Source organism: Lonchura striata, chromosome 1 (genome assembly GCF_050655825.1).
Source record: "Lonchura striata isolate lonStrDom1 chromosome 1, ASM5065582v1, whole genome shotgun sequence".
NCBI classification, from domain to species: Eukaryota; Metazoa; Chordata; class Aves; order Passeriformes; family Estrildidae; genus Lonchura; species Lonchura striata.
Genome location: NC_140703.1, coordinates 113,687,074 through 113,756,443, shown reverse-complemented (window position 1 = coordinate 113,756,443; position 69,370 = coordinate 113,687,074). Strand labels below are relative to the sequence as shown.

Genomic DNA, 69,370 nt, shown 5'->3' with positions numbered 1-69,370 from the left:
CTGCCATGGACCAAGATTTCTGATCACTTAAGAGCATAATAACTAGAAAAAAACCAAATGGCAAGTAGCCAGCCCCCCACACCTGGGCTCTGCAAATGTAGTCTGGGTGCTAAAGCTGTTTGGTGAGCCACACCTGAGGAATTCACTTCTGGCAGGCTGCTGGAAAAGGTACAAGGACTTGAGCAAACATTTCAACTTCTTGACATAGTTGTGCCCAAAGGAAGCCTCCTGATGGGCTTTCATTAACGAATATTTTAAGGCTTTACAGCCTCATGGGGCAGGAACTGAGAGGGCTCGTAAAAGGACTGAGGGCTAAAGCACGGTTCTGTTTAAATCAATCCTTTTATGATTAAAATTATGAAGAAAGGCCCTGTCCCTTCCACAACTGACTAAACATCTGTAATGATCCTTTACAAACCCCCAAGCCTGATTGCTCTATGTGCAAAATGAGTCCTTTTTAGGAGCTGCAAATTTCAGCTTTGGTTTCAGTTCTCAGGGCTCATTTAGGGATGCACAGGAGTTTGTGTGTTGCTTTGCTCTTGGGAAATATTTGCAGTCCTTCCCTGCTAACACTGCCTGGCTGTGATGCCAAGTGACAGTGACCATGTGGAGGAGTAGCCACAAAACTACACCCCTGCCCAGACTGGGGAAAATCTGACCTGGAAAAATACACATAATGCCAGCAATGCTGTGTCCAAATTGCAGAGAAGCACATGGGTGATTAACACTGGAGAATCCAGGACAATGCCCATTCAAACAAAGCATGCCAAACCCCAGGACATTACATTTAAGTGAATAAATTCTGACGACTGATCACTGTGAGTTTTTAATCTTCTCCCTGTGCATGTGCTGTTGGTGGTAAAAGTAAAATAATGCAGCTACTGCTTTCAGTGTGATGAAATGCAGAGAGAGATCCTGGAGACAGAAGGTATTTCACATCAGAGGTGGGGGCAGAGCAAAGAAATTCTGCACCACCTCCGAGGAGCAGCTTGCAAAGGAGCCGACAGGGACCTTTTTGCAGAGATGTTTGAACAATAACTCTTTCATTGTTCCCGTGCTGACACCGGGTAGAGAAGACAAACCCAATATTGTGCAGGGGCTGCCCATCTGTCGGTCATTCCCCCCTGCTCCAAGGTTATCGGTCACACAAAGCAGGGAGCCCTGAGACAGATAAGATGTGTGACAAAGGATAAACAACCCCAGCAGCCCACCACCCTCCCCAGGCAGTGAGGAGCCTTTCCAAATCCCTCATCACTCCCTCTGGATAATCCCTGTGCTTGCAAAACCCACCACTGCCCTTGCAAACTCATCCTGATCCCCTTAAATTCTTGGCAGACACAAGAGAGCCAACCCCATGGACTCGAACACCCTCACCTTGCAAGGGCATAGAGGATGTGGGTTCCTTCAGCAATTTGTAAATACCTGGACAGCAGGTAATTAGAAACTTGTAATGGGAAGAATTTCTTGTGCTGCTGGCAGACACGGTGGCGTGGGATGTCTGGTGTCTGTCTGGAAGGTGAACAATGAGCTTTAACCTTACTAAAAATTAAGATTTTTCCACTGAATGGGGAGGAGCAGAGGGCAAAGTTCTGTCAGGTCAAACCTCCTTCCCTGCAACAGGAACATGGAGCAGCTGTCCCATGAGGAAAGGCTGAGAGAATTGGGATTGTTCAGCCCAGAGAAGAGAAGAAGGCTTTGGAGTGACCTCCTTGTGGCCTTCCAGCACCTGAAGGGGCCTAAAAAACATGGAGAGTGAGAATTTCCAAGGGTCTGGCATGACAGGACAAGGGGGAATGGCTTCAAACTGAAAGAAGAGAAATTTAGGTTAGATATAAGAAAAAAATTCTTCACAATGAGGGTGGCGAAATGGCACAGGGTGCCCAGAGAAGCTGTGGCTGCCCCATCTCTGGAAGTACCAGGCTGGATGGAGATCTGAGGAACCCAGGACAGTGAAAGGTGTCCCTGCCCATGGCAGGGGAGTTGGAACTGGATAATCCTTAAGGTCCCTTCCCCAGTGGGTGGACACCCCTGCTGCATCCCAAAAATTAAATTCACCTGCTTCCTCCAGCCTTTTCCTGACCATCTGAATCTCATCTGCTCATTGGTTTTGTTGGTTTTTGTTGTGTTTTTTTTTTTTTTTCAGTCAAACAGCATTAGAGAAGGAGATAAAGAAATTACAATAATCCAGGGGACCCATTTAATGTGTCCAGGTGTACCAGCAGCCAAGGTGGTTGGAGAGAGTCTTGTGTGGCCCAAGTACCACTAGCTAACAGAGGAGGAAAGAGAATGTGTCCTTATCAGTAAAGTCTTCAAAAGTTCATTGGTAACAAATATTTTATTCAATCCTTAAACAATGTGTGTTAGTAACACAGCCTGATGATGCTCTGGATTTTATATATAGATATATTTATATATGTGTGTGTATTTATATATGTCAAAGCGTTCAGAAGATGCACTATTCTGTATCCTGTGTCTGTATCCAGAGGACACAGTCACTGAGACACATTTTGGGGTGTTCCTACTGAACTGGGATTGACAATGGGGCCAGCTCTGGGTAGGATCAATGTGGCTGTGAAGGACTGAGCCTTGAGTGCCACCATCCTCACGTGAGCCAAGGCTTTGCTCCGGAGGATGGAGACAGGAGAGGGGTTTGCCCCTAAGAACACAGAGCTGTGCTAACCCACCTCTTCCTCCCTCCTCATGAAAAGACTGGAGAAGGAAAAGACTGGAGAGAAGGTGTCAGCCAGCCTTCTGATCTTGGTCCCACCACTTGGAACCCGATGGAATTACAGGAAGAAAAAGCCTGGCTCCTGGGAGAAAGTTCATCCAGCGAGTTTAATATAAACAGCCTATATAAACACAAACACATACAAAAGCAGAATCATCTTCCAAATAAATAAATAGCTGCGTTCACTCCAGTTACACGCTTAGCAACGCTCAGTTTACCCCTGTGGAGCAAACCTCACAAGCAAGCAAGCAGACACGCTGCCTGGAAATGACAAGAGAACGCAGCATCTCCCCCTCTCCAAGTCCTCAGGGATCTTTTGAAGCCTCTCAGTGAGGATGTCCCACGGGGCAGGAAGGTTTCTGATGCTGGAGGAGAGGTGAGGCACAGGGAGGAGAGCATCACCGCTCTGTGAGGCAACGGGAGGAGAGCATCACCGCTCTGTGAGGCAACGGGAGGAGAGCATCACCGCTCGGTGAGGCAGCAGGGGGAGAGCATCACCGCTCGGTGAGGCAACGGGAGGAGAGCATCACCGCTCGGTGAGGCAGCAGGGGGAGAGCATCACCGCTCGGTGAGGCAACAGGAGGAGAGCATCACTGCTCGGTGGGGCACAGGGCAGAGAGCATCACTGCTCGGTGAGGCACAGGGCAGAGAGCATCACTGCTCGGTGGGGCACAGGGCAGAGAGCATCACTGCTCGGTGGGGCACAGGGCAGAGAGCATCACCGCTCGGTGAGGCACAGGGAGGAGAGATCACCGCTCGGTGAGGCACAGGGAGGAGAGCATCCCCGCTCGGTGAGGCACCAAGGCAGAGAACATCACCGCTCGGTGAGGCACAGGGCAGAGAGCATCACTGCTCGGTGGGGCACAGGGCAGAGAGCATCCCCGCTCAGTGAGGCACAGGGAGGAGAGCATCCCCGCTCGGTGAGGCACCAAGGCAGAGAGCATCACCGCTCAGTGAGGCACCAAGGCAGAGAGCATCACCGCTCGGTGGGGCACAGGGAGGAGAGATCACTGCTCGGTGAGGCACAGGGCAGAGAGCATCACTGCTCGGTGAGGCACCAAGGCAGAGAGCATCCCCGCTCGGTGAGGCAGCAGGGCAGAGAGCATCACCGCCCGCTGACCCAGCCGGGCACGGAGCATCACCGCTCGCTGCCGGGCTCTCCGCACCGCAGCTCCCCGCCCAGAGCCGGGCACCGGCAGGTTCGGGAGCCGCTCCGGGTGACGCTGCCGGCCGGCACTGCCATCCCGTCCTGGTCGTAGCACACGCAGCGGGGACACCCGTCGGCCACCGGGCTGCCCAGGGCACGGCAGGCGGGCTCGGGGCGGGGGCAGCGTGGGCTGCAGGCGATGTCCCCGCCGGGCCCGCAGGTGCAGATCGTGCGGGCGAAGTCGATGTAGAAGGAGCGGCCGGCGGGGATGCGGCCGCCGGAGAAGCCTTGCATCTCGCAGTCGCTCTCCAGGTAGGGCGGGCAGGAGCAGGGCGGGGGGCACGGGGGGCAGCAGCCGGTGGCCCTGGGGGTGGCTGTCCCCTCCGGGTCCCCCTCGGGGCACGGCGGACAGGAGCTGGGCTCGCAGCTGGGCTTTGGGGCCGCGCCGCCAAGTAGGATGCAGGTGAGCACCAGGAGAAGGGTGAGTGCCATGGCTCTGGGGAGAAAAAAGGGTGTTATAAATGAGAATTTATTCAGCCAGATTAAAAATAAAAATAATTTTATTAGCAGTCAAATTCTATCTAACCAGCCACACGGAAAGAACAGAGCCGAGCCCGGGGTCGACCCTGGGTGTGCAACAAGGAGTCAGCCTCAGCAGAGGTTTTCTCCTATGCCCACACACCTCCATCCTGGTCTAAGCAGTTTTTATAGGGAAAATTCCTGAGGCCAAGATTTGAGCAGTTAGTCTTTTCTTCTATTCAGAGTCTATAGGTTAATAAGATTTTATTTTTTTGGTGATGAGGAGAAATAATTCAATGTCCAGAGTAGCTGAATTATTGATGAGAGTTTACGGGGAAGGCTGCATTCACATGGATCTGTCTGAGCATTTCCATGATATCTATCTCAGGCCATTCATGCGACGACCATCAACACCGATGATCTGCTGATCAACACCTGGAGTCCAGCCATGGCCCATCTCCTGGCCCAGCTACATCTTTTTACTTGTAAATCATTTTCCAATATACACCCAGTCTCGTCTGCAAGGGGGGGGGGGGGAACTAATATAACAGGCATGATCTAACAAGTATCTAATATTACATATTTCATACAAGGGATGGCCCGAATTATATTTTACTACACATAACAAGGGGAAATGGAAGAACCCGGCTCTGGGCTGGCTGGTTTAGAGCCCAGGGGATGAAGCCCCATCTCCTTGAGCAGCCCATGGCTGGAGGTTGGATCATCCACAGCTGCCTGGTGCCAGGGGGGTTTGCTCTAAACCAGAATATCTCATCCCCAAAACCCCATCCCGGCTGGACCGCTGTGTCCTCCATCCCCAGGGTTCAGGCAGGCACTGGTGAGCAAAGCCCACGCTGCTGCGCCCACTGAGCTTGGGCATGCTTGCCCTGACTAGCAAATGGGACTTGTTCAGCCTCAAGTTGGTGCTAATAATTTACATTTAAATGACTAATTAATTGTTCCTGGAAGGCCTGGACAGAAGAAGGGCTCAAAGAAGCCCTGTCTGCTTTGGTGGGTTGTCCTGTGGCTACTCCAGGCACCAGGTCTGGGTGTCAGCCTGTCCTGCTGTGCCACTCACTGTCTGTCTTTTCCAGCCACCTCACTCCTCCAAAGGAAGCCAAGGGGGTCACTCCATCTCTATTTCAACTGGAAAAACCTTTTTTTCTTAAGGAAGCTGTTTCTGATGTTGGGCATTCCTGTGGGACTCAGCTCTTTGTCTTCTCTACTTATTTTGGTGAGCTTCTTTTCAGAGAGTCAGTCCTGGCATGAAATTCCCTCCCTGTGCCTGCTCCCTCCTCCTTCTCCACTCACACCTTGGATGCACAGCACCTGGCAGCCCATGCTGAATCCTGTTTAAAGGCTGAGGACTTTTTTTTTTTCCTTTCAGATTTTCAAGACTCAGTGTTTCCTTTAAGTGCATTTTTGAATCCCTTCCCTCTGTCTGCGTGCCCTTATGTCCCTTTTTAAATACACCTTCTTTCTTCCTGCACTGGGTTCTTCCAGCTCTGGTCTCTTCTCCCATTGCCCCAGTGCCGTCTTTGATTACATTTGTATCATCACCCTTTGATAGCCCAAATTTCCTACTCTTGCAGGCATGCAACTACTCGCAGTTATTTCTTAACATCTCCTTAAACAAAAAACGTTTGCAAGTTGCATAAGCATAAAGAAACCAGCTTGAAAGCACAGACCCTGTCCGTTATCAATTTAGAAAAAAAAAAAAAAAAAAAAAAAGGAAGACTTGGAAGTTTTTCTGGTTTTAAAGCAAGCTTTTGCTAGTTTAAGTTACTTAGACCTGCTTTATCTTTGCTGGGGTTGCTCTGCCCCTTCCTTTCATTCACACGCATTTTAATCTAATGGTTTTACTGTCATTTTACTGTCATTCCCAGATGACTGGCACAGAACCCAGATGTGCTCCCAGGGAAAAGCTGATGCTGGAGAAGTTCTCCCTTCCCCGAGCCAAGAGCTGCCCCAGCTTCACCCACGCCACACGGACAGAGCAGGCCACCACCACCAAACATCACTAAGCCTTGTGAGAAGGTTTCTCACACCCCAACCATTGCCAAAACATCTGACCCCACCCAGCAGTGACATTGGGCACCTTCAGCGGGGCCAATTTCCAGCAAAACCTCGCCATGCATTGAGCAGCACCGCCAGCCTCCTGCTGTTCCCTGGGGAAAGAAATGCTCATCCTCCCGCCCGCTCCAGGGATGCAGGCTGGTCCTGCCCCGCTCCCGGTTACCTGCAGGGTGGCCGGGCAGGATGCGCTGCCACACCTCGGGAGGCGGCCCCGCTCCTGCCCCAGAGCCGCCGGCACCTCTATTTATGTGCCTCCCTCCCTGGAGGAGGGAAAGCAGAGGCGGGGAAGCCTCCAAGGTGCTGGGCAGGGCCAGCGAGATGCTTATCTTGCTCCTGGTGTTGGTTCTGTCTGAGCTCGGGCTAATCCGGCCGTCTGCAGCTCTGGGCAAACTTCACCGGCGTTTCTGAAGCATCAGCAGCCCCCCCCGTGCTTCATTGCTGGGCACAGGGAGTCCACAGGGAGAGCAAAATGAGTTAAAAGCTCTAGGGAGGCAGCACAGCTGAAATGCAGCCAGCTCTGGGGTGATGCAGCCCAAAATGCAGGAGCCGGTGGTGGGCATGGACCTTCTCAGAGCACACGCCTTCCCAGGACAGGGCAGCCCTGCTGTGCCACACGCTTGACATGAGCCTTTAAAGCACTTGGGGTTTGTTTTCCTCTGGATTGAGCTGCAGGGAGCCCAGGCCGTGGATCTCAGCAGAAAAGGGATGCACAACAGGAGTTTCATGTGCCCTGACCAGCACGGGCAGCCCAAGCTTCTTCCCCCTGGGCCATTTGGTCCCTGCTGTGGAAATGTCTTACCCTGATGTACTCATAAGCTCCCCGAGGTACTCATGAGCTCACTGGAAATGTGCCCCCAGCCTTGCAGAACAGAGGGATGAAGAGCTGAGGCATCTTGGGGCAGATGGGACTGGAAAGCAGTGAGGGTTTTGGGAGCACACACCGTGCACCCTTTGGAACAGGATGTGTTGGGAGAAGAGCATGGGTGGACCTGCAGGTTGAGGGAGCACTGGAGCTGGACACTGCACTCAGGACAGTGGGCTGGGATGCTGCCTGGCCTTCATCCACCTCCTGCTTCCCTCTCATGGCTCCTGAAGCCTGGAAAGTCCCATCCCTCTGATCCAGAACTCCCATACCTAACAGAGCTCAAGAGCACCGAGCTGTGCTGAGCTGGGCAGCTGCCTCTCACTGGAGACATAAAATATTGACAGGGTCTCAATGGTAGGGGAAGGAAAAGGAGCTCAAAGGACCATTTATCCAGAAGGGGTCATCACTGTCAGAGGACAGGCCTAGGGATGTGTGGAGAAGGGACAGAGGGTGGTGGGAGTGACATTTGGACACGCTGCTCCTGTCACTGATGCTGTATGGGCACGTGTTTATAGGTCCTGCAGGGATTTCTGCAGACAACTCAAATGAAAACTCCTCCCTTGCCTCCTGAGGGCTTTTCCACACCAGAGACACGGTGAGCAGGATGGCACAGCCAGATCCTCTCACTCCTAACCCAACACTCTGGGCGGGTGATGGGGCTGGTGATGTCCCTGTGGGACATGTCACGGCCTGGCAAACACCAGGAGACACAGCACCGACATCCCTGGCAGGGCAGTGCCACTCTGGGATGTGCCTGCAAAGAGCAGCCCCCAGGGGCAGGGCAAGGGAGCACCTTGGGGAGCCTGGCTCCAGCCCAGGTGGAGCAATCCTGGAACACCCGGAGCTCTCACTCAGCTTTATTAGCACTCACAGCATACAGAAGAAGTTGTAAATATTCGAGGTTAATACTCAGCAGTTACTTCACCTTTGCTGGAGTGCATCTGCCTGCCCTGGAGCCTGTCTGCAGCTGGCAGCCACTACCCTGCAGCCCTGCAGCCCTGCAGCCCTGCAGTGCTGCTGCTGCTCTGCTGCTGCTCTGCTGCTGCTGCTGCAAGCGCTGGGCTTTGGGTTAACCCATAACAGCCAGGCTGGTCCAGCTTCAGACTCAGTTCTGGGCTTCATGGAGTTATGGGGCACTTTCAGACTTACCCATGTGAGCTTGGAACACAAACATGGATTAATGTGCTTCACTTTGCAACAGAATTGCTAAAATAAACACGATATGATGAGGGTTGAGCTAATCAGTTTTTGCTTTTCTGGACAAATATGGTTATTGCTCAAGCAAAAACTCTCAGAAAATCTGATAATCGTTCATGTCACTCGGGAAATGATGGACAGCAGAGACACTTTTCCTAAATGTAAATACTTCAGCATTCTATAACTTAATAAAAGTCTCCTACAAACTAGATTAGACTGAGAATATGAAGTAGCCACTTAGCAGCAGAAGAAGAACATTTCCAAAATGGAATTATAGAAATGGGATTGTGAGGGTGGCGTTTGAATAGAAGTGTGTGATATCACAGGGTGGGAAACTCAGAGTTTAATGGTTTAAAATACAGGAATAGATATAAAGCAAGATGGAGGTTTTAGGGTGGAGGTTGCTCCTTCTTTTTCACCTTCTTTTTCACCTTCTTCTCCAGGGGTTTGGGTGGTTTTGTGTAATTGGATAAAAAAGTCCCCATTTTGGGCACGAGTGGTTGGTTATTGGGCTAAAAGTAAAAATAATTGAGGTGTCATTTCTTAATTGGACAGTTTACCCTTAAAAGGCCTTGCAGAGAGGGAAATGGGGCTCCATTTTTAGTTTGTTGGAGTGGAGTGCTGCAGAACTCAGGGTTTTGTGAGACTGTAATATGGATAAGAACTAATAAACATCAGACTCCAAACAAGAAGTACCATCTCATGCATTTTAATCCTGACCCTGGCAAAAAGAAGTTAAGACTTGTACACTCTCCTGCTGCCTTCTTGGAGGCAAACATCCCCAGGGGTGAGGAGGAATGGCTCCTGGGGGTTCTCAGCCCTGCCTGGGGTGGGCAGAGAGGGGCAGGAGGGTTCAGCTGTCCCTGACTTGCCCCCAGCCCTGCTGCTCTTGTGGCCCCGAGGGGTCAGGAAAACTCTCAGCAGCTGCAACACAGGCAGTGCCCGGGTACCTGCAGCTGGCAAACTCACCAAAGCTCCTCCTGCTAAAATCTGGGCAGGAACAATCATCTCCTTCTCATCCACATTCCCTGCCCAGCCCTGGGAAGCTCCATGTGAGCACACAAGGCTGTTAAACGCAATTTCTTTAGTAATACTGTGGGTGGCATTTGGCAGACAAATACAATACATCACAATTTTCTCCTGAGCGTTTTGAGAATCTGTTGGCTGGATTGGGCCAGAGGCTCCCTTGACCAGGTGGTTTGGGCTCAGGGGCACACCTGGACCTGCTGGAGGAGCTGCTCTGCTACTTCTTGTCGTTCCTGCTGACAAAGGTGAGGAGGTCCATGGCTGTGACCACACCAAACACCATCTGCTTCATGGAGGAGCTGCCATTTCCACTGTCTGGAAGCACAGAAAATTCCAGCTCAGTGGCAAAAAAAACTAAAAAAGAACACTACCACCCCCACCAGCCCTCTCACCACCTTCCAGCTGTGCAGAGGCTGCTGTGCATTTATTAAAAGAAAACCCTAAAGGGGACAGTGTCTGAGCTCTACCTCCACAGAAATGATGATGGAGCCTCAGTCAGGTTACTGTGATCACACCAGAGAGGTTTTTGTTGCAAATTACCCACCTTTCCCAGAGCAGGAAACTTAATTTCCCAGTTGTTTTTAGCCAACCTCTGTTCCAGTCCTGCTCCTATCACCACAGAACTTTTCAGAGCAAACTAATGAGAGTCTCTAAAAGCAGCAGTCAGGCACTTTTCTACTCTGTTCTCATAACATCCTACACCACCATTAATGAAACAGCACTTCAATAATTGTTTTAACTGTCTGATAAATGTTTTCTTAAATAAAACAAAAACTAGCCACCAGAGCCCAGACACAAGAGAAAATGCAAACTCCAAAGGTGTGGGAGGAAAGTAATAAATAAGGGGGTGACAGCATTAAAACAGCAGCTCTGGAAAAGCAAGTGGGTGTTGTTTGAAAATCAGAGCAAGAGGTGCTGCAGACAGCTGGCTGATATTTTTTTTGATGTGTGCCATTTAATTTGCTGATACCACTTAATTTATATCAAAATGTGATACAAAAAAGATATTCCTTATTTTATGGCAACATGACTGAGAAAGGAAATTCTGCCTGGAATTAATTTTGGTGACTGAATTGGAAATGTGCATCAAAGGCAGTTTTGAGTGTCAGATTTTTGTTTGCAACCTGTTGTGTGAACATGGATGGACTTGCAAGCTTCAGAGCTGATGGGGCTCTGGGGGAGCAGGCCCTGGAGAGGGAAGTTTTGGGATGTTTGGGCATGGTGGGTTTTGGAGGCCCTGCATTGAGCAGGCAGTTGGCAGTGTCACCCACTGCTCACCTGAGGGATGTTTTGCATGCTCAGTGTGTAATCCCATCAAATCAGCATAATTACACCCTTCAGCTCTAACTCACAAGACCTAAACATGGCTCTTCTGACTGCTTTTTGTGTTGCTCACTTTTCCCAGCCAAGGTCAAATCTGTACTCCTTTTGGTGTGATTGTACTGGAAAGGTGTGCCAGGTCAGATGTGCTGAGCAGCACCTGCCACCACACCTTTTTTGGGCCAGAGGAGGCACGAGGGGTGATCCCTGCTGCCACTGATGTGTCAGCAATCCTGATGCTGCTGTGGTGCTGCTGCAGGTGACTCTGCTGGGCTGCCTTGCTACACCAAGGGGAAGGTGGCTGTGCAGTGGATTGAGAATAAAACCAACAAAACCTGCTTTAATGGTGCTCCCAGACTGGCACAGCATCCCTACACCCAGCCATGGTCCAGGTAAGGCTCACACACAGCAGTACCCCTGGTGACCCACGCCACAGGGCTTGCTCATGCCCACCCCAGTTTTTCTCAGCTTTCTCAACTTAGCTGCCTGAATTCCACCCAGGCTTTGCCCAATGTGGCCAAATGCTCCTTCTGACCTTGTCCCTGGGCTACAGAAGTCTAGAGAGATCCCTAATTTCCCCTTTGCTAGCTTTGCCCCTCTCCCCTGATCTCTGTGGTGTCAGGAGGAGAGATGGGTGAGGAGTGGGCAGCTCCAGGGCTTTGCAGAGCAGAAACCCTCATGGTGCAGAGGCTCAGGGGCTGCCCAGGTGCAGCAGATGCACTGACACCTGCCACAATCAGCTTGAGAATTTCCCTTTCCCCTCTCACGTGCTTGTGCCAAGGCCGTGGGGAGTTGCTGCAGATACCTACACTGCATTTGCTCGTGTACAACGATAGCAAAGGGGTCGTTCTCCAGGATGCAGGAAAGCTTCCCAAGGCTGTCCTCCAGGCTGATCTAAACAGGACAGAATGTAACTTTTAACGTTTTACTTCACCTGGCAATGGCTGAGCTCTGATTTTGGAGGGTGCTGATTCCCCAGCTGGATGAACTCCCCTGCCAGTGCTTGGTCCTGGTGTGATAAGCTCCCACATCTGAGCCCTGCTGGCTCAGCAGAGCCTTTACAGGTGCTTGTCCTTACTCCCATCTCCAAGATGTCACCATGGCCCTCCCCACTCCTCTCTGCCTTCTCACTGACCTCTTCTCCCAGCTCCTCTCACACCCCAGGGTGCTGGTGGTGCACCTCTCCCTCCCTCCCCGTCCCCAGGGGGGTTGACACCATCCCCAGCCTCAGTGGTACCTTGGAGAACTGGTCGTAGGTGACCTTGGTGACAGGGTCTGAGAACTCCACATTTCCAGCCAGCACGGAGCTCAGGGTGTTGCTGAGGGTCACCATTCCCAAAATAAGCCTGTAAGGGAACAGGGAGTTTTCCAGAAGGTCAGACCTGAGGTAGAACACACATTTTATGTAGGGCTTGCTCTGCTCTTGTTGAAGTCAGTGACTGAACTGTTGCTGCAGTCAGTGGGAGGCACCAGGTTTCTCCTCACTTGAGCAGAACAAGGAAGGCTTTGTCCTCACCAAGCTGTTGGCTCCCCAGTAGTTAAAATCTGCTGTTGCAGCCCAGGACTCAGCAGCTGGGAGAAGGAAAACCCGTGGGCTCTCCAGCTGCTTGTTTTTGTGGGTTTCACCCCAGCTCTCTCTCCCCTGGGCTCCCCTTGCCTGTGCACTGATCCAGCATCTTCTGGTTTGGTGGGCACTGGATTGGGCTTTAACTGGACCTTTTACAGGAGTTCTATTGATGAACCTTCACAAGGAGGCAGATAATATTTCTAAAATAAAATGTTGGACTAATCAGAGTCCAACACAAGAGCCCCAGCTCTGAATGAGTACACGGGACTTTAGCTTTGTCACGACTGATTTTTCTGTACAAATGCCCAAGATTCCTGCAGTGAGCAGAAATAGTTACCCTGACTCAGCAACAACAGGAGCTTGGTCATATCCCTTCTCCTGGAGGATCTCAATTGCCTTTTGACAGCTGACTTCTGGGAGGAGGATGAGAGGGGCCGAGAGGTTCAGTTTCTGCACCTTGATGTTCCACCACCTGTTGGAAGACAAATGGCAGCGCTGAGCTGTGACTGCTGCACAGCTGTGCCCTTCAGCAGGGGGCAAGGCCAGAGGAGATGAGGGATTCTCTGTCTGCCTGAAAAGCCAGCCCCACTCCTACACCCAAAGCAGAAACGCCACCACGGCCAGGTCTGGTTGAAGCCAAGCTTTCCCTACGCCCAGTGTTCATGCAACTCCAGAGGCAGGGATGAGACCAGCAGCTGGCAAGGTGCTGAGCTGTCCTGAATCCAAGGAAACTATTGAGGGCTTCACTTCAAGCTCATAAATGGGTTGACCTACCAGTTTTACTCCTTTGTCCTGCATCCTTGGTCCTCACAAGGCAGCATTTGCAGCTCCTGCAGGAGAGAGCCTTGCAGAGATGCTCGTGTGACTTATGGGGGACAAGCTGAGCTTGTTTGTGAGGGAACACAAGCAGCTCCCAGACATCTCAGCCCTGAGTCCTTGCAGAAAAGGCAAGGCAATGCTGGAGCCTGGAAGGGCCAAGAGCGACTCTAACCAGACACCTTGGAAATGTGTTAAGTTTTGAGGAAATATTTTACAATATATTTTGGTAAAGGAGAAGGCGACATCAGTAATACCTGCTGTCTTTTGGGTGAGACCAAGAGCTTTTCTAAGCACCTGGCATTTTCCCAGCCACACATCAGCTGGCATCAGCAGTTTGCCTGTGACTCCCTGAGGGGACTCCTTCCCCATGGTGTCCAAGGGACAGCAGAGTTTGCCATCTTTTCTGGCCAGCAGCTCTGGAAGGTGAAAATTTCCTGTCCCCTGCCTGAAGAGAGCTGCAGAGCTGTTTGAAAGAGGGCTTGCTACAACAGGGACCCACCTCCCCAGTAGCCTGATGGTCCTTTGAATGTCAGATGTGCAGTAGAAAGAGGCTTTCAGAGGGTCTAGATGGCCTGGGCTGCCATGTGGGAGTGGATCAGCTACTTTGGGACAGAAATGGCTCCTTTATAGACTTTGATTGCAGAGCTGAGAGAGAACCACCCAAAAGAGACAAGCTGACATTACAGCCTCCCCAGAGGGGTCTGGACTTTACTTTGTTTTTCCTAAACACTAAAAGGGAACGTTTTCCTTTGAAGATAATGATTTCCAGACTCAGAAAGCTGATTCCCTTAGCACAGTTTATCCCAGCAGAAGTTTTCTTACCAAGGCTTGTTCTCCTGGGCTTCATTTAGGAACCCATTTTTTATCATCCACTTATCATTCACAAACTTGGACCTAGAAATCACCAACAAAGAGCAAGTCTGTGAGGCTTCCAGAAGAAGTCGTGCTTTGTTTCGTGCACCAGCCCACAGCACTGCCCCCAGGGCTCTCATGATTTTTGCAGCTGGCTGCTCTCAGCCCCTTTTAAGGTCAGCAGGAGCATTGGGTGCTCAGTGACTCTCTGAAGCACGCCAGCTATTTGCCTGCCTAACTTTAGGCATGCACACTCAGAAGGTGTAGCTTGGCCGAGTCCTGCTGCGTGCAGTGAGTCAGTGATGAGAGGAAATAAACCCCAAGTGTCCCAACACCCATCCCCTGGTGACTGTTCCTTCTCCCTGGTGTTTACTTTGCTTTTTTCCCATGATCTGCCCGAGGGAGACTCCCAGCTCCGGGCTCACAGCATGTGCCTTGCTATCAGATTTATCGGGGCGGCTCTCCAGAACCCCAAGCACCTGGGCTCAGCTCCCATCACAGGAGGAGATCCCAGCCTGGTGCTGGGAAGCAGGAGAGGAAGCAGGACACTCACATGTAGTTGCGGACGGAGTCGGGCAGGATGACAACGCAGCGCTGACCTTCCTTCAAGTCCTGGGCAGCTCTCACAGCCACGGACATGGCACTGCCCGAGCTGCCCCCTGCACCAAGGAGAGGGACACAAGTGTCAGGGCTGCCCAGGGCCGCTGTCCCACGGTGGGAAGCAAAGGCTGCCCCACATAAGGGTGCAGAGGTGGCACCCTGTGGCGTGGGACAGGGGATGGGAGGACAATCCATCCCAAAGCCTTGCAGGCTTTAGGGCCAGGCAGAGGTAGGGACTCATGGGATGTGTTCATATGGTGGCTCTTGGGCTTTTGAGGCAGCATGAAAGTCACCTCATGGACTTCATGAACCACTTCTTGTGGGGACTCTGTGGGCAGACCAAAGGCTGGAAGGTCCCATGCAGGGACATCCAGAACACGCTGTCCACGCCACACCCTCCCTTCACACGAGCAGAAGAGCACGCCAGCTCTAGAGCTCCTGGCTGACATACTTGGCAGCCAAAGATTGGCTTTAAATGCACTGTAAAGACTGAAAAAACCCATAAACATTACATTCATGCTTGGAATACCAGGCCAACATGATGGGAAGGCTTGAATGCTCCCCGTGTCCGTGTGCACGCATGTGGTTTGCTGCACGTAGGGAAAGCAGGTCCCTGCTTTACAGAGGCAATTCTTCCACCAGCAGTCTGAGTACTGGAAGTCAAACACATTCCACTATCTGTGTGCCAATTACACACTGCATTCAAGGCAGCACGTATTTTACAGCAGGTTAATTATCCCTGGGTCACATTTTTCAAACAAACGAGGAGCAGCCCTGAAAAATGCAGTTCAGGGAACACGAAGCTGTTCACAAATTATGGTTGAGTTCAAACAAGTGGTTTCTGTTGAAATACAGTGACTCCATGCCTGCTAGGTTAAATCAACATTTAAGTGTTTCATTACATATATATAGCCTGATCTTTTCCAAAACTCCCTGGATATGAGTGCTCAGGGCTTTTGTCAGCTGTAACTACGAGCCTACGTAGTGTCTGCTCCCGGGTGCAAACCTGTGTCGGTTTGCTTGGTGTCAGGGAGGGCTGAAAACAAGGCTGATGCTCTGTGGAGGCTCTTAGGGCATAGGCAGAGTCTGTGTGAGGGCACCTGTTCATTTTGGGAAGCCAGTGGGATCACTTACAGCTTGTTGGCACAGGGAGGAATACTCAGTAAGAACATCTCACACTTTCTTTGCTTTCAGACCTTCCTGGTCCAAAGCTGGCACCTCTGGTGTGGCAGTGACACCGAGCACGGCCTCACAGAGCTGCTGGCAGAGCCCACCTGTCCTGCCCCGAGCCCCACTAATCCTCCCTTCAGCCTCTGTAACTCTACACTGCCTGAAGATCCAGTTCCACTGCAAAAGTGCTCCAGCAAGGAGAGAATTATTACTTCTAAAATTACTGTGGCTGATGAGTCAGACCCCAGAGCAGACTGAGGGACACACCTCTGGATCTGCAGTGACCTTTGCACAGCTCGAGGCTCAGCCTTTCAGCACTGCTGACCCAGCAGACACAAAATGCAGAGGGCACCTATTCTCTGGAGCGTTTTGGTCCCAAAAGGATGAGGTTCAGAAGGTTTGTTAGGAAAACAAACACTTGTGGCTGCTCTGTGCTTACCACACAATAGCCCCTCCTCTCTGATCAGCCTGCGGGACATGAGGAACGAGTCTCTGTCGTTGCTTTTGTACCACTGATCGACCACCTGCAAGGAAAGCAAGGACCATGGGTCTTGGCAATGTTATTTCAGGCTGCCCTGACCCTCTGAGGCACGCCATGGTGCTGATGCCCACATCATCTGGCAGCTCTGAGCTGCCTTCCACACTTGTTGAAAGCGTTTGTCAGAACATCCATGGTCTGGAGTTCTTGCTTGCAGACACCCACGCCTTTCCAGCCAGCACCTTTTCCTTGGAAAGTTAGGGATGCCTGACAGGTCCAGTTTCTTTCTTTCCATCCTAATGTGGAGGAGTATTTATGATGTCCCAGGCCAGGGTACATTAATGGTTGAGATTTTGCCAAAATGGGATCCAGCTACAAGAACCAGCCTGGATTATTAAGGTGACAGCTCTGCAGCCATGTGCTGACAGCAGGGATGTAGCTAACACCTGGAAGCACAAAGAATCTGGGGTCTGAGGCTGTGAGGGGCCTTTCTAGAATGAGGCCAGGGCAACACAGGCAGCCTGTGTTAGGGATTAAAAGCCCTGTGGCAGCTGACACACTGAGAGGGAACTTGACAACAAAGAGCTACAAGGTTCATGATCTGCTGTCTTACAGGGCTTGGACCTTGTCATCCAACCTGTTCATGGTGCAGGATTTCTGCTCTCTGTGTGTGGTGCCTGAGGCAGAGAAGGCTCAGGAAAGCAGCGTGATGAGGAGCAGCCTCAGCACAGACATCTGTGTGATCACAGCCTGAGCAGAGGACACTCACACTGTGTTACATGCCTGCTTTTCACCTATGCCTTCTCCTTGTGGGTTATTGTAAATGTAGGTGAACTTGGTAGGAAGAAATGATGATGTCTGATTTTAGTTCAGAAGGTTGAATGATTTCTTGTAACTATATTATAATATATTAACATACTATTTAAAGGAGATACTAAAACTACCTACCTACTTTTTCTAGCTACTATATCTAACTCACAACTCGTGACCCTCTGCTGAGAGCCTAGACACAGGTGGATTGGATTGGCCATCAGGCTCAAACAATCCACACTAGAATCCAATCAAGCAATCGCCCCAGGTAAAAGATTTTTCAAGCACATTCCACGTGGGAAAAACAAGGAGCAGAAGTAGAAAGAAAATAAATAAAAGAAAATAAATAAATAAAAGAAAATAAAAGAAATTTTTATTTCTGTGCTCCTCTATGAAAAGTCCTGAAAGAAAGAAGAATGTGTCTGAGACAGTGGGTCAGTTATGATCAGAGTTACTCAGAAAGGAACTGGGTGTCCCAATCCCCCCACAACACCTTGTTGTGCACTGGGAAGATAAACTAGGGCCAGCACACCTCTGGCCTTGGGAGCAGGCTGGATGCCAAGCAGAGAGCAGGCAGAGGCCCCTCTTCACAGGGTTACTCACTGATCTGTCAAGGACAGTGGGGATGAAGTCGTGCCCAATGCCCTCCACCTCGATGGTTGTGGTGTTGGTCTTGTTCATCTCACTGGGCAGAGCGACGATGGAGCCGTCGGGGTCTACGCCAATGATCTTGGAGAGAAAGACATTTTGTCAGACCAAAATGGGAATTCAGAAACAGCCAAATTCAAAATTAAATGGAAAAGTTATCCACAGCCTTATCAGCAGTGTTTCCTTCCCCTGATATTCATTAATATTCCTAATCACTGGCAGCATGGAGAGCTTCCAGGATATAAAGGTGCTGTTTTTCACTCTCTTTTAAAATAGATCCTCAGCAGTCTTCAGCTGTTGCAGAAGTGACTGGTGATAACTGAATGTTATCACTCTCAAGGTGTTTGTCATCACCCCTTTGGCAGAGCCTGCCACTTCCAAAGCCCAGCCCTTAAGGCAGTGCCAGAGCTCCTTAATCTGCTCTAGGTGAAGCCAGCCAGTGAGTTCCAACCTGTGGAAACCCGTGGATACAGACATCCTTTCTGGATCTAGCCGTGCTGGCTGATGGTGACACCTCCCTGGTTATTTACAGCTTTGTGTCTGGGCTGAGGTGATGGTGACACTGCTCCACACGCAGTTGCACGCTGCCAGGGAGGCAGCCTCACGTCCCAGTCCTCCAGTGGATCAGGGATCAGGGATCCACACCCCTCTGGTGGATCAGGGATCACTCACACACTGACCAGGCCAGTGTGTGCATGCCTCCAGTCTGCCTTGAAGCACGAGCTCTGCAGGATGAGCATTGTGAGTGATGTTAACCCTAAAGAACAGAGGGTTTTGCAGTGGCAGAGGAGAAGCATTTGTCTGTGCTCCCAGAGTGTCCTGCACAGGGCAAGGCACCAGGCAGGGGGAGGTTTTACTGGGGCTGTGGAAACTTTGGTCTACAAGGCACTTGGATGGGTCTAGATCAACCTAAACATCACCAAATTGCTTCCAACAAAAGCCACCATTGCTGTGAACAAATAGGTGCAGACAACTGCTCCCTCAGGTGAGCCGTGGGGTCAGGCAGGAAATGACATACAGGGACAGGACAAGGGGGAATGGCTTTGAGCTGAAGGAGGGTAGGTTTATATTGGATAATAGGAAGAAATTCCTTATTGTGGTGGTGGGGTGTGGGTCTCAGATTCAGTCAAAGAAAGAAACCGAGAGTTTCTATCCAGGCAGAGGCCTGGGAAAGAGCTGGGAAAGAATGTAAATAATTCTTTATCTCTCTTGTTTTTCACATTGTTTGTAGTTAAGTTCTATCACTGTGTGTCAAGCACTCTGCACCAATGGTGGTGGGTTGTTTTCACTTCAGAACCAATGGATTTGGTCCTTGCAGAGCTCTGTATAAAAGAGCAGTGTATTTTGAATAAATGGGAGTTTACTCTCAACAGCCTTCTGAATCAGAGCCTCTTCATTCCCATCCTGCCTCGACAGCAACAGTGAGGCCCTGGCACAGATTGCCCAGAGAAGTTGTGGGTGCCTCATCCCTGGAATTGTTCAAGGCCAGCTCTCACCAACCCAGTCAGGTGGAAAGGGTTCCTGCTGATGGCAGGAGGGTGGACTGGGACAGCCCCTAACGTCCCTTCGAATCCAAACCATTCTGTGATTCCGTGAAAACCCTGGCAGTCCTGCCTCCAGCCTTACCTTGCACTCCGGGCACTTCTCCTTCAGCTTCCTGGCGACACCAGTGATGGTTCCTCCTGTGCCAGACCCGATCACCACCATGTGGACCTTGCCTGAGATCAGGGGGGAGAGGGGTTTGCAAGGGCTCAGCACAGCCCCCAGCACAGCCTCCCCTTTATTCAGAGCCCTGTGCAGAGGCAGAGCCTGTGGCCACCAGAGCCCCACGTGAGGAAAGGTCAGGCAGAGGCTGTGCTGGTGGCCAAAGCCTGGTGCTGAGCAGAAGCTCAGATGAGCTTTCAGGATCAGAGCACAGCTCATCCTGCCTCACTGCAGGGAGCTGAAGGTGATCTCCAGATCTCCCACTGCAGCTCTCCATGATTTCTGCATCTTTGGCATCTGCTGAACAGAGGGAACAGCATGAAGCTGTGTCAGGGCAGGTTTGGGTTGGATATTAGGGAAAGGTTCTTCCCCAGAGGGTGGCTGGGCACTGAACAGGCTCCCCAGGGCAGTGGGCACAGCACCAAGCCTGCCAGAGCTCAAGGAGTGTTTGGACAACACTCCCAGGCACTTGGTGTGATTTTTTAGGTGTCCTGTGCAGGACCAGAAGTTGGACTTTGATGATCTTTGTGGGTCCTCTCCAGCTTAGGATATTCTGTGATTCAGTGGCTTAAGGGGGAGGGAATATCTCAGCACACCCATCGCTTTCAAAGCACAGCATATCAAAGCAGTCACACACGTGAATATCACCAACAGGCACAACTTTTCAGCCTGTGTTGGCATCCACAGTGGAGGGAGGGCTGAGCTTGCCCTGGCACTGCCTCTGCCAGATGCTGCCCCACTGGCATCTCTGAAATGATACAGATTTAATCACAATCACAGAATAATGAGGTTGGAAGAGACCTCTAAGATCATCAAGTCCAACCTATGCCCTAACACCACAACTAAACCATAGACCAAGTGCCATGTCCAGTCTTTTTTTAAACATATCCAGAGATGGTGTTTCTACCACCTCCCTAAGAAGACAATTCCAGTATTTTATTATTCTTTCAGTGAAAAATTTTTTCCTAATATCCAACCTAAACCTTCGGTGACGTAGCTTGAGACTGTGTCCTCTTGTTTAGGGCTGGTAGGAGCAGAATTGGAGTCTGGCCTTCAGAACCTGATGCTGCAGCTGCATTGGGCAAGGGGGACCTGCAACCCTGGCAGCCAGCTGGAGCAAATCCCCACTCTATAGTGGAGGGAAGGCTGGAGCTCTCTTGTTTCCCATTGATACCTGACTGCTTTTACTGCTCCGATAACTGCTCTCCAGTTAAAATCCTCAAGTCCTGCTCACGTTTCAGAGTGCTCCCAGAACTGGCAGTAAATTTCATTTCTATCTGCACAAACATGGACTGGGATAGCCCTTTATCCTCCCCCAGCCCTCCCTTCCAGCATCACTGTTTGTGAGGTTTCAGTCTGTTTTGATTTGCAAATGAGAGCGCTGGGTCAGATGCAGCCTTGCCATGCCCTGGTGGATTTATATTCCCCTCCAAGACCTCGTGGGATCTCTTGTGCACCCAGCTGGCAGGTCACTGTGGCCACCAAGAGACATATTCTTTATTCTTTAGGTACAACCTGAGTTTCTTAAGTTTCTCTCCTGCCCCAGGCTTTTTCAGCGGGAGGGGACAGCTGGGAAGCCCTGCAGGCTGAGGTGTATCTGGAGTGGATTAGGAGAGGTTGCTACACCCTGTGTGTCAGCGTTATTAAGATAATACTGCCTGCCCCTAGAGAGGCCCTTTGGGCTGTTTCTAGACATTCAGGTCAATAAGTGATGTAAATGAAGCCTCTCAGAGAGGGTTGCAGCCCTCAGCACAGACAATACCTTCACACTGCTCCAGGATCTCCTCGGCCGTGGTGTCGTAATGAGCCAGGGGGTTGCTCGGGTTTCGGTACTGTTGATTCCAGCAGAGAACAGCAGGAGTGTGAAGAGCAGGTCAAATAAAATATAAAACAGCAACAGCTCCTGACAGAGCTGTACCCAAAGCATGCAGCTGCCCCCTCCTCTCCCTGCCTGCTGCCCCACCAGGGCAGCTCACAGCTATTCCTCCTGTTTGTCCTTCTCGGGACAGATTTCCAAGCCCACCTGGGGTTTTTCCACAAGTGTGCCCACAAACACTCACTCTCCAGCACTTGGTGCCCATTAGGCGTGGGGGTGGTTCAGAGGCTGGGAGCTGTGGGCTGGAGAAGCTGTCCTGATCATCAGTCAGCTCACATGCACAGAGGGATTTTGCAGCACCGCTATTTGTGCACCCCACGTTCACACCCATGGATCAAAAATGAGCTGAAAAGCTCGTTCAGTCTTTGAACTATTGTTGTTTTTTGTTTTTTTTTTTCTCAGAAGGAAGGAGTTTGTCTGACTTTTCTGCACTCCAAGGACTCCTCACTCAGGGCTCAGACCAAGTGCCCTCCTGCCTAAGACCCAGCATTGCAGGAACCTCTGACAGGAGTCACCAGGGTGTGCCCTTTACAGCATGAAGTATATTTTTGAGGCAGAACAGAGGCTGTTAACTAGGCTTTAAAAATGTTTTTTTTTCAGATCAAAGTCAAATCTGAAGCAATTTGAAGAGTCTTTAAATTGTGCAAGAAAACCCAACCTTGCCCACATCCAGGCTTTGGCAGAAGTGTTGCAGGTTTGGAAGTGTCCCTTATTTTGTTTCTGTCCCCCTGTGCTTTGCAGAGGAGTGATTGAGTTTCAAATGCCGTAAAACACTGATGAAATATGCCTCTGGTGCCAGTTCAAATGGAGCCCCCAAACACAGGCACACTTGGAGAGCACCCTATAAACATTCTTGGGACACAGAGTCAGTGGGGGGACGGCCTTTACCTGGTCCAGGATGTGAGAGTTTGGGATTTCACTTTTCAGCTTCCAGGCGATACGGATGTTGGACTCGGGGGCATCAAAGCGGGCGCACGGCGTCCTCACGATTTCAGCACCCAGTGCCTTCAGAATATCGACCTTTGGGAGGGAAAAGAGGAGCTGCAGCACAGCTGATCCCACGCAGGGATGGTAACCTGAACCCACGGGCTCAGGGCAGTGCCAGATGCCAGAGCAGCTTTGCACGCAGGAGAGGTTTATCGTGTGGAGATACCATGTCCAGTTCTGGACTCTGCCATCTCTGACATGCTCCTAGAAGCCCAGGGCCTCCTGCCTGAGGCTGGCACATGGATTTGAGCCTGGCCTCTTGCCCTGTCCTACCTGGAGGGCAGGCTGGGGACAGGGTGGAGGGAGGTGACAGTGTGCTGCTCCTGGGTGCCAGAGAAAAGGGTAGAAGGAACTGGACAGGGAGCAGTGTCTCCTGTGTGCTGGGACTGGAGCCCCAGCATGCAAGGGAATGATCAAAAAGCTGCTTTTGCCCTAAGTCCCTTCTCTCACTAAAGGCAGGGAAGGAGCAATCAGCCCTAGGGTGTCTCCTCTGGGAGACCTGTCTGTCAGTGGGACAGGGCAGTGTTGGGACACCTGGAGATGAAGCCCATGGCAGCTGGAGGTGGCATCTGATCCAGGCTGAGCTTGAGTGAGATGTAGGTTGAATTGAGGGTGACACTTTGGAGAAGGGCTCATCCTTGAGCCAGGTCAGGGTGCAAATCTGGCTTCACTGGCGTGAGTTCAACTGAGTGGTCTGTGAATCTGTGAAGCTCCTGGCTCACCAGTGAGGGATTTCTGCCATCTCCAGGACAGTGTGCTCACCTGACCATCAGCTCCTGTGCAAGTGACTTGAGACACCACCCTGAGAAAGCAGCTCTAAGTGCCTCCAGGTAAAAGAAAACCATCAATACACAGTGGGGGCAAGTGATGTGTCAGCTGTCAGAGGGGAAGTGAGCAGGACTGGCAGGATAGCCCTGGCACCTGCCTGCCTCTCCTGCTGAGCTTCACATGCAGCAGGTCCTGCTCTGTTTCTCTGCAGCCACACGCTGTGTTTGGCTCTCCCACCACCCCAGCTGCACTTCTGACACCAGACAGCCACCAGGCCATCACAGGCTGCTTTTTTCCCCTCAAGAAGCAACGTTCTGAAGAGCAGCTGTGGCAGTGGGTGTGCAAGGCTCATCTACCTTTAAAGGAGAGGGCTCCAGGGAGGGAGAGGCAGAGAGAGAGAGAGGAAGGAGATGTTCCCCAGCTGTGGGGTAAAACCATACACAGCTCTGACCTTCTCCAAGCTTATTTTCTCTGGCAAGACGATGATGCAGCGGTAACCCTTCAATGCAGCCACCAGTGCCAGCCCAATTCCTGCGTGGTGGGGAGCAAAGGGAATTGGTTGACAACAGCATTCGGCACTTCCTACCTTCCTCCTCCTCCTGGTTGGAACCATGAAATGGTCACTGACAAGCCACAGGTGAGGGTATCCTCCACGAGCCTCCTGGGATGTGCTGGGAGCACAGGGAGTGTGGGAGGATGTGCTGACAGGCCAGTGGAGCTGCAGCATTGCTCCTGCTCCCAGGGCTGGCACTGAGAGAATGGCAGGGCTGGGGAGAGCTTTTCTCCCCTCCCCGAGGCTCAGGCATCTTCCTGTGCTTTTGGAAACATGGGAGAGAAGTGATTTTGCTTCAGGAATGCCTCCCCCAAGCACTGTCAGTTGTGGGGGGCAGACACACAGGACTCTGCACGTCACTCCAAGGCTGGCAGGCGAAGGGCACCTCTGCTCTGGTTTCATGGGGGTGATGGATGGAGCCAGCTGCTCCCAGCCAGAGCAGGAAGGTGAGGCAGCAGGAAGGAGCAGCGTGTCCCTGCCAGGGGCTGCAGGGAGCCTGGTGCCATTCCAGCTGCCTCAGGCAGGCAGGGAGCCAGTGTGATCCACATGGGACACAGCTCTGGGGAACACAGATCCCCTTGGCTCCATGTCTGGGGGTGGCTGGGGTGACAAGTGACAGCAACAAGGGCAAAACCCACAGGAATTCTCTTCCAACCCATCAGGGGAATGATCTTTGGGAATCCTGGAGAATTCAAAAGCTTCCCAGTCTGAAAACACCCAGGGATGCTCCAGCCCCTGATGCTGCCTGCCTTGCCACAAGGAGACCTTCCAGGCACACCTGTGCAGGTGTGAGATCCTCACAGGACCCTCAGGAATTTCAGGAGGCACCTCATCATCCCAGGAAGCCCATGGCCACCAGGAGAGGAGCTGAGGGGAACATGGAGCCAGAGCCCACCTTGTAACTCCAAGTGCAAGTGCTCCTCAAATCCCTGCTGCTCAGAAATTCCACCCTGCCCAGTTCCCAGGCAGAGGGAGCATCCCTGCCCTTCCCACCTGTGTTTCCTGAAGTGGGTTCAATCAGGGTGTCTCCTGGTTTGATAATCCCAGCTCTCTCTGCATCCTCCACCATCCTGAGGCCGATGCGGTCCTTCACGCTGCCCCCGGCGTTGAAGTACTCACATTTTGCCACTGGAAAGGGAAAGGAAGGGGAAACTCCATCAGGCACCAGCTCCTTGCTCCTCCAGGCCTCACTGGAGTTTTGGGACACCTCTTCCTCCTCTGCAGGCCTGTCCTTTGCTCAGGAGAATGCATCCACCATCTGCTTTCCTGGGATTATCCATCAGCACAGAGTCCTTCTTTCCCCTGTGTTTCCTCCAGCCTGGATGGGTTTGAAGTCAACCTGGACAGCCCAGGATGGGTTTAAAATCAGCTGGACATGGTCATTGCAAGGTGGGAGGTCCCACACTGGTACAACACTCCTCGAGGACTCTTCTGTGGGCAAGGCTTAGCAGCAAGGTCTCACTGTCTATCCAGGCATTGAGGTTTTTCAGAGATACCTACAAAGCTCCCCTTTTGCAGGGGTGATCTGTAGTCCTGACTGAGGTGCCATAAAAAAATCCCAAACAATAGAAAGAACATTTTCAAGTGTCAGGCCAAATTACATTTTCTTTCACTGAGCTAGCAACAAACCAAGTAACTTTCCAAGGCACATTCAGATTGCAAGGCACATCTCAGTCCTCACTGGGGCCTCCACACCACAGGATTCTTCTTACCAAGCCTTTGATGGACATCTGCGACTGAACTGGTGCTGCTGAGCTCTGTTTTATGAACAACAGGGAGAAATGGGGATTTCCAGGGGTGTTTCACTTCAGCCTGGCAGAGACCTGAGGCTGAGAAATCAGCCCTGTACTTGAGCAGCCTGAACGGGAAGGGAAATCTTGTGCTCATCATTACATTTTATATTGCAAAGTGCCACAACTGCAGCATCCCTGGGGGCACAGCACACACCAGGCAATCCCATCCAGCTGTGGCTGCTTCCTTGAGGCAGCTGTGCTGCAGGCATTCCTGTGTTGGCTGGGGAAGGGGCTCTGTGCTGACACAGGGCTCAGACAGGACCGTGGAGCTGCTCTGCCTGTTCTGCTCTCCTTCCCCTCCTGTGCCAGGGGAGGGAGACACCATCCCAGAAAATGGGATCTGCCTGCCTTTCCCAGCACCCAAAAGCACCAGCCAGGCATCCTCCAAGAGACAGGCTGCTCCAGAGCTGCACCAGGCACTGCACATCTGTCCTCCCACCTCCACCAGCTCTCCCCCTTGTGTCCCCTCAGCTCTCACTGTGGGCCGGGGGAGGCAGTGCAGCGTGGAGGTCTCAGGGTTGGTGGCCCAAGGATCCCAGATGCCGAGGAGGGATCAGGTGGGAAAGCCCAGGGTGCTCCCCATGTCTGTGAGCTCAGTGGGGTCTGGCTGCCACCCAGCACTGCAGGGCTCTGCTGGGCCATTGCATGAAGGATGAGTGCTCAGCAAGTCTCTCCTTACTCAGCTGTGTGACACCCATGGCACTCTCTGCCTCTCAGAACCTGCCCTTCTGCCCAGTCTGGATCAAATTAATCATTGGGGTTAGGAGTTATAGGAAAGGAGACTGAGGAGTCCACATGCACAGGTCTGAGTTTGTCAACCTTGTGGGTGTAGGGGACCAACCTAAAGCCAAGCCTTACATGAGACAGCAGCAGCTAACATCTCCTTGGGGAGAGGGCTTAGATCCATCCCCAAATTTAGGCCAGCTCCGCTCTGAGCTTATGCTGCTGTTATCTGGCAGGAGAGATGCCTCACTCCCATTGCCCCCCTGCTCATTGCTGCTTGAAACCTCCTGTTTGGCCCAAGAAATTACTGCCTAATAAGCAGGAGAGCCCAACGTGAGCCACATCTGCCCCTCCCCATCTATGTTCCTCTCACAGAGCCCCTTCTGAAGCCCCCCTCCAGCACCACCCCTCACCCTCACCTCGTGGCATGCAAAAACCTGGTGGGAAGGGGACACTCACAGAGCTCACACTTGAGCCCATAGGACTTCCCAATCTTGTTGATTTGGACCATTGGGGTGCAGCCAATTTTCTTGAGGATATTGGGCAGGATCTTCTTTTCTTCTGTCCTGAAATAATGCAGGGAAAAAAACAAAAAGAAGTCAAATCAAAGCTATTGTTGTGCAACATGAGTCAGGAGAAAATCTGAGAGAGGTTTCAGCAACTTTATCAAGGCCATCAAAAGGCGCCCCAACTCCAAGAGAAAAAATCCCCATCAACAATTAGTGGCACCAGGAGTTAGTTACAGTTCTCCATCATGAGTTATTAGGTCTTTTACATAAAAAGTAAGCTAATTAATTTTCAGAGTTGTTCTGAAATGCCTTGCCCTGCAAAACCTTAGACCAGATCTATGAGTGAGAAGATGTTGGCAAGCCTTAGGATTTTATGCTGTGGGTGAGAAAACCAGGAGACACAGCAGAAGGCTCCTCCTCTTTTCCCCAACCTGCCCAGCCTCATCTCTGCTCCCCACGTTTCCAGCTGCCTCTGGGCCAAGTGTTGCTGGCCAGGACTCCCAAACTTGCAAGGATGGCTCCAAGCCATCAGAGAAGCCGAAACCTCAGCAGGTTCTGGAGGGTGTTTTGCAAACATTAAGCCCAGCTCTGTGATCAGTGAAATCCAGTCGCTGTCAGGCTCCAGCAGAAGCCAAGAACCACAGCAACTGCAACCTGAAAAAGATCTGTTTGCCCAAGACACCTCGCCAGGGAAGTCACACCCTCGAGCTCTTTCACAGATTGACCAGGGCTGTGTTTATTTGGGCCACATCCTGGTCACAAGCCAAGGACATCACTTTGCCAAGGGGTGAAAAAGCCCTGTTCCCTCAGTGCTTGTTGGAGCTCAAAATGCCTCTCAGACATTTTTAGAGGTTCCAGGCCTTGGTCAGAAGCATTTTAGACCCTGGCATGCAGCTGCAAACAGCTGTGATTTTGAGTTTGAGCCATGGAATGAGTTACCAACTTTGGAGGTGGAACAAGCAGTCACAAAGGGTTAGATAGTGTAGTAAAAGTAGCTACAAAACAGAGGGGGAATTTTTTTAGTATTGTACAGGGGGGTTTTAGCACCTGTACAGGGGGGTTTTCACTTTGTACATGGGGGTCAGAAGTTCTAAGATGGAGGAAAGTGGGCTGATCCTGTTCTTCCTCCTTCTTTTTCCTTGCCTCCATGTTCTTGGTGATGTTGGCACTCACAGATTGGTTTAGAGTAGAAAAGCACTTTGTAATATAGGTAGTAGGTATTGGGGGAAAACTATAAACATGTAATACGTAATATATCATATAAAAGATAGCAGCAGCCCTGGGCATGGGGAGAGAAGAAGAAGAAGACAGCAGACAGAGAGGATGTCAGGGTGTGTGTGTGCCTCTGCCTGGGCCACTGACCAAGCAGCCACAGCCCAAGAAGAAAATCTTTTAGATAACTCACAATAAACTGCCTTGAGACCGAACAGCAAGAGGCTGCACAGTTTTTCTTTGGAGTCACGGGTTGGAGGAGAAATTTCAGCACCACATGAGACCCCAGAGCAAGGCTGGGATTCTCACAGGTGCTCAGCTCTGCTTTGCACAGCTCTCACCTCCCATCATCCCTCCACACTGGACTGGAGCTCTCCTGTCCCTGTCACGGCCAGGCTGGTGGCTCTGTGCTGGCAGGGAGCCCGAGCAGTGCAGGGGGGACACGCTGGGTGACTCGGGGACCTCACACCCCTCCCTCCAGGTTCTGCAAGTGGGGTATTGTGGGAACCCCAGCCTTGCTCTGGGGTCTCATGTGGTGGTGAAATTTCTCCTCCAACCCAAGATTCCAAAGAAAAACTGTGCAGGCTCTTTCTGTTCGGTCTCAAGGCAGTTTATTGTGAGTTATCTAAAAGATTTTCTTCTCAGGCTGTGGCTGTTTGGTCAGCAGCTCAGGCAGAGACACACACACACCCTGACATCCTCTCTGTCTGTGTCTTCTTCTTCTCTCCCCCCTGCCCAGGGCTGCTGCTATCTTTTATATGATATATTACGTATTACATGTTTATAGTTTTTACCCAATACCTACTACCTATATTAAATGGTGCTTTTCTACTCCAAACCAATCCATGAGTGCCAGCATCACCAAGAACATGGAGGCAAGGAAGAAGGAGGAAGAACAGGATCAGCCCACTTTCCTCCATCTTAGAACTTCTGACCCCCATGTACAAAGTGAAAACCCCCCTGTACAGGTGCTAAAACCCCCCTGTACAATACTAAAAAAAATTCCCCTCTGTTTTGTAACTACTTTTACTATGCTATCTAACCCTTTGTGACTGCTTGTTCTACCTCCAAAGTTGGTAACTCATTCCATGGCTCAAACTCAAAATCACAGCTGTTTCCAGCTGCCTGCCAGGGTCTAAAATTCTTCTGACCAAGATCTGGAACCTCTAAAAATGTCTTAGAGACATTTTGAGTTCCAACAGGGTATGAGCACCTCTCATCCTGCAGTGAGCACCTCATCATCATCAGTGCAGGTTTAGTGAAGGTCTTTACTACCGAGAGCTTCCAGCCTCCCCGCATCTCTAATGAGACAGAGTAAAAATTTAACAGAGTAAAAATCTATTTAGATTTAAGTGAAATGTGCCGCTTTGAGCTTGCTAAATATGCTATTTAGTCTAGTAACTACAGTCTTAGCAAAACTACTCCAGCTAAGGGAAAAAAACCGCACATTTCCACACTAAAACATAAGAGAGACAAAAGACTCCTCAAACCTCAAAACAAACAGGGCAGAGTAACCCAAGAGTTCTTTCTGTACTTTCTGACAAAAACTAACTACAACTATAACTAGTTGTAAGTGTAATGTGAAATCAGCAAAATAAATATGCATTTATTAACCTATTGTGAAGTTCTATGCCTATAGAAATTAATAAAGGTAATAAAAAAGATCAGGAGTTCTCAGATGTATGCATGTCCATTAAGGGGCAATGAATACCCACATGTGTCCACAACTATTGGAACTCAAAATGTCCCTCAGACATTTTTGGAGGTTCCAGGCCTTGGTCAGAAGCATTTGAGACCCTGGCAGGCAGCTGTAAACAGCTGTGATTTTGAGTTTGAGCTATGGAATAATTTACCAACTTTGAAGGTGGAACAAGCAGTCACAAAAGTTTAGATATTATAGTAGAAGTAGTTACAAAGTAAGGGGAAGAATTTTTTAGTGTTGTACAAAAGGGTTTTAACACCTGTACAGGGGGTTTTTACTTTATACATAGGAGTCAAAAGTTTTAAGATAGAAGAATGTAGGCCAGTCCTGTTCCTCCTCTTTCTTCTTCCTTACCTCCATGTTCTTAATGATGTTAGCACTTATCAATTAGTTTAGAATAAAAAAGCACCATTTAATATAAGTAATAAGTATTGGAGAAAAACTGTAAACATGTAACACGTAATGTACCGTATAAAAGATAGAAAAGCACCATTTAATATAGGTAATAGGCATTGGAGAAAAACTGTAAACATGTAACACATAATGTACCATATAAAAGACAGAAAAGCACCATTTAATATAGGTAATAGGCATTGGGGGAAAACTGTAAACATGTAACACGTAATGTACCATATAAAAGACAGAAAAGCACCATTTAATATAGGTAATAGGCATTGGGGAAAAACTGTAAACATGTAACACGTAATGTACCATATAAAAGATAGCAGCAGCCCTGGGCGGGGGGAGAGAAAAAAAAAACAGCACAGAGAGGGTGTCAAGGGTGTGTGTGCCTTTACCTGAGCTTCTAACCAAACCACAGTAGCCAAAGAAAACAATCTTTTAGATAACTTACAATAAGCTACCTTAAAACCAAACAACAAGAAGCTGACTTTTCTTTAAAAGTACAAGTTAGGAGACTTTACCACCACACAGAACCCCTAAACCAAGCCAGAGTTCTGACACACAACACTGCAAATAAACATACCCATTCCCTACAAATCTTTATTAAAATTATAAAGTTTAATTTTTCATCCACGTTTCACTAGCCCAGAAATGATGGCCCAGAAATTACCTCTCCCTCTGTGGGAAGCATTGGCAGGGACACCTCAGGCTCTGCTGAGTGCTGCCAAATGTGAGGCAATGCCACAATGAATGAGCTTCCCCCACAGCTGCAGCCATTGCCCATCTGCTCCAAAAGCCACTGAAAAACTCGGGGATTTCAGTGGGGCTCCTTCAGGTAAGGTTTCACTGGAGCCTGGCTCTCTGGAGAGTGGCCTGAGTTACTGCTTTACACATCTGCAGATGCTGACATCACTTCAGGACAGCAGACAAGGGTGGTTTTCCCCTAAGATTCCAGCTTTTACTCATGGCTTGCTATTCCTTGAGATGTCCAGGAGAAAACCAGTCCTGGCAAAGCAAAGGGTTCCTGCTGAGGTTGTGCTGGGTCAGAACCAGACTGAGGGATGTCTGAACTAGTCTACCTCTCTATCTCTGAAAAAAAATTTAAATATTTAATATTCTTCATTAAAATAAAATCTTGTTCCCTCCCTCTGCTTCTACCTCTAAAACTCAATCAGATTTCAGTTGGGAATCTCAAGAAGTCCAGAGATTTTTGTTCCATTGGCTGCCCTCTGTGGCTTATCCAGAGCAGGGAAACCAAACCACCTCTCCCTGCACGCACTGCTGCAGAGGTGTGACGTGTCCCAGTGTGTTTTCTACCCTGCTACACGTGGGTGATTTTGGGAACTCAAAATGTCTCTCAGACATTTTTAGAGGTTCCAGGCCTTGGTCAGAAGCATTTTAGACCCTGGCAGGCAGCTGCAAACAGCTGTGATTTTGAGTTTGAGCCATGGAATGAGTTACCAACTTTGGAGGTAGAACAAGCAGTCACAAAGGGTTAGATAGTGTAGTAAAAGTAATTACAAAGTAGAGGGGAAATTTTTTAGTATTGTACAGGGGGGTTTTAGCACCTATACAGGGGGTTTTCACTTTGTACATGGGGGTCAGAAGTTCTAAGATGGAGGAAAGTGGGCTGATCCTGTTCTTCCTCCTTCTTCCTTGCCTCCATGTTCTTGGTGATGCTGGCACTCATGGATTGGTTTGGAGTAGAAAAGCACTTTGTAATATAGGTAGTAGGTATTGGGGGAAAACTATAGACATGTAATACATAATATATCATATAAAAGATAGCAGCAGCCCTGGGCAGGGAGAGAAGAAGGAAGCAGCAGACAGAGAGGATGTCAGGGTGTGTGTCTGCCACTACCCAGGCCGCTGACCAAACAGCCACAGCCTGAGAAGAAAATCTTTTAGATAACTCACAATAAACTGCCTTGAGACTGAACAGCAAGAGCCTGCACAGTTTTTCTTTGGAGTCACGGGTTGGAGGAGGAATTTCAGCACCACATGAGACCCCAGAGCAAGGCTGGGATTCTCACAGGTGATGTTCCAGCTCCTGCCCCAGCAGCACTGTGTGGGCCCCCACTGCCAGACTCCATTCCCAGAGCGGTGTTTGATGCCCAGGGTTGGGGGATGTCTCTCCTTCTCCTGTCTGGGGGTGGGATGGGCCCAGCCACTGGCACCACCATGATGCTAAATGGCTAAAAAAATATATATCTTGCTCAGAATGATAATTGAGGGGGAAAAAAATAATTTTGCCTGAAAAGCGTTGATTCTATCCTTGGGCACCAGCTACAGGGGGTGCACTGGGCGAGGGCCTGGATGCACAGCTTGCTGGAGCAGCTCCAGGGCTCTGCCCTCCATCCTTCCCTCCTTCATGGGCAGCCTCAGAGGCTGCTCTGGGCTCCCCCACGCTGGTGGCTGTGCCCTGGCCTTGTCCTGCCTGCCATGAGCTCAGGCATGACCATGCAGGGCAGTGCTGCACCTCCATGGCTCCTGGAGCTGGATTCCAGGAGTTGTACTCCGCTTGCTGCAGTTCCTCTGACATTTATGGGACAGCCTTATCTTTAGTAGCTTGTCTGTGTCTGGTTTGCAGGGTCATTAAAGCACCTCTTGTCAAGACTAGTCTGGGCCCTCACGTCACCCTGCTGCTGTGAGGGCAGGAGCAGCTCAGAGGAAGCACTTTTCCCTGCCCTGTGGCCATTTGCTACTGATACAAAAGCCCAGGCCCTGGTAATCCATTTCTCTGAAGGCCTCTCAGCCATCTAAAATAAGATGCCCCAAACAAGAAGATGCTCTGGAAAACACAGAGCTGAGACTCGAGCCAGCCACATCCTTCTGCAAAATAAAAGGGAGTGAAAAAGATCTTTTTGGAGAGGAGCTACTAAGCTGTTTTTGCTGTCTGTAAAATAAACCATCATTAACACAACAACTGGCTTCTGGCCACGACCATCCTGGTGTAACAGGAGAACTTCACCTCCAGGAAAAGGTGCTGAACTGCACCCTGAAGTAAGCAGCACGGAGGAATTACTTACAAGGGAACACAGGAGTGTGGAGACTTGCTGGCAGGCGTTGTGGCTGTCCACGTGCACCTACTGGGCAAGTTGGGAAGGGTCCATGTGCTGTCCTGAGCTCCTGCAGCCCTGCCATTCACCAGGGGACACTTCTTACTCAGCTCCTGTGGGGTGGAAACAGAGGTCACATAGACACCCGGGAGAAAAAAGGGGGAAAAAATGGCATTTGGGTGTAAAGGAAGGGTGGCCAGGCTGCTTGGAGCATCCTGCTGACATTGCAACCACATGGATCTAGGTGGGTAAGGAGGTTGTAGGGATGGAAGGAGGTTGGAAGGAGATGAACCAAAGTGTGTTGTAGCGAGGGGAGTGTCAGTCCCTTCTCCCAGGGAGCAAGTGGTGTGGCAAGAAGAAATGGACTCAAGTTGCCCCAGAGGAGATTATACACTAGCAAAACAATTGGATTATAAATTAGGAAAAAATGTCATGACAGGGTTTTAAAGCATTTGGATGGAATTTCCAGTGAAGTGGTGTAGTCACCATCCCTGGAAGTGTTCAAAACTCGTGTGGATGTGGCACTTGAGGACAGAGTCATGGTGAGCATGGTGGTGTGGGTTCCTGGTTTGGATATGATGATCATAACAGCCTTTTCCAACCTTAGCCAATTGCATGATTCCATGACAAAACTGTTTTTTGGATTAGATGTGCCCATGTCTCATCTGGGCATTTTATGCTCCTAATTTAATTATTTGGTCAGGAACAGCTTTTTTTTTTCACCCTAGCAGTGAAGAACCTGCAGGTAAATCCATCCAGCAATAACTGGAGAGTGCTTTTATGGTGATGGTGGGACTTAGAGGTCACCTCTGCTCTGGCACCCAAGTGTATTAGAATTGAGAAAAAAGAACCAACAAAAACAAAACAGTAAAGGTGCTCAGGGGTACTGAGCAACTCCCACAGTAAAGCAGCTTAAGAGAGGAAGATTCATCAGGCTGGAAATGAGACAAGAGGCTGGTGCTGAGAGCAGGATCTAAATCCTGGGGAAGTTGAAGGTGCATCAAATAATGAGCAATAAATAATAAGGCAGAATGGTATCATCAGGAACAACTACAGAGGCAGAGCAGATAAAAAATTGGAATGAGAAAAGGGTTAAACAAGCTAGAAAAGGTTGAGTTCACTAGCAGATTTTAAGCATGTGAGCCCTGATGGCATCAGTGCTCTGTAGGAAGGCAATTTTCTGTGCTGTCCTCTCTGTATTGCTGGTGCATATACAGACAAAAGGAAGAGTCTGGGCTTAAAATTTATTTTCAGCATTTGCTACTACTGAACAATAGCAGAAACAAGGGTTACATGCAGGTTTGATGTGACCTCTCTGCTCTGATCCTCTCTGCAATCCATCCACCACTCATCTGTGCTAAGGAAACAAACCACATGGAGAAAACCCATATGAGTTTTGATATCTGCATGTTCCTTTTCTGGCTTGTTCACAGAATGAATTTACCTTGATTCAACCATTCATGAACAAAGGGACCTTGAAACTCCATAGGGTCATGGATGGAGACTTTTGTCTCACTTAGACTGATGATGAAAGCTGTTCTGTCTGCTCTGCCTCCCTGCACCTCTGTGGTGGTGCATTTTGCAATTAGAGCAAATCTAACCCTTTCCTTACCTTTGCTGCAGCAGAAATGGTCAAAGACATGATGTTTGACTTTCCTTCTGCATTTAACTTCAGGTTGGGGACAGAGCCATCATTTTGCCATCTCACAGAACCAAACCAGTGACTCGAAGAAGAAACTTCCCATTTCTAAGCACAGAGAACTGCCTGCAGTAGGGCCAGACCTGCTGCCACGTGGAGGGGCCATGGGAAATCCAGTTTAGTTTTGTTGGGGAGCTTCATCTCCCCCCTAGGCCATAATGCCACAGGCCTGTCCCCCCTCATTCCCTGGGCTCCCTGCCAGTAACTGTGGCTCACAGTGGCCAGCACGCTCTTGTGGCTAAGTCCTGATTATCTGAATTCTTTGTGGCTTGACAAATGAGCCCATGGGCAGCCTTAATTACCATTTCTGCCATTCTCCTCCTGCTTGCCTGCTCCTTTCACCCTCCTGGTGGGAGTTTTTCTTTGCAGCAGCGTGGCAGGACAGCCCGAGGTCCACGCCGTGATTCCCTGGTGGTTTCCACGCTGGCCGGGAGGATGGGGCTGGGCTTTGGTCCCTGAGGGCTGGGCTGTCCCTGGAACACAGAAACACCCCACAGTTACTCCAGCAACAGCAGAGGGATGGAACAGCCCATGGTGTGTGGCTGAACCTTCTCCTTATCCAGCAGCCCCACAGCATCTCTGAAGATGGAGGTCAACAACCTCCCGTTGCAACCTGGCTCCACAGCTAAAGCAGACAGTGAACTCTGCTCCAACCCCACACCAGGCCCTCAGCCACATTTGCTTTTCCAGAGACACCACCCCAGCCTCAGAAAGCAGCAGGAAACCAGGAGGGTGCAGGACAGTCACTCCAAAATGCCTTGGATCCTGCAGCCAGCAAAAGCTTTCCCAGCCAACTTTGCTTCCCACTGCTCTTCCCCACCACTGCTTCTCATTGGAAGGGATTAAAGGGGAAAAAATGGTTCATTTCCTTGCAAGCCAGGATTTCTGTTGGCCTTGAGTATATCTCCCAAAGCAAACCTGTGTTTACCTATCTAATTAGCTGGGAAGGAGCAAAAGTCACCTGTGGGTAAAGAAGAGATAATCCACAGGGTATCAGAGGTGGTCAGCACGCTTTCACAACTGAGCTCAGCAGTCACCACCCAAAATGCTGGCTGTTAGAACTCTAGATATTGAGAATTTTAGATTTTTTTTGTGTTGAAAGACACAGACTCTCAAGAGAACACCTCATTTAACCTGAAGCCATAGAGAAAACTTCCAAAATTGAATAATAGCACTAAGATTATAAGTGTGTAGTTTGAATAAAAGTGTGTAATATTACATAGTAGAAAACCTGGAGTTTAAAGTTTTAGAATATAGTAATATATATAAAACTAAGAAGTTTTAGAGCGGTAGCTAATCCTTCTTATTCATAAGTTTAGGTAGTATTTTGTAATTAGACAAAAAAGAAGCAAGGGCTGGCCTTTGACTAGTCAACATCTAGTCAACATTCCCCTCTGCTGGAGAGTGCCTCAAGGGCTGGGTAATTCTTGGTCCTGCAGGAATGGCATGAATGTCCTCCTTCCATTACAAAACACTCTCAAATCACTGCGTTTCTGTGATCAGAGTCTGGATTCATATTTACATTAATATGTGTCAAAACCCCACAGTTTTGGTAACTTGGAAAACTGCCTGAAGTGTGGAACGCCCAAAATGAGACAGCAGATGGCCTGAAATGGCACCAAAGGATGGGAAGAATCTGGGACTCTTGGAGGCCTTAGCACAGCACTGGTTGAGTTGGTCCCTTGCTGCCAGTCTCAGTGACATCCGTCAGCACAGGCTGGGTGGGGATGAGGAGAAAGGACATCCCAGGGATGGCTGAGAGGGGCAATGTCCAGTGCAAACATCTCCCCACACTGCCTCCAGTGCAGTTTTAGATCACAAAGTGAAAACACATCCTTTCTGGATTACCAAAAACTCTTCCCTGTGTCCCAACACTCCTCCCAGTCCCTGGTGAAGGCTCAGGTGTGCTCTGGTCAGCCACCAAATATACCTGAGCCACTGAGGTGTCCCCACAGCCCCGTTACTTGCTGCTGAATGGAGAATCTTGAGAGGGCACAAGACTGGGCAAAGGATAAATGGAAATCTCCACTGGAACTGGGAAGCAGGCCAAGAGACCAGGAATGATAACCCCCAGCTGCTGCCACATAATGAAAATATATGACAAGGAGCACAGGCTAATGTTTACAGAGCACGCTGCAGATAGGAGATTGCAGTTATCAGGTTATCAGACTGCTCTGATAACTTCAAGGGGAAGAAAATCAAGATGCTCATTAAGTGAAGTGAGGGAAAACGTAGATGAAGTCAGCAAGGCAGAAAGACAGACATGCAAGCTCGCTCCATTAGAGGCAAAATGCCTTTTTCTTGCCTTATTCTAAAGAAATAGCATTGCTGCCATTGAGCAAGACTGTATTTGGACTTTAGAGCTATACATTGAAGAATTACAGGATTACAAATATATGAAAAATATAGCATCAATTTAACAGAATGATGGAGTGACCCAGGCTGGAAGGGACCTTGGGAGGTCCCAGTCCAGCCTCCTGCTCAAAGCACATTAAATTCAGCCCAGGCTGCTCAGGGCTTTGCCCTCCTTAAAGCTTGAAAACCTCCAAGCATGGAGTTGTACAAGCTCTCCAGAAGATCCTCTCCCCCACCACACTGACCTCGTAGAGTGAAGCCAAATCCTCCCTGCTTGCCTGATTCATTCAGGGCTTGCTGAAGGCGCAGCTACTCCCTGGGTGAGAACCAGCCTTTGCACAGGATGGGGAGCAGGGGCTGCCAAATCCCAAACCTCCCCACCACACTGAGGGTCCCCATTTCCCAGGGAGGGAACAGATGAGCCACTACTCACCCCTGCAGCCCGTCAGGCAAGTGTCTGAGCTGAGCCTCAGCCCCAGTTAATATGTGCTGGTGGCAGGGGACACGATTGGGTCCTGCCCCACATCTCACTGTGCCCAGCACCTGATTGCTCTGCGAGGGGAGGTGACTGGGGTATAAAAGAGAAGATAAGCAATTTATTGTTTGTTTTAATACGTGCTTAAGGGTTCAGGAGTGCTCTGAACCCTTCCCCCAGCGGTTTGGTGCCGCTTGTAGGATTTAGTTGCTGTTTTGGTTTCGTGTCTCGCGCTGGAACTTAAACCCGGCTCATCTGCGTCAGCGTGGGCCTTGCTGAATCAGGCAGAAGTGGTGACAGAAATGACACAGTGTGCTGAGGTGAGGACTGTCTGTGTCCTCTGGGATCCCAGGGTTAGTCTCTGTGCCACCTCCAGCCCTAAACCTCTGTCTCCTGCTTCTCATGCAACTGCTTTACTATTAAAGCAGCTGAGAGCACTGAACAGCTTCTGCTCCATGGTGATTCCCAAATTCCAGCTCCTGGGGATCAGGAAATTACATGGATGCAGATTTTGCTTGAAGAGGAAGAGCCCCTGAGAATTTCAGTCTCTCTTTTCCCCAGTAAGGCTTGTCAGAATGCTTATTTTGGAATTAGACCTTTGAAGACAAGACTGGTGTGTGTATTAGCACAGGGATGACTTTACCTTTGGTCTTTTTGCAATAAATGAACTCTCTGGAAAACATTGCCAGAGGTAATCCATCACAGAAAACTCTTATGGGTTATCTGATGTGACAGAGAACATGCAGCTCTCCTGTGAAGAGTCTGCAAATAACCCCAACCCCAGCAAGAATGATGTTTTCTGGGCATTGTAGTTACAGAATAACCCAGCCACCCCTTCCTGGTTGTCTCCTGCAGCAGTGTGTGCTCAAAAATAAGATTCTTCCTTTTAGTGGCCAAACTGCAAGAAATGGGGATCTTTTCAGTCTGCAAAGAAACAAGATTTAGATGGGTATTGGAGGGACAGAAGACAATTTTGAAATAAGATGCTTCCTTTAGAGAAATACTTTAGAGAAATACATTTTAAAATTAAATACTTTCTTTAAAAGTAAATAAAGGTCTAAATGGCAAGTTTGGCGATTTTAATAGAAAAAAGTCCCCTTTTGGGGAGGGCAAGGTTACAGCTGTTCACTGCATCTGACCAGAATGCTCAGGCTTAGTTGCTGGCTGGGTTTAAACCATGATATTTTCTCACTACCACCATCCACAGAGCTGCTTTGCACTTGGGCTCTTCAGCATCACCAGCCCTACAGTCACACACACACTTGTTTTGTTTGTTTTTTTGAGGTCAGCAGGTATTTTGGTATGGGTTTTCCTGCTCTGCCTGTGTCTGGGTTAGGAGCAGAGGAGGAGCTGGGCTGGGGTCTGCACTGGAATCTTTGCCATGCTCCCACCCACACAGGAACACCAGGTATTTCACAGCCTGTACACACCAGAAAATCTGATTTTACCTTGCTGTTCTGCAGTGCTGGTGTCACTAAGTTTAAAAAGCACAAGCCAGGACAGGGCACAGGTGCTCATTCCCCAGCAGGCTTGCACTGCCCCATCTAAATGCCTTGTTAAGTTAAATGCCTTGCAGCATTTAACCTGCAGGATTCCACTGGCAAAACATCAGCACCCCCAAGCTGGGAAGCAACAACTGGAGAGAGCAATTTGGAGAGCCAAAAAAATGGGGGGAGGCAGCTGAGAATGGGGGATGGCTCTGGGCTTTCATGAGAGGGTGTGACACAAAACTCCATGCCCAGGGAGAGGGACTCTGCTGTTAAAACACCATCCAAAAAATCCTTGCAGAGGGAGTTTTATAGTTCTCACCTCATCTTTACTGTGAGGGTGGATCCCTGGCAGTGCCCAAGGCCAGGCTGGAGGGAGCTTGGAACAACCTGGGATAGTGGAAGGTGTCCCTGCCATGGCAAGGGGTGGAATGAAATGAGCTTTAAGATCCTTTCCAACCCACACCATCCTCCCTGTGGGGATGCAGCACTTGGGTTTTACTCTTAGGCACTTGGGAGGAAAGACCTGGAGTGACCATAGTCACCCTCACCACTGATTTTTTTTTTTTCTTTCCCTAGAAGAGACAACCTGGTTTTAAAATGTTCCTAATTCTGCTGTACCAAGAGGGAAGAAATCCATGTTTTCCCTCCCACGTAATTTAATGTTCAAAATGGCTTTATCAAAGCAGTTGAAACTCCACATCAGGGCTTGAGAAGATGACAGGGGAAGGATTAGGAATGTTTTGGGAAGGCCTAGCAAGTAATTCAGGGCAGAACAGGCTTTCCTTGGTTCTTGGCTTATTTTTGGCCAGCAGAGAAAAAGCATCTTGCTGTGAGGGCATAAGGTTAAAACTGCTGCTGGTAGAGCTGAATTGGCCTGTGAGCTGGAGCACTGGTGATGGTACCTGCTATCTGAATAATGTGGGTAATCTGGGGAAAAGGGAGGCTGTCACTTGCTGTTTAAAGTATTTTTTTAACCTGTTAAACACACTTGGTGTAGAAGTCTTACTGCAGTGCAGCTGAAAGATGATTCCAGGTGTCCCAGGCCAAGGCAGGAATAGGTTAGAAAAGTGACATTTTTGTTACTGCCTTGGAGCACCTGATCACACCCACCTGTTTCAGGAGAGGTCACCATTTGCTTGTACTGATACCTTAGGATTTTAGCTTTTATATTTTTCATATATTTGTAATCCTGTAATTCTTTCATGCATAGCTCTAAAGTCCAAATACAGTGTTAGCTACTGTCTTCACATTTTGGTCACACAATTCCTCCCTAGTTCTGGGGATCAAGGACACCTCACGGTCTCAGGCCCTGAGAAATACAAACAAGAGTGAGTTGGGGGGGAACCAAACTTGGGGTAAATGACTTCATTACCTGAAGCTGTAATTGGAATATTAACCCCCAATATGCAAATGGATCAAACCTATAAAAGCATGAAAACCCATATCCATTTTGGGTAGCCCCTGGGTGTGGGGGGGTCTTTGTCTGCCCAAAATGCACCTGAAGATCCTTCCATAAATAGAACTGCTTTTTACTCCCTTAATTTTGTCTGGCCTCTGTTTTTAGGTAGCCCCAAAAAGGCATCAGTACAACCCATGGAGTGTTCAGTGCATCTGAGGAGCTTCCCCTGATGCTGCAGCTGCTGCTGGAGGCTCCAGGGACATCCAGGGAAGAGCAGAGCTGCTGGCAGCTCCTGGAAGGACACAAGGCACGAGCAGCTGCCACCACGCCGTGTGTCCCCCCTTCCCTGTCAGAGCTGCTCTGCTCGTGCCATGGGGCAGCTCAGCTCGTTCCTGTGTCCTGCTGCATCTCACTGAGAATCACTGCCTGCCCTCCCCAGGGACCTGCAGTGCTGGGAATGCAGGGCCAGGGGTGCCCACAGAGCCCTTGCCCTGCCTGTCTGGGCACACAAACCCAGCTGGTTGCCACTGGAGGAGGCACTGACCTCCCCAAATATGTTATTTGGCAGGCGTGAGGGAAACCATGGCAAGTTTTTAGCTCCTGAAAGAGCAGTGGAACCCGCAGTGTGAACAGCACTTGGCTTTTCCTCGAAGCAGAGGTGGATTTTTCCATAGGACAGGGTGGTGGCAGGTGAGTTGGCTGCTCTCAGTGCCCTGGAGTCAGCTGCTGTGGGCTCTGCCCTCACCCACCATCCTCCAGCACGTGACAAAAGCTAGCAGCACTTCCATCAGCAACACCACGAGCCTGGCCTGGTGGTTCTGCTGCCTTTTTTTTTTTTTTCCTCCCCCAGAGAGAATTTATTGCTTTCACAAGGCACCTTCCTGGACTGAAGTCCTCCCTTTATCTGCAGAACCAGCACAGCTGATTGTACCCAGTAATTTTCCTGCTGGTGACCCACGAGGAGGGGCAGCTCGGTCCCGGGGCTGTCATCAAGCTGTGACTCAGCTGTCAGGAGCTCCTGCAGAAATGGGGTTTGGGCAGTGCCCTGCTCCCAGCCCCAGCCTGGGGCTGCTGCTGCTGCTGCCGAGGTGCTGAGGAGCTCTGCTCCCTCAGGAGCTGCCCTGGCTGGGAGCTGAAGCCTGCTTAGAGCCTGCTGCACCTCACCAGGCGTTCCTGAACCTGTCCAGCTCCTGCAAGGTGGAACTTGATCCCTCGCACTTCCTGCAGCTCTCTGTGCCTGGGCAGCCTTTGGCCTCTTGCTGAAATGGCTTCATGCATGGGAGGGATGCTGGCCTGCTGCCCTCAGGCTGGGACAGATCCAGGTCCCTTTTTCCTCCTCTGAGGGGGCTGCCAAAAGGGAAAGGGAAGGCAGGGATCTGCCAGCAATAGCAGCAATTTGGGTATCACGTGAGGAGGATGTGCAAGATGAAGTCACCCCGTGCTGCTGGACTGGGGTAAGGAGACGAGGCTGAGGACAGAGCACTGTGTGCAGGGGAGGCACCTGGACACCCAGCAAGGAGCCCATGCTGGCAGGACTGGCCTCCTTCCCTCCTTCTGGAGACATGGGAAGAGCTGCAGAGGCTCACACTGACAGCCAGGGGTCTTTCTTACAGTCTAACACATCCACAAGCTTGAACTGGCATTAAAAAAAACCAACCCAGAGCCATTCTGCAATCAAACAGCTTTTATTGAACTCTTTGTATTGTACATTTGTCCACATCTGTGCAATAAACACGGCTCATAGTGGTGATTTCTCCCAGCTCCTTGAAGCATAAGAAGTCTTCCCTTTTCCTTAGTTGACACTACACAGTAAGAAAAGCTGCTGGATGACAGGGGGCAATGTCAGGAAACTTCTGACAATGAGCCTTGTGTGAGTTTTATAGCAAACAGAAGTTTTCAGAAATGAGCTTGATGGGCATATGAGATTGGTCTGGCTGCTTAGAGGAACCCCTGCTAGCCAGAGTTCTGGAGTCAGCCACAGCTTGTACAAGAAATGGGAAATAACACTGGACATGACAATGAGAAAATGAACCTTAAGTCATTGCCTGGTAACTGCTTGCAAAAGATTTTACAGATTTTACTGAATAGCTGTCTTCAGGTGAGAAAATAAAAAGTATTTTTGCAGAGCCAACATTAGGACTGAGAATCTCCTACCGTGACAAACAAATAAAGCATAAATTGTTGATAAAAATATCCCTGTGCAAAATAGTTTTCAGGTTTAGTCAGTGCTTGCAAAAGCAGCAAAGGTAAACAGAAGATGCAGGCACTCACTTCAGAAAAAAAAAATACAGTTCTGTTCAGGCTCTGGCCTTCAATTTCAGGTAAAACACTGAACAAACTGCAGTGTCTTTCTTGGTCTTCAGAGCATTTGAAACAAAGACAAGCCCAGCTTTAATCAGCCCTACCACAACTAACCAGGACCAGGCTAGCAATGAGGTTCTCAGACATGCAAGAAAGCATCACATTTAGAAGCTCGTGCAGAGGAACTTCAGCCCTGCTGGATTCCCTGTCCCCTCCTCTCTGCTGCCTTCATCCCTGCCATGGGAAAGAGCTCTGGAAAGTTTTTCAGTTGTGCAGCAACTCCATTTATCAACCCAGCTCCTCTGGTCTCACCATGCTGCTGCTGTGGGTAAGAAAAGCCTTCTCCTCCCTGTGCCACTGCAGAGAGGAGACAGCCCCTGCTCTGAGCAAAGCCCAGGGGAGCAGCTGAATTCTTGGGATCCTTTGGCTTACTTGGGATGCTTTAGACTCCCATCCTGTGTTCCCCACCATTTCTAACCACCCCCTATGCCTCAGTCCACAATACTGCCAGTTTTCATGGCACTATGGGGATTCACGTATGAACAGTGATGCAGAAAAACAGATTCAGATTTTTACACTTCTTTATAACTGACTAATTTGCTGCCCCACCTTTAACTCCCCCCTTGTGCTGCTCTGAAAAGCAGCTTTGGGAACCTCCTCCTACCATTCTCATGTTTCTTGCTGAATTCAGTTAGGTCAGGACATGGAGCTTTGACAAGGGAAAAGGACAAACCTCAGCTACTCAAGCACCTCCCTCCCTGTTGCTGTCAGCAAAGGTCAGATGGAAAATGGGGGAAAAAACCCCATCAGATAAAAGCCAGTAAAGTTTTAGCAGTAATGCTAAAACCTAGCAGCAGTGACAACTACAACTGCAGAAAGGAATTCACCACCCTTTAGAAACTTTCAGTTACTATTGAAGTTGTACATTTTCAGATTTATAGTAGTATTTTTCCCCAGAGCCTTGGGGAAAAATTGTCTTAAATCTTGAAGAAGTGTGTGAATTTAATGGCAAACCACAGTTTAAGGTAGGGATGGGTCACTTGCCTTCAGCAACAGCCCTAATCTGAAGGAGCAGCCAATGCAGGGCTTTTCTCCTGGAATGAGGCACTACAGAGTAAGAGTACCTGAACAAGACTTGAAAGAGTTCACAGCTCCTGACAGATTATCTTTTGCTCTCCTAAAACAGTCACAATAAAAAGGGACTCTGAGATAAATAAGAGGGTGAGGAGGGAAGAGGAAGGTAACAGATGAAACAGCATAATTTAAAAAAATCTTTGGGCAAGATGGTTCATCTTAACTTTTAAATATTCTCTTACTTGTGCTTACTTATCAGGACCATTGGAAAAAACAAATAGGTCTGTCATGGCAGGGAAAGCTGGTGCACTGTGTAAAACAGTGTCACTGCTTGTTGTTTGTCACTTCACTGCCATGCTTCTAACTCACACCAGCTTTTCCTCAGAGCAGAGCAAGCCTCAGCTTCAGCCCTGAGGATTTTTTATTCTTTTACAATGATGCCACCAAAAGGGAAACCCTCCTTTCTTCTCCCCATGCCCCAGTCCCAATTTTGTCTCCACACAGGTAATACCTAACTTAACACTAAAGTAATATTTAACTTAACACCCTTAAATAGGTGGGGGGAGAAAAATCCAGAACTTTCCAGAGCTCCCTTGGGCCTCTGCTTCAGTAACTCTTTATTTCAACACATTTTATGATTCTAAAACAACATTTTGGAAAGCCAGCCTTTAGACATAACGAGTAAGGAACAAACCAGTTAATTTAGGCAGCATTTTTTTTCACATACATATATATGTATATGTGTATATATATAGGTAAAAAAATAAATTGTCTTGATAAGAAATATTGCTTAGCCTGATTAAGAAACAAGTCCCAGAAGCTGGGCAATACAGCAAGACACATTGGTGGGATAGCTAACACTAGGATAGCTAACTGCTTATTTTTAGAATTAAAAAAAAACCAAACAAAAAAAACCACCCAAAAACCAAAAAACCCCAACAAAAAACCCCAAAAACATTCTACTTAAGACATAAAGCTGATTCTTTGTTAGAGGTTGCAGAATGTTGAGGAGGCTCCAGGCTGCTGCGTGGCTTTAGTTGGATTTCCTCCCGCGCTCGCGCGCGGTCACGAAGTTCAGGAGGTCGATGGCTGTCACAATGCCAAACACCATCTGCCGCTTGCTGGAGGAGCCATCCGAGTGATCTGCAGGGAAAAAAAGGGAGTTCTGGCTCCAGGAGGCACTAACACACCCCCTTCTCCGTGGTTTTAGTGGCAGTGTTTGTAAAATCGGGGGCTGAGCCTGGAGCTGTTGGGTGATGCTGGCACAAAAAGCTCCTTGGCCAATAGTCACGGAGCAATGACAAGGATTTTCAGCTCAGGAAAGCTCCTCATCAAAAGGGACACTGAAACTTTATGGAAGGAAGAATAAGGAGCCAGTGGATTTATTTTTCTTGACACAAAAATTCCAACCAGGCCCTTTTGTTATGAAGTGTATTTTCCTCAAACATTAATTACTCGAAACAGCTGCAAGTGGCATTACTCCACTGGAACCAGGGGCCACTTGAATGGCCCAATGGAACCACATTTTGGGGAGGAAATGTGACACAACCATCTTCCTCCATCCCTGTCAACCACAGAATAAAACCCACAATGCCCCATTTATATCCAAAAAATATACTAACCATTTTGTCTTTGCTGCACTGACAGCACAGGTTCAAGTGATTTTCTCATTGTGAGCCTAAGCCTTGACTTGGGAACCAAGTGGCCACATGACCCTTTATCAATTGTCTAAATTCCAGTTCCTGAAGTCTGCCTGTACTGAGATGTTTAGTTTACTTTACTTCTCTACTCGGTTTTTTCAGTCAGCTGGACTGTCCTGGGCTTTTTTTTTTAATCTCTATTTCACTGCAAACTTCCAGTGAGATTCCTGGTTTATAAATGGTCAGCTCAGAGCCAAGAGCACATCCTTATGGAGATTATCAGGAACAACCCCAAATGAGTTGGCTTTTCTTTTTCCAGTTATTACTGAGAAGCTGAAGATTTAAATTTATCTGGCATGACTTAATATTGTTTTGAGTCTCATTTCTCAGTGTTTGTAACTTTGCAAAGTTGTCTGCTATTAGGAAGATTGAACAGGACAAAGTATTTTTCACATATAAGAGTGATAAACCTCAGATTTGGAGATTTATTTAGTCTTACTAATCCTAGAATGGTTTGGGTTGGAAAGGACCTTAAAATAATCTTTTTCCACCCTTGCTACAGGCAGGGGCCCCTTCCACTACACCAGGTTGCTCCAAGCCATGTCCAGCCTGGCCTTGAACACTTCCAGGGATGGAAATTAGGCTTAGTAGCACAAATTTAGACAAAGAATGAGGATTTTTCTTCTTCAGAGCTCACTTCACACACTCACACTCTCACTTGCTCCTTGTTACCACTCAAAGATTTGCTCTCACGAGGAGCAGTACTTTGTACTCACATTGAATTTGCTCATGAACCACCAGAGCAAAGTGATCTATTTCCAGGATGTGAGAGAGTTTCCCCAAGTTGTCTTTCAGGTTAATCTGAGGAGAGAGTTACAGAACTTGAATAAAACAGCCCTTTCCATTTTTTAGCAGTTAATAATCCCCATACACTTTGTACAGAACTAAAATCAATACATCAGCATTTGTGTACTGCTCCCATCTGAAGCACCAGAAAACACCAACAAATCAAGGCCAACTTAAAAGATCAGTTTTCTTTGTTTCCAATTTCCAAAAAACCACTAAGCACAAGATGAAGTTATTCCTTCTGGTTCTGTAAACATAATGAATTTAATGAAGATCTGAAAAGTGCTAATAATCAAAGAAGGTCAAGTATTCCATGTGTCTCAACAAAAGAGGTGACTATAAAATACTTTATATTTGGTGATTTTATTCTAAAAATACTGAAAAAGTGAACTAATCACGCTGCAAATAATTGTGAAAATAAATATGATCTGCAAAGGTAGAAAAGCCCAAACAAAACAAAAACAAAACCAAGGGTGAAAGATTACTCAGCTTACACAGGATTCAGGTGCAAATCAAGGAACAGAGATTTAATAATTAATTTTCTTTGTGAAGCTCAACTTTGCTAAGACTGAGCAAGAAAGCACCCTGTGTGAACTCTGAAAAAAATACAGATATTTCCAAAACACTTCAGCAATCACCTGCTGCAGTCATTTCAAAAAATGCCTGAAACTGTTCAAACATGAGTTAACAGATAAAGCAGCAGCTCCATTAACCAGGTGAACTCTCCCCAGCACCCACCATCTGACATCCTTGTATTAAAGGAATCCACAGCAAAGAAGAGTCCTGCACTGCAGGTTCAAAAAGCCTCTCTGTGAGAAATAAATGCCACAGCATGAGCAGCTGGGCTGCACTGGAACACAGAGCTCTGCCTCTGACTGGGAGTCAGAGGATTCCAGCAGCCTCTGTATAAGACACCTGCTCTAGTCCAGACTGAGGAACCAATCCTTAAATTTGGGGGCCAGGAAAGGAATGAGGTGAGAAAAATGCCACATGGAGTCACCCCTCAGTCCCAAATCTGCCTTCAGGGACTGGGCAGGCTACGAATAACCAGGACAAGCAGCCCCTTGGCAGCACTGGGACAACCATGAAGGCATAAACATGCCTAGAGATGCTCAGTGGAAATTTAACAGAACCCCCACAGAGTTTTCACCTGCTTGTTCAAGGTCCTTAAACATTTTGCCCACGTGTTTTCCCACATTTAGGCTTTGTTTTTAAGCTTACTAGGTCTCTAGGCAGTGACTACACTACACATGAGTGGGAACCCAAACCACTGGAACTAACATCTGACTCTACAAGGATGGCTCCTCCCTCCACTAGCACTTTTTTGGGTTGGCAGATTATCCTGTGACTGGTGTTTCAAATCCCCAGAGCACAACTGTACCTTCAAAAAAGCTCTAAACCTTCTGCTTCCATTCTAAGAGATTATCATAAAGTAATTGAGGTGATCCTACCAAAGCAGGCTGCCCATGTTATAAAATCACAGAATGGTTTGGGGTGGAAGGGACCTTTAGGATCATCCAGCTGCTCTGCCATGGGCAGGGACACCTCCCACTATCCCAGGTTGCTCAGAGCTCCATCCAGCCTGGCTTTGAACACTTCCAGGGATGGGAAATCCTCTCTGAGCAACCCAAAAAAGCCAAAAGACCCATCTTTCCAAAATGTACCTTTGCCCTGGTTTGCAGGCTAAGCCTCTTATGTGATGCAAACTGTGGTATCCCATGTAGGATATCAGAAGTGATTTTGGTGACACAGGTGATTCATTTTCCCAATTTCACTCATAAACAAGCCAAATCAGCTTGACTAAAGTGGCAAGAAAAGCAAAATCCACAACACTTCAGAGGTTATGTGCATTCCATCATGTTTCTCCATTAACCCATCAATTCAAATGGAAAATAACCATTTTTAGTTAACATGTCAGCAGTACCACAGCTTGTGTCACTCCCCTTCCAGCCTCCACCAAGAAAATACCAGAAATAAAGGGAAGATAAATGGTTAAACTGTTCTTTACTAAAAAAAGCCTTCAAGCTGCCCATGGCAAGAGCCACAGCCTCAGAAGTGCAGAGAATTGGCTGATGCAGCCAACACCAGAGCAGCCCCAGAAACCATCCCACGCCACCAGCCCCAGAAACTCCTGAGGTGTCCAAGTGAGGGAGAACATGAACTAGGCAGTTGTGTTACGCACCACATTTCCCCATGATGCTGGATTATCTGTCTGGGGAGGAAAAAACAAATTTACATTTGTCCATAAAGAACCAGCACCCTTGGGTGGCTCACAGGTTGAGCAGAAGGATTAAACACACTTCCAGAACACAGCACTCAGTCTACTTTGGGACAGTGTCAGAACTTAAATCCTGGTGAAAACTAAGTGAAGCCTTTTTAAAATAAAATTCTGTGCTCAGAAGAGCTGCTGGCATGGCCCCAGGTGAACCTCACCCAGCCTGTGCACTGTTAGCACACCTACTCCAGTACTTGCAACCAGAGAACCAGGAGCTGCAGAATACACCTGCCTACCTGTTGAAATTGCTTGTAGATTACTTTTCTGACTTCATCAGAAGGCTTAACTTTTCCAACAAGCAGTGAGGAAAGCATGTTACCCAGGGTAACCATGCCCAGAATCACCCTGGGGAAGGACAGACAAGACAGGGATAAACAACACAACAGCCTCAGGTGCTCCTGTAGAAAAAAGCATTCACTCTCAGCCAGCCTGGAGCAGTCAGTTCAGCTACTTGAGGGTAATAATGCAGAATTATTGATGGTACACTTGGATTCTGTGTGTCTGCAGGAGACAGAGTAGAGCTCTCAGAGGTTCTGGGGACTCACACACCAGGTGCTGCAGGTCCTTCTGAGCACCAGGACCTTTTCATCTCTGCTCCTTGCAACTGGAGAGAGCTACCTGCAATCTCAGAGAGCTTTTGGAAAGCACAAACTGCTCCATTTTTTTTTTTTTTTTCACACTCTCCTCTGTCCTTTTGAAAGGTGTGACAGCCAGAGATAAGGTCACCCCAGTGTGGCTCATTTCCCTTCTCCCTGTGAGGATCTACAACAATTCACCCCTCAGGTCAGCACAACTGAGCAACTCCTCAATGCTCAGCCTGTCTGCAGGAGGGCTGAAGGGTGATAAGGCACATTCCAGCTTGCTGGGGACACCCTGGTTCATGGGGGTCACTGCAGCACTGCACTGTAACACAGTGTGCTGAAGGAAGCTCTGACAGACATGGGCACATTTGGGGTTGGTTGTTTTAAATAGGAATTTTTGCTTTCTTTACGTTCACCTGGTATTATTGAAAGAAAATAAATTATCCTGCAGAGACACAGTGAGTATATCATAATAATCATTAGAATGATGTGAAGGGTAGGACAATCCTGGCATGAAAACACAAAGCCCAGCACTGTTGTGGTCAAGGGAACATTTCTGAACTACGTTAATAAACAAAAAAGGATGGGTGAGAGGACACCTTTCCATTATTTCCACCTCCCAGTACTTCCAGCAAGCATTTAAGAGACACCCCTGAGGACCAGGTGAGGGAAGTGAAACATATGGATGAAGAGTGATATATGTGGACATACCCAGATTCATCAACAACTGGTACCTGGTCGAATCCCTTCTCCCGGAGAATTTCCACAGTCTTTGCACAGGTAACAGTTGGAAGCACAGTCAGGGGGGCAGAAAGACTCAGCTCCTGAATGCTGATGTTCCACCACCTGGGGAGGGAGTGAAAAACAAACCCATGCAAGTCTTATGGAGAACACAGAGCCAGCCCTTCGTGCACAGTGGCCTCCAGCACCACAGGAATGACAAAAGGCTGCAAGGCAGAGTCAGAATTCAGCCAGAGTCAACAAAGCTTCAGGGCTCTCAGGGGTTATTCCCAAAGTCAGAAAGTCTCTGAAGTGTGAGAAGGCTTGAAAATCAAACTCCTTTCCTCATTTCACCTACTTTCTACAATTACAGATAGTCAGTGGAGAGCACTGATCTGCCCAATTTCATTATTTACCTCTCACAGAGAAAATTTTGCACTCCTACTCAAAGACCTATCTGTATTTACCATCATTATAGGCAACAATTTAGGGAAGATTCCCTTCTAGCTACGTAGACTTGCAGTGCTTTGCACTCAATAACTCTGATTTTGGAAGGATTCTTTGCATATTTTCCTTTTTAAATTCCAGATACAACGCTTTTCATTAAAAAAACCCCACTCATTAAGTACCAAATTTTCTGCTGCTGCCAAACAACTCAAGGAAGGATATGAACTCATTAAAATAGATTTGATTAACAGCTGCAATTATACATCAAGACAATAGCATGGAAGATCAGCTAAATCAAAGGAGAAGTGTGAATTGAAATGAGCTTTAAATTAGCAGCTGCTATAAACTCAGTTGAGTAGATTGATGGAAATCCAAATGGATCTGACTGGCTTACCAGGGTTTGTTGCCAAGGTCTTCTTCTTTCATGAACCCTTTCTGAATCATCCATTTGTCACTCAAGAACTTGGACCTGCAGAGCACCAGAAGTGAAAAGCTCATCAGGAGGGGTTGAACATCTGACAACAAACAGAGACAACTGCTCACAGCTCACTGCCACCAACAGATAAAGTGTAAGTGGGAAGAGGACATCATTTGCCATCCAAACTTAGCAGCCAGGGATATGGAGAAGAAATACTCATGGGGACAAAAAGGAATCCCACAGGAAACAAAGCTCCAACTGCATCAGCCCCTTGCAATTGCCTGGAATGGAGATGTGTCTTGTCTGCAGCTGCTGTTTGTCCAATATTGAGCTGGATGCAACATGGGTGAGGAAACTCAGCTAAAAATACCATGTTTTGGGCTATGTTTCAATGTGATTGGAGAAAAACTTTCCAGCTCAGCTCAAAGCCCTGACATTTCTGCCTGCAAACCCACCCTGAGCGTGGCTGCTGCTGCTGCAGCAGGACTGGATCCTGCTGTGGGCACAGGAACCCTTCCAGGAATGGGATAACCAGTGATCCCCCACAAATAACACAGTGAAAGCAAGGTGTTTGCTGTGAGAAATGCTAACCAGTGATTATCTACTGAAATCAGAGCTCAGATTTAAAGATCCCTGCTCCATGCCAGACCCCTTTTAGACAGCTCAGAACTTGTGCCCCAAAGACATTCCTTGCTGGGATAAGTGGGTGTTCCAAGGTCTGAGGGACTCCCTGACCTCTGTCCCAGAGAGAAAAGCAGCAGGTTCCTTACATGTAGTTCCTGATGGAGTCAGGGCAGATGACAACACAGCGCTGACCCTCCTTCAGCTCCTTGGCTGCCTTCACAGCCACAGACATGGCACTGCCCGAGCTGCCCCCTGCCAGAACACACAGCAGGGGCAACACCGTCAAACCACCACGTGAGAGCCATCAGAAAGGGAGGAGGAGAAAGAACAGAGGAGCCCAGAGCGAGGAGGACAAGATCTGAAGTGGAAAGAGGTCTCTGATCTGCACAAGGCTTCAGCCTCCCACGGACTGCTCAGAGAAAGGCAGAGGGCTCCTGCCTGCTCTTACCACACAGCAGCCCCTCCTCGCGGATCATCATCCGTGCCAGGGCAAATGACTCCTCATCATTGCTCTTGTACCACTGGTCCACTGCCTGGGGAGGGGCAGGAGACAGAAACAAGGCTCTGTTTGACTCAGGAAGGACAGGGGAACTGCACAAGAGTGAATTCAGCCCTGGCTCTTTGAGGGAACAGCTGCCCTACTGAGCCCGGGGTTTCCATCCTCCTGCAGATGCCAAGTGGGGTTTTTTGCAGAGGTTAGATGATCACATCAGCACAAAAGGCTCCTCACTGGAACCCTTCTGTGAGAGCAGGCTGCTGTGAGTCAGCCTCAGACAGCATCAGCTCCCTCCTCTCTTGGAAGGCTTCCCAGGGACACAGGCTCTGCTCGGGACAGTCTTAACCTTGTCCAGGAGGGGCTGGGATGCTCTGCTGGAAGGTTTGGGTTTGTTGTTTTGTGGGTTTTTTTGTGATTGGTAAGTTGGTGTTCTTTGTTATGTGTCTGTATTATTTTTATTGTGTGTGTTTCATGACTGATTTTTTTGGGTGTGTTTTGGGGTTTTTTTAAGCCTAAGTGTGTGCTGTAGGAAAATGTTTCTACAGCATTTTGACCTGGCATTGCAGAACTAATGTGGCCAGTTCAGAAGCCTTTCAAGGGCTGATGGAAAGAACAGGAATAGTTCTGTCTGCTAACCCTTCCATTTCAGCTCAACACTTCCCCAGGTTTTCCTCTGCCTTTAATCTCAGTCCCGCATCCCAGCAGAGGGCAAAGGGCAGTAAACCAAGCAGTGAGACTTACAGATCTATCCAGCACTGTGGGGACAAAATCATATCCAATTCCTTCCACTTCATACATTGTCTTGTCAGTCTTGTTCAGTTCTTCTGGCTCAGCAAGGATGGAGCCTTCAGGATCCACACCTATAATCTGGAGGAGCAGTTTCCACTCAGGCCACCAAGACACACAGCTTTGGAGAGCAGAGCCCCTGTGAGCACTGGCCTTGTCACAGCTGCTGGCGGCACACAGCCAACCTGCTCTCCTGTTCATTTCCTCCTGGCAACATTCACCTCCCCTGGGAGAAAAAGGCTTTGCTGCTTCTGGCCCCCCTGGAAACCCATCCCACCTTCTCAGACCGATGGCCCCACTTGTTCTACACATGGGTTTTGCTTGGTTTAAACAGAAAACAGGGTTTCCCTGAGACAAGGCTGTCCTCGTCCACATGCCAGGCATCATTACAGACAACTCATTTTGTGCCAAGTGCAAGCAGATCAGTTTTATTTTCTTTACCACTCTCTGCCTGTGTAGGAAAATTCTCAAGATTGAAGCAGGATCCCGAGTTCTGTGAGGAAATCTCACACATCACACAGGAAAACACACAGGCTGCTGTGTGCAGAGAATTCCACTAAGCAAAACCCCAGAGCAGCTGGGGAAGGCACAGCCAGGGAGGAAACCCAAGGCTGCAGAGCACAGCAGAAGAAGGAACCTCCAGAGAAGGAAGTTTCCCAGACACCCCATCGAGGATCTGAGGGTTCATCTGCTGAGCCAAACCTGAACTCTGGTCACCAGTGGGACCACAGCACAATGATTTCAAACATAGAAACCCTCTCTGCAGCCAGACCTACCTTTTAACTGAGAAACCCCAAGAGCTTCCCACAGAGAGCCAGGGCAGGCTTACAAGGAGTGGGATGTGCCAAGGGAAGCAGTTTGAGGAGACACTACAGACAAAAGCAGTGGGCTTCTCACTTACTTTGCACCCTGGACACTTCTCCTTCAGCTTCCTGGAGATGCCAGTGATGGTACCTCCCGTGCCAGCTGTGGCCACCACCATGTCCACCTTTCCTGTTTAAGGGTGTGGGAGAGAAGTGTGAAATCTCCAGCAGGAGGATGGATTGAGAGCCCACTTACACCTAAGGAATGACTTTCCTGAACAAAAAGGCACAAAGTGGCTGAAAAGGGCAGGGTAGGATTCTGCTTCCCAGGAGCTGTGGTGAGACCTGCCTTGAAACTGCATTGCTCAATCATCATTTTCTCCAACAAGGGTGCTGAAATGTCCACCAGAGGCCTGGCAAGGCACCAATCTGTGGCACTTTGGACACAGCTGGATGTGGCCCACAGAGCTGATTGCTGCAGTTTTCCTGTTCCTGTCTCTGCTGATACAGACAAGTCATTCTCTAAGTTAGACTGAGCAGCCCATTATGTTTGTTAATTAACTGAGTGAGTGCAAGAGCATGGCAAGGCATCCCTGGGGAGAAATGTTAACACAACTACTCCCTCATTTTCATGTGAAGAAGGCTGTTTTGGCCACTAGCACTCAGAGTGAGTGTGGATATGATAGTTCATCCCTGTGTCACCACCTACAGCTTCTCTGGTGCATCCACATGACAGCTTTGTTAATTAGAAAAAAAGGATTTTTAAAAGGTCACCAATTCACACACAAAATCAATTGCTTAGCAGCCAAGAGAATTACACCCCACTAAGCAGGGGTAACTGAACAATGCCTGGGCTGTAAGGGGAAGTAAACAGAAACAAGAAGACTAAATCTGGAATTCATCTGGATTCTCAGTTTGTGGGATGGCAGCTTGTAAAAGTGTACACAGTTTAACCCAAAGTTTGTCACAGAAAGACAAGGCGAATCCTCTGAACAGCCAATTTTAGGAAGGAGGAGAACCTTCCACATGGTCTTCACCTTCATGGAAATTAATTTACTTGCTGATTTTCTCATCAGAAGGTCCAATCAGAAACTGCACTGTTTAATAAGGCAGGTCTGGAGCCCTCTTATGAGTCCCTTCTGTGCCCTATGGAAATGCCCATGTGGCTGCAGCATCACAGGGAATGTCTCCAGCAGCTCTCAGAGCAGCTCCTGAGCTGAGGAACGAGCCCAGCTCTGAGGAGAGCCCTGCAGAGCCAGAGGGTCCTGCTGCTGACAGTGTGACACAGAGCAGCTTGTGCTCCTGAGGACTCCTACATGAAGATGCTTCCAGGTATTGGAGTATTTGCTCTGGGAATGCTAAAACCCTTATTTCTTCATTTGTGATCAAAGACTGACCCTATTCCATACCAGTCTACCTATGGGGCTCTTTTTTTTTTAAACACCACTACTTTCTCCACCTGCTTGCAGGCAGAGAAGTCTAAAAACCAAATGGAAAAAAAAACCCCATTACTAAGACTACTGAAATATGGTTACTCACTAACAACACACAGCACGTGCATGGGGTTTGCTTTATCAAAATCCATGCTTTTCTCATCTGAGGGCTCATTCTCCAAGCACATAAGAACAGGGCACTGCCAGGGCTCTTTGAAGGGGTTCAGCAGTGGAGCAGACCTACCATCACACTGCTGCAGGATCTCCTCAGCTGTGGTGTCGTAGTGGGTCAGGGGGTTGCTGGCATTGCGGTACTAAATAGAAAGGCAGATCAGCCAAAAAACAGATCAGAAGTACAAAAATCACATTTTGAGCGAGTCCAAAAACATTTCAAACAATCCCCAAACCCCACAGCACCTAAACACACTCTCTGCAGAATGCTTCACTGTGTATTATCTGGAACTAGGCCTCCTAAGTGACCTATTTAAGCACAGTCCTAAGGTGCCAGCACCCTCCCATGCCAAAATCAGTCCTAGCAACATGACCCCTGTGTCCATTCTTCCTCAAGGACTGCCAGCCCGGTGGAAACAGACATCCTAAGTGCTGTAGTTCTGGCAAACACCAGCTCATTGCTGCTCTCTAGTGACTGTAAAAACTTCCTTCCCTACGTGGTGACTGCTCAGCCCCAGCTCCAGATTTGGGGCATCTTCTCCTCCAGACACACAGTGAGAGTGTTGAACAGACAACCCAGAACACCACAGAGCCTCCTCCATGCTACACCTGCACCCCTGACACCTTGGCTCTCACCTGGTCCAGGATGTGTGCATTGGGGATTTCATTCTTCAACCTCCAGGCCACTCCCACGTGAGATTCAGGAGAATCAAACCTGGCTGTAGTTGGGGTCCTCACAATCTCAGCACCCAGAGCTCTCAGGACATCCACCTGCAGCAAATAAAGGTGGTCACAAAACCCCAAAATACCCTCAAATAGGCTCCCTTTACACTCAGCCCCAAGGCCAGAATATTTGCAGGATATTCAAAGCTTCAGCACTGTCCTCCTTCACCATCTGCTCAGTGAGGAACAGCTCACCTGGGGCACAGGTAACCACTTCAATGTGCCAGGCAAACCTCAGGCTGTCTTGGCATCTGTATTTCAAACAATTATGGGAGTTTTCAAAGTGGCAGTGCTGTGGGGATGGATCTTAAAGACATTTTCTATCCATGGCCAGCCAACTTGGATTTCTCCGGGCACTGGCAACAGCACCTCAGCAGTTTTCCCTGGCCAAGAGCCTTCACCTTTGTTGCTGAAGCCCCAGCAGTGATCTGCAGCAGGAGCTCTGCGAGTGCAAACATGTTTATCTTTCAATTCTTGAAACCAGAGGCAGCTCTGACCTTCTCCATGCTCATTTTCTCTGGCATGACGATGATGCAGCGGTAACCCTTCACTGCCGCCGCCAAGGCCAGCCCGATTCCTGCAAGCAAGCAGAGGCAAGCAGAGCACTCAGAGAGCAGCAGCAGAGCTCAAAAGCCACAGTGCCAGCCTTGGCACGCCCTGGCTTGCATCACATTTCCACCAGAGTGCCTCCAGATGGGCGGCAAAGGGGAAGTTTCTGCCTGTCGGGTTTACGGGTGCTGATTCTTGCTTGAGGTTGGCAGCCCAGAGGAAGTTTAGCCAAGGGTGGGGGAATTTGGCATGTGCAAACTGCTGGCTTTACCACATGCACATCACCTTCCTCCTGTCTCACCCACTTCATCTTCCCAGAATTAATTTGGGAAAGGAATGTGCTTTAAGCCGGAGGAGGCGAGAGGAATCACTCGGATTCTGCCAAAAGGTCTGTAGAGCCTCTATTGACTCACTTCTGCTTAAATCCCTATTTGCAATGTGCTGAAATGAAGTCCTGTCTAAAAATAAATTATTTAGATGTCGTTGGTGATTGAGGCTCTAATACACTGTGTCAGCTTGCTCCCCCAGTGAAGCAGCCTGGCTGCTGGGGACAGACATCTCATTTCTACTCTGAAAATCTCCACCTCCAGCCTGGTTCCTGCCTGGGCACCTGAAGGGCTGAGCTCAGCAGTGCTGTCCCTGTGGAAGAGAGGCTTACCCTGCTGTCAGGTCACCTCTCTGCTGATCAGGTTGGCTGAGAGGTGTGAGAGGTCAGGCTGCAGCTCCCCTGCTCCTCTGGGCACCAGCACATGCAGCTCACCCTACACAGAGACTTGCCTGTTCACAGCTGGCTCTGGTTTTGTGTGGATTGCATAGGGGAGGAAAAAAAAAACACCCTAATAATCTTTAACTCTTCCTGAAAGAGAAGCAGAACTCACACCTCAAACAACTCAAGCAGTGTTTGATATATTGGGAAGGGAAAGTTTTCTCAGTATATTATAAATAAATATGGATGCCCAAATACACAAATAAATAAGACAGCAGCAGCTTCATTAAAGCCAAAGGCTGAAGAGAAGTCATCCAGAGCTTCATTATGGTCTGTGATGAAGAAAGGATTTTGAGACCTGAACTCTAATACTTTGTACTTTCTACCGCTGATCTGGAAATGCAGCAAATGTCAAAACAGGACTTTGGCTGAGGGAGAACTGGGATGCAGAGAGGATAAAAAATATAACACATTAGCTCTCACATTCAACATACCCACTAGCCCTGAGCAGTAGAGAGCAAAAACCAGTTCTCTCAGGTTACTGTGTGCCCTGGTCTTTGCTCTTATGTGACCAAAAAAATCAGCTTTCTGAAGTAATTGTCCTGTATCTCCTTCAGTTCTGCCTTTCTGGATTCTGTGCAAGTAGAATCATTTATCAGGCACTGATCCAGAGAGAGGGATGTCATGGTAAGACCTTGGATACTGGAGGAATGCAACACACAAGGATATTTTCCACTCCAGGCCATTGTTCAGGCAGGAGGTACAGCCACACTCACTAAGGCTTCAGCTGCCCTGAATGCCCCCAAAATCCCCTGATCTCTCCCAGAGCAGCTGAGCCAACAGCAGCAGATGTGACCTCCCAGTTTTCTGCTGCAGGCTGGGGAGCTGGTCACAGATCAGCTCATCCCCTGCACTCACATCAGAACAAAACCTGCCTGCCCTGTGTCTGTCAGAAAGTAGCAGTGGGTGCAAGTCCAGGGAAGAGTTTAGGAGCAGGATCAGACACCTCTTCTGAGCACTGCAGGCAGGAGGGCAGCTTCCAGCTCACCCCATGAACCTCCTCACAGGAGGCAGTGTATTAGACATTTAACTATTTCTATTTAATAATATTGTGCATTTTATATTTGACTCCAGGGGGAATATTCCAGGTGTTTTTGACTCCCTATGAGTAGAGCAGCTTAACACAATTACAACAACTTTGACACAGGAGCCCAGAGTTAACTCCAGGCTGCTCAGATCAGCAGTGCTCTGCCTTGGCCCCTGACCTAAGGGGGCTGCTCCTTCCTCCAGCCCTCCAAGGAGGAAATGTGGGCCCAGGTGGAATCTGCTGACAATCCAGGTGTGCAGGGGCTCTGTCAGGCAGTGCTGTAAGGATGCAGCTCACCTCCCATCTCCCCTGCACCAGCATGGAAAGGGCTGTTCCTCAAACCTGACAGGAGAACCATGGCACTTCCCCAGCAGAAAGAAGGGGAAGATCCAGATTCACACTGATGGCTCAAGTTTTAGCTTTTCTATTTTCCAGATTCTGTGCTGCTTTAGTTTGTGGTTCTGAGCTTCACATGATGGGATGCTGAGCTCTGTGCACAGAGCAGGGAGACAAAACAATTCCTGCTCCAGCTGGGCACCAAGGACAAATGATCCAAACCTCAGCCCAGGAGCACAAACACCGTGGGCTGGAGAGAGAAAAACAAGCAGGGTGGGACTGCCTGGGCTGGAGCTGGAATGGGACAATGAACTCCAAGGTGCCAATGGAGCAGAACTGATCCCAGGGAGAGCCCCGGGAGCGCTCGTGCATTTTGGGACCATTTTGGGTCATTTGGGTGCAGCCCTGGCTGGGCTCTGGTGCTGCCCAAGGTGGATCCATGGAGGAGATCCTTGAATAAATCCCTGCTTTATTCTGTAGCTCTGTCTAGTCTCTATTCTAGGTCAGCTTTCACAAGGCATCAACACCAATCTTATGGGTGCTTTTTCCCCAATAATTCCAGTCAGACTTGAATTCCTAAAGACCCTTGTGAGTCTGGCCTAGCATTTCCTTTCTTTTAAAGCAAAGAGGTTCTGCAAGTTAGCAGAACACCTTCCCATCTGCTGTGGTCAGCACAGGACACTGCAGAACTGTTCCATGTGAGGTGGAAGAGGCACTGCTCCCTGCACCACACAGGCAGGAAGAAATTCCCCTTCCTCCCTGCACAGGCTGTGACCTCAAACCTGCCTCTTCCAGGAACAGCACCAGAGCATTTCCCCCACCCTTTCCTCAGTCTCTCCATGCCCTACCTGTGTTCCCAGAGGTTGGCTCTATGATGGTGTCCCCAGGCTTCAGGATCCCAGCCCTCTCAGCATCCTCCACCATCCTGAGGCTGATGCGGTCCTTCACGCTGCCCCCGGCGTTGAAGTATTCACACTTGGCCACTGCAAACACACAACCAGCAGGGCTTCAAGGATTTCAGAGCTCATCCAGCTCCACCCCCTGTCCTGACCAGAGACACCTTCCACCAGAACAGGTTGCCCCAAGCCTCATCCAACCTGGCCTTAAAAGCCCATCTTGCCCCTTTCCCCTTGCCTTCTTTGCCCCTTCTCTTTTCCTGGTGAGTTCTCCAGCCAAAAAAAAGTTCTGATCAAACTGAAGTTTCTCTCCAGAACTCCCAGCATTAATCCCTTCATCCCCTTCAGGACTCTGATCAGAGTCAGTATCTACAGTATGGCTGGGTTTAAAAAGCCAACTAAACAAAAAAACAAAAAAACATTCACTGACAGTTTCACCCCTTTAATCATTTTCAGTGATCTTTAGTGATAACTGCAGGGCTACCTTCTGCACACACTGATGAATACTCTGAATAGGAAAAGCAGTCAAAAACTTCAAACAATTTCTTTAAATTCAAAAAATTATTTTCTACTAAGAACATTTAGGGTTTTCTACAGAAATGGAAAAGCTGCAGGAATTGTTCTCATGAGGTACAAACCCAAAGATGTTTTAGATCACCAGATCCTAAAACCCAGAAAACTTGCCAAGGAAAACCAGGAATTTTTCTTCACCATTTCCTGCCAATTCCCTGGACTCCTGTGGCCAGGTTATATGACACTACTAACCCCATCCACCCAAGCTTGTGAAACAGTCTTTGTAGTTTGTTCTCTGCCTGCAGCAACTCACAGAGTTCACACTTGAGCCCAAAGTGCTTCCCAATCTTGTTGATCCGCACCAAAGGTGTGTTGCCAACTTTATTCAGGATGCTGGGCAGGATCTTCAGAGGCTCTGGCCTGGCACAGACACAAACAAAGTCAGTGTATTCACAGAAGGGTCACACAACAACCACACAGCACTTACTGCTTTTTATTTCTCCTTTATCAGGCTGGTTATTTTAGCTATTTTACTTCAAAGGAATATCCATTGGATACAAACTCACAACATCAAGTCCTTGATCCAAAACATAGATTAATCAGACCTGGATTCGTGCTGAAAATCAGCATATAAGGTAACACTTACAGGCTGGTATGATGATGGGGGGAGGCAGAGAGGGGCTTCCCAAGCTTCCAGGTGCATTTGCTGGGTGTATCAGGGCGGATCCACTGCCTCTCCTTCTCATTAGCCTTGCAGTTCTCAGCGTCCACCCCACCAGACACTAAATATTTGGCAGGTGCATGAGGGCATGAGTTTGTATCTGGCTTCTTCTGGGAAGGAAGAGTAGGGATTTCATTCTTGGCGGAGGGAGAAAGAAGAGAAAAGGAAAAAAAAGGAAAAAAAAACTGAGTTGATGTTTCCATGGTACTGTGAGGATGGGGAAGTATTTCAGCATCATCTTGGTTTCCCAAATCCTTATCACCAACACAAGAACCTGCACTGCAAGTTTGGGAGCAAAAGCTCACCACAGTGCTCTACACAAAGATAATTTAAACACACATGTGCTCACTGTAACCAGCTTCCACAGACACAGGACTATTCTCATGGGAGGCACCTCTCCCATTCCAAAAGCTCTCAGAAATGAAACCTCCCCATTCCAAGCAGGCTGGAATACAGCAAAACTGCTTGGTGACTAATTAGAAAACTCTGCCAGAAGACTCTGCATGGCTGAGTGGTCACAGAGAACTCTTCCAGAAAGGTTTCACCAGCACTTTCCTCCACAGCAGCTCAGAGCCCCATCCAACCTGGCCTTGCAGCCTCTTGGTCATGGCCCTTCCCTGGAAAGTTCTCCAGCCACAGAGCTCCTGATAAAAATGTAAGTTTCTCCCCTTGTTCAGCCTGTATTTCCACTCCAGTACTCCCAGCATTAATACCTTCAATTTATTTCATTTTTTATTTATTAATCCCTTGAATGGGGCTGGTGGAGGGGGGGGGGGGGTGTGAAATCCAAAACTTTCCAGAGCTCTCTTGGGCCTCTGCTTCAGTAACTCTTTATTTCAACACATTTTATCATTCTGAAACAACATTTTGGAAAGGCAGCCTTTAGACATAATGAGTAAGGAACAAAGTAGTTAATTTAGGCAGTTATTTTTTACACACACACACACACATATATATATGTAAAAAATAAATTGTCTTGATAAGAAATATTGCTTAGCCTGATTAAGAAACAAAGACACATTGGCTGGACAGCTGACACCAGGATAGCTAACTGCTCTCCCAAATCCTGGTGATGGAAAGATGAGCAAAGAGTATTCCACAAAGAGCTGTCAGTACCTTAGAGACAGGAACAGGCCTTTCTGATGCAACCTTCTCCATGGTTTTTTGCTGGGGGTGGTGGCACAGAAAACAGGATTTTCTTCAGGAGAACAACTGCTGTGGGTCACAAAACTGGAATCTTCTTCAAAGCTGCAGATCATACAAGTTAGAAGGAAAAAAAAAAACCAAAAACAAATTATCAGGAAACTCTCACAGGGGCAACACACACATCTTTTTCATAGGAAAAAAAAAAAAAAAAAAAAAGAAGCTGCAAAACAAAGTGAAGATTACTTCTGTAAACAGGATTAAAAAGAAATCATGCAGCAGAGGTATTGTGCAGGATTGATGGAGGGTGCCCTGACCCTGTCCCTCCTGCATTTCTTAATCTTCCCTCTGCCCTATCCTCCACAGTAAGCACAAAACATCTTTTATCAGACCTTCTGCAACTCCAGGAGCTTGAAAGCCACAAAAAGTAATAGGAAATACTTCAGTTCACAGGAAATAAGAGTCCCAGAGACACAAAGGGTGAAAGGGCTTCATGGTGCTGTCCCCAGAAAAACCTGTACACAACTTTGGAGAAGGCTTTATCCAGGAACAGAGGCCTCTCCACCCTCGAGGAGAGCAAAATCTCACAAGTTCCTACCCAAAATTAATTAGTATTGCATGCACAGTTACAGTGATGCTGCATAAAACACACACAGCAAACACTCCATACTCCTAGCAGCTGTTAGCTCCAGAAATTAGTAAACACAAAATATAAAGTTCATTTCTCCTACCAGCTGCTCACAGAGCCTGGCTGCTTCCTATCAATTAAAGACAAAAATCAGGCTGAAATTTTGGAAAGCATGAGGGTTTTTTCCCCCCTAATATTTGTTTTCTTCATCACTGTTTTGCAGAAAGGTTCAGCACTTTCCATTGCTGAATTGTGCTGGAAAGGGTCCCTGGCCTCAAGCTCCTGGCAGATGCACACAAAACACATATTTAAGATCTCAGAGTTGATGGCCTGGTGAGAAAACTGGAAAAAATCTGTATCACAGCATCAGTGACCTTTACTATTTGATCCTGCAAGTTAACACGGGCCACTGACCACTGCTGCCTCAGGCACTCCAATGCTCTTCCTGCAGGCTGGCTGGAAAAAAAAGCCTAAAACATTTAAACTGCTCTACTCTATGGAAAAAAAAAAGCCAAAAAAAAAAACCTCTGAAAAGATCAACTTTACACACTAAGACTTGAAATAATTTTCCTTCAAGACAAAAAGATTTCCATGCCAGCAAAATTATATAATTCTATTTAATCATGTTAATACACATATACGTACATATACAATACATATATAAAATACATATATAATAAATATAATCTATTTAATACATGACCAAGAGCAAAAATGGATTATAACCTGTCATAGATGGATCATAATCTGTCATGGACCACTGACCAGAGTTAGATTGAGAGACACAAGCCTAAAAAAGCAAAAATTCCATAAATACACAACATGTAGCACCAACCTGTCTTTTCTACCAAAAATCAGCTTACTTCCAGTTCCAGAGAAAAACCCAGACCTCATTAATCTTTCTAGGATATATTCTGGTTTACAGTCCAGAGTATCAGTGGTTTTGTTTAGGTTTTTTTGTTGGTTTATTATTATTATTATTTTTTGTTGTTGTTGTTTTGTGTGTTTTTTTTTTCTGTTTGTTTTTGTTTGTTTGTTTTGTTTTGTTTTGGTTTTTTTGTAAAGGAGAAGTACAGGAATAGTTCCAAGGTTTCCAGTGAGGCACAGGCTCCCTCAGACAGCTGGCATCAAACACTGGACACAGACAGTGACTGCCTGTGCCACAGGTAACACTGACAATATTGACAAAGTCCAGCTAAAAAGGGGACCTTGCTGCCAAAGGATCAAATCTTTGCAAAATACACAACAAAAGCAGCAAGAGTTTAGGAACAGGAAAGTGAAAATTTTGTTCCACTTCTAAGTTATCATAAAATAAGAGCACAAAACCTTCAAGAGCTTTACAACACCAGCTCTCAGTGTCTTTCAAGAGTGTACAAAAACTGAGATGAAAGAGGGAGAAATTCATTGCAGTAAAAAAAAAAAAAAAAATTAAGAGGTTTATATGATTTGTTCTTTGTATTGATGGCAGGACAGAAATTAATATGGCTCTCAAAAAGCTGCTTTTTGGAGCATTCCCTCTGGACTGGGCAAGGCAACAACACCTCATTTTCTTTATTGTAAGGCAAAAATTTAATAATTTACTAACAGCAATTCTCATTACTTATTGAGCAGCAGAGACTGAGAAAAAGCTGTATTTATTGCCCTCAAATAAGCTGTGAGATTCTCTCACATTTTCATAATGGCAATACTTGATGTTTGATCCAAGTTTCAATAATGGGGCTTCAACTGCACAAAAACGAGGAGAGAGACAAAAAGCTAAAAATCCTGTCACCAAACACTAACCTTAAGCAACATAATTCTTTGCTTACAGCCTTAGGTGACACAACCTCAGCAAAATGGGGTCAGATGTGGTCTAGGACATCCAAATTCCCACCCTGATCCTCCCTACAGGCCCAAACCAGCATTTTTTTCTGGGGAAGCAGGACGGGAGGATGGCAACTCTGCTTCTGTAGCTGCAGCTGAACACTGCTCAGCAGAGGCCAAGGGAGAAAAGCTGCAGGAAGAGCTGCCCATCTTCAGGGAAAAAAAAATTCTGTCAGCCTGAATTTAATTTTCCTGTAAAGGGGAACACTCCCATAACTAGCTGGGGGTGTGGGTAGAGTCTAACTAGAAAAGCCTGAGTAGCTCCTGCCATTGTATCTGCAGATCACAGAGGCAAACAAAAATAAATTAGTCAGAGAATTTGCAAAGCCACTTAAACCTAAGTCACAAAGGGGAGTGGGACAGAGGGATGAGATCCAGAAAGTTTCACGGGCAAAGCTCACACCCCTGCATCCATCTCCACAGGGAAAGTATTTCTCAGCTCCTGGAGAGCAGGACTGGGGGCCAGAGAGTGAAATGCTGAGCAGCTGAGCTGGACTCAGAGCACAGACGGGTCAGGAGCTGCAGTTTCCATGGCTGTGCCAGGAGTGTGATACCAGCACTAATGCACTGCACTATTTACACACCCCCTGTGCAACAGGCAGGTCAGCTGAGGCTGCCCTGGAGCACAGATGAAGCTGTCCAACAGGCAGCTGGAAGAGCTGAATCAGAGGGAGGTGGCCCCAGGGGGCTGCTCAGGAAGGGATGGGATACAGAATTCCATTCTGCTGCAGCCTGAGAAAGGGAAACCTGATGGGGTTAAGCAGGTGAACAAATGAACCACTGCAGAACAGTTGTTCTGCTCAGCCTGAGCACCACAGGGTCTTACAGAGCTGTAGGGTCTTTGCAGGTAAGCAGATGCAGCAGTGCCCATCCAGCCTTTGGAAACACCATAGCTGCAACAGGTTAAGGAGAAAGTCAAATATTTGGTTTTTTTCTGTGAGAGTGTGTGTGTCCTTGCTGCTTCCTCAGGAGCAGCCATCCCTCCTGTGCCAGGAGATATCAAGTGACCTGGGGAATGAATTAATTAATATCTGGCCCTAGGCAGAGATCCTTCAAGAATCCAAAGTCTTATTTCCATTTTCTCCCACAGAGCAGGTGAGCACTTGCACGTCCTCTCGCTGATCACTCTTTAAAAGCCAGACTGGCTCACTCATTACTTTCTAAAAGGAAAGAGGCACTTCTTTAATGCCCTCACCTCTGTAACCTTGCAAAGATTAAACTCTAGCAGCAAAGCAACTTCCATTGCTGTGGCAGTTGTTATCCTAGAAATAACAATTTCTAGGATAACTATGGTTATTCTAGAAATAACAATATCTAGAATAACTACTGTTATTCTAGAAATAACAATTGCTATTCTAGAAATCCTAGCCAGGGAGAACAGGGGAGTGTTCAGTTTGCTGTGCCCCCAGAGAAGGGAAGCTGTGCCTGCAGCCCTCACACAGGTGTCTGAGAGCTCCATGTCCTGAGCTCACTCCAGCCCTGGAGTGAACTGATAACCCTGGACTCACGTGAGAAGCATTCTGAGTGAAGACTGATGTCTTCAGGGGCACAGCAGCATTAGAGAAAAGACTGGAGAATGCTTTATCTGTGTTTTTACCTGTTGCAGTCAAAAACTTTCAGTATTTTTTTCCCTGCTTCTAGTTCCCCCTCCTGAGCACACAGAGATGGACCAACACTGCAGCAGAGCTCTTGATCTGCTCACCAAAGCAGATCTCTGAGCCCAGCTCACCCAGCACAGGGAGAGGAGGACTCCAGGCAGGGTGACAGATGCTCAGAGATTAAACAAATTGTCCAGCAGGACAAAAAGAGGGAGCTGCTCTCTGTTTTGGACCAGGTCACTAAGACAGGCAGAAGCACAGCAGCCCTTCCCCAGCACCACCGTGCCTCCTGCACGGCTTCCCAAGTTCTGCTCACCCAGGGAGCTCTGACAAAGGCTGGCAGAGAGCTGGGCAGGAAGGCAGCTTTTGGCTGATGCACATTTTGTGGAATAGACCAGCTGCCATCACTCTGGCTGCAGCTGTGGAGCTTTTAGCAGGACCCCCAGAGCAGCCAGGAGCACGGCACCGCTGTGTGCCTGGTTCCTGTGCTCACGTGCAGGCCACAGGCCAGTAGCCAGGGGCCAGCCCATGCTAGCCACCCTGGCAGGCTGCTGTGCTGCCAGTCCCTGAGCCTGCACGCTCCAGGACAGGGGTCACTCCTGCCCCTGGCTGCCACCACCCTCGTTAGAAGCAGGCTCTGGAGTCAGGGAAGCTGGGTAGGGCAGGGAACCAAGGGCCACCAGCTGGTATGGAAAAGGATGTGAGTGCAAATCCCCAGTACTGGGCCTGCACTGGCACCTAAACCACACTTCACCAGTGGTGATCTAGCCAGAGAAGAGAAGCAGCAGGTTCTGAGCAGGTCCCAGCTTCCCAGGAAATGCCTTTTCTCTCCCACACAGGATCCCCACGTTTCCCCTGCCTCCAAGCTCTGTGTTTTTCCGCCTTTCCACAGCGCAAGCGTGGCAGAACACGGAGCTCTCACACCTCAAATCAGCAAACAGACTCCTGGCAAGGGTGAGCAGAGTGAGCAACTCTGCTGGAACGGGGCCCAGCACTCCAAAACCTCCGTGGTCAAAGGCTCTGGGATTACAGAGACACACAGCAGACTAGATAACCCGACCAGGAACAGAAGAATCACTCGTCTTTCAAGTTGTGGCTGGCTCAAGACACCAGGAGCATTATTAACACAGCTACTGAACAGCTCCCAAGGTCCTAGCCAAGTTCAGATCCCTCCCAAGTGAGGAGGGGTAATATATGAAATTGAATGTAAAAAAAAAGCTTCATGGTCCAGTGCATCAGCCAGACTTGCCAAAGAACCTTGCAGGAGAACCTCATGGCACCCACGAGAACAATGGGCAGCGAGCCCAGACCAGCTGGAGAGACGCTGCCAAGCCCCGAGAAAGACCCAAAAGGCACAAAGTCATCCTGTGAACCTGTAGGAAAAGCAGAGAGCCCAACCCTGCTCCGGGCTCAGAGGAGGCGCCCCCAGGCACCCTCCTGGGCATCCGCAGCGGAGCCAGCACCGCCGGGCGCCTCCGGGGCTCCCCTCACCCGCAGCTGCCTCTCCCTTCACTGCAAAACCAAAAGAGAAGCCCAGCACAGAATCACAGAATGGGTCAGGCTGGAAGGGCACAGTGCGGCACCTGTCCAAACTCCCTGCGCCAGCAGAGCCATCCCGGAGCACATGGCACGGGATCGCATCCAGCCGGCTCTGGAATATCCTCACCCAGCCGGACTCCACAGCCTCCGCGGGCAATCCGCTCCGGCCCGCAGCCTTCCATCGCCCATCCCCTGTGGGATGTGGGGCACGGCCACCCCCAGCCCTGTCCCCCCCGCATCCCGCTCCCGCGGATGATGCAACCTGCGGCCGTCGGGATGCGGCGGCTCCCGCCCAACCCTCCGCTGCGGCCGCCGCCTCACCCGCGCGCTCCGGACGCTGCCCAGGACACGGCCGCTGTGGGGACGGAGGGGACGGTGCCTGTGGGAGGTGAGGAAGGTGAGGATGATGAGGATGATGATGAAGATGAAGGCGCGGGGCCGCGCGGGTTTAAGAGGAGCCCGCGAGCCGCGGCCCCGCCCCCGCCGCGCCCCGGAGGGGCGGGAGCGGCGCGGCGAGCGCTGATTGGTCAGCGCGGGGGCGTTGGCCACTCCCAGACAGCCAATGGGAACGCGGTGCGCGGGGCCGGAGCGCCCGGGGATGCGCGGCGGTGTCCGGGGGCGTCCGACGGTGTCCGGCAGTGTCCGGCAGTGTCCGGTGATGTCCGGCAGTGTCCGGCGGTGTCCGGCAGTGTCCGGCAGTGTCCGGTGATGTCCGGAGTGTCCGGCAATGTCCGGCAATGTGCGGCAATGTCCGGCAATGTGCGGCAATGTCCGGCAATGTCCGACGGTGTCCAGCAGTGTCCGAAATGTCCGGCAATGTCCGGCGATGTCTGACGGTGTCCGGCAGTGTCCGGCGATGTCCGGCAATGTTCGGCAATGTGCGGCAGTGTCTGTCAGTGTCCGGCAATGTCCAACGATGTCCAGCGGTGTCCGGAGGTGTCCGGCGATGTCTGACGGTGTCCGGCAGTGTCCGGCAATGTCCGGCAATGTTCGGCAATGTGCGGCAATGTGCGGCAATGTCTGGCGATGTCTGGCGGTGTCCGGCAGTATCCGGCGGTGTCCGGCAATGTCCGATGGTGTCCGGCGATGTCCGGCAGTGTCTGTCAGTGTCCGGCAATGTCCAACGATGTCCAGCGGTGTCCGGAGGTGTCCAGCAATGTCTGGCAGTGTCCAAAGTGTCCACCAATTTCTGACGATGCCCGGCGATGTCTGGCAATGTCCGGCGATGTCCAACGGTGCCCAGCGATGTCCGGTGATGTCCGGTGGTGTCTGATGGTGTCCAATGGTGTCCGGCAATGTCCAGCAGTGTCCAGCGGTGTCCGACAATGTTCAATGGTGTCTGGCAATGTCCGGCGATGTCTGATGTTGTCCGGTGGTGTCCAGCCGGATCGCTGAGGGAAACCCAGGGGGAACACCCAGGGTTTACCCACAGGGCCCCCAGAGACTGTGTCTGTTCTGGTCACCTCAGTTCAGGAGGACATTCGGGTGACAGAGCGTGTCCAGAGAAGGGCGACGGAGCTGGGGAAGAGTCTGGAGCACGAGTCCTGTGAGGAGCAGCTGAGGGAGCTGGGGGTGTTCAGCCTGGAGAAAAGGAGGCTCAGGGATGATCTTGTCCCTCTCTGCAGCTCCCTGACAGGCTGTAGCCAGGTGAGCCAGCCTCTTCTCCCAGGCAAACAGCAACAGGACAAGAGCAAATGGCCTCGAGCTGCACCAGGGGAGGTTTAGGTTGGACATTAGGAAGAGGCTCTTCACAGAACACGTGGCAGGACACTGGAATGGGGGGGTGGAGTCACTGTCCTTAAGAGACTGGATGTGTCACTTAGTGCTATGGTCTAGTTCACATGGTGGAGACCACTCAAAGGTTGGATTTGGTGATCTCAGAGGTGTTTTCCAACCTGATTAATCCTGTGACCCTGGAGAAAGGG

At 49.0% G+C, this 69,370-nt stretch overlaps 3 protein-coding genes across 9 annotated transcripts; all 3 read right to left on the bottom strand.

The window, feature by feature from the left end:
• Positions 1–2,318: 2,318 nt before the first annotated feature.
• Positions 2,319–6,689, bottom strand: LOC146768831 (fibulin-2-like). Its single transcript, XM_085586656.1, has 3 exons — positions 6,634–6,689; positions 3,740–4,371; positions 2,319–3,292 (listed from the first exon to the last, which is right to left on the bottom strand). Exon 2 carries the CDS (start codon positions 4,365–4,367, stop codon positions 3,867–3,869), a length of 501 nt encoding a protein of 166 aa, XP_085442782.1. The 5' UTR covers positions 4,368–4,371; positions 6,634–6,689; the 3' UTR covers positions 2,319–3,292; positions 3,740–3,866.
• A 2,536-nt stretch (positions 6,690–9,225) lies between these two features.
• Positions 9,226–37,720, bottom strand: LOC110479436 (cystathionine beta-synthase-like). Of its 2 annotated transcripts, XM_031506364.3 has the most exons (17): positions 37,598–37,720; positions 35,112–35,282; positions 33,081–33,223; positions 26,686–26,792; positions 24,704–24,838; positions 23,609–23,688; positions 22,291–22,422; positions 21,289–21,358; positions 19,449–19,540; positions 17,778–17,903; positions 16,326–16,410; positions 14,670–14,775; positions 14,087–14,158; positions 12,783–12,917; positions 12,116–12,224; positions 11,688–11,772; positions 9,226–9,873 (listed from the first exon to the last, which is right to left on the bottom strand). In XM_031506364.3, the coding sequence occupies exons 2-17, from the start codon at positions 35,121–35,123 to the stop codon at positions 9,776–9,778; spliced, it is 1,587 nt and encodes a 528-aa protein (XP_031362224.2). In that variant the 5' UTR covers positions 35,124–35,282; positions 37,598–37,720; the 3' UTR covers positions 9,226–9,775. The 2 variants fall into 2 exon arrangements, with proteins under 2 accessions (XP_031362224.2, XP_085442726.1); XM_085586600.1 differs by lacking the exons at positions 35,112–35,282; positions 37,598–37,720 and having other exon boundaries at positions 33,081–33,473.
• A 4,474-nt stretch (positions 37,721–42,194) lies between these two features.
• On the bottom strand, positions 42,195–67,945 carry LOC110479435 (cystathionine beta-synthase-like protein). Of its 6 annotated transcripts, none has more exons than XM_085586578.1 (18): positions 67,767–67,907; positions 61,791–61,922; positions 60,600–60,811; positions 60,267–60,373; positions 59,393–59,527; positions 56,364–56,443; positions 55,780–55,914; positions 55,217–55,286; positions 53,638–53,729; positions 52,692–52,817; positions 51,903–51,987; positions 51,601–51,706; positions 50,807–50,881; positions 49,957–50,091; positions 48,901–49,009; positions 48,572–48,601; positions 46,320–46,404; positions 44,802–45,046 (listed from the first exon to the last, which is right to left on the bottom strand). In XM_085586578.1, exons 2-18 carry the CDS (start codon positions 61,830–61,832, stop codon positions 44,937–44,939), a joined length of 1,734 nt encoding a protein of 577 aa, XP_085442704.1. In that variant the 5' UTR covers positions 61,833–61,922; positions 67,767–67,907; the 3' UTR covers positions 44,802–44,936. The 6 variants fall into 6 exon arrangements, 4 of the variants coding, with proteins under 4 accessions (XP_021402435.2, XP_085442716.1, XP_085442704.1 ...); XM_085586582.1 differs by having other exon boundaries at positions 67,708–67,846; XM_021546760.3 differs by lacking the exon at positions 48,572–48,601 and having other exon boundaries at positions 42,195–45,046; positions 67,767–67,945.
• Positions 67,946–69,370: the final 1,425 nt, after the last annotated feature.

What these genes read in the sequence shown, in the direction of transcription:
- LOC110479435 (XM_085586578.1), bottom strand. Translation starts at nt 61,832, where the DNA reads ATGGAGAAGGTTGCATCAGAAAGGCCTGTTCCTGTCTCTAAG. An exon ending in AGAAAATGAGCATGGAGAAG is followed by an intron (nt 55,915 to 56,363) that starts GTCAGAGCTGCC and finishes TATTTGCTGCAG; the next exon opens with GTGGATGTCCTGAGAGCTCT. An exon ending in AGAAGTGTCCAGGGTGCAAA is followed by an intron (nt 52,818 to 53,637) that starts GTAAGTGAGAAG and finishes CTGCTCCTCCAG; the next exon opens with ATTATAGGTGTGGATCCTGA.
- LOC146768831 (XM_085586656.1), bottom strand. Translation starts at nt 4,367, where the DNA reads ATGGCACTCACCCTTCTCCTGGTGCTCACCTGCATCCTACTTGGCGGC.
- LOC110479436 (XM_085586600.1), bottom strand. Translation starts at nt 33,346, where the DNA reads ATGTGGTTGCAATGTCAGCAGGATGCTCCAAGCAGCCTGGCCACCCTT. An exon ending in ACCCACTTCAGGAAACACAG is followed by an intron (nt 23,689 to 24,703) that starts GTGGGAAGGGCA and finishes CCCACCACGCAG; the next exon opens with GAATTGGGCTGGCACTGGTG. An exon ending in GCCCAGGAGAACAAGCCTTG is followed by an intron (nt 12,918 to 14,086) that starts GTAAGAAAACTT and finishes GTCTTCCAACAG; the next exon opens with GTGGTGGAACATCAAGGTGC.